The following is a 72089-nucleotide window of genomic DNA, read 5'->3' as shown; positions in this document are numbered from 1 at the left end:
CGCGCCGGTTTATTAGTATCGGTCAGCGTCTGTTGGACGGAGCCTTTGCATGGAAATACACACCCGTCAGGTTTTACCAGTCACTGCCAGCCGTGCTTTTAGCTTAGCTGTGGCAAACAGTTAGGGCTGCGTAGCAAGGCTTCCCCCATGGTCTTTTGTATGCTGTTGGGAGTCTATTGTGGCCGCCCCCTCCCCCCCTCCCACCCACCTCGCCTCGCTGCGCTTGTCCTCTTCTGTAGGGTTTCGATGACTCTAGTGACCATAAACCGTTGCACTAGACTGAAAATGATATGTGATGGATGGGCAGTGATGATTTGGTGACGTTTTTCATCATGTTTTTTTGAAATTATGTTATACTTTCCGGTTTCGGAGTTGTCACCGGAACTTTTGCTGCACCACTATAGTGGATTATGTTTTAAAGTGGACTATTTTGCTTTCACACCGTCTTTTACGGCTGATGTTGGCAAGTGAGCAAGGTAGCTCGATTATGTGAGTGGATGCAGTGTCAAACAAAGAACTGCTTTTCCTGAATGTGCACACGACTGTTGTTTGTGTGCGTATTGCCGCTTCCAGATGAGTAGACAACTAAGAACTCTGTTTCCTGTACTAGGGAAGACGGAAACACCTACGGAAGCCACGTGAATTTTTGTAACAACATTTCCAAAAGTATTGACATGCCTTGGATGATCCAGTACTGCGTGCAACGACGTACGGATGCATTGCAGCTGCATATGTTGGGTGAGTTCCTGCAAGACGTGCAAAGTTGAGACTTTCAATTTCTCATGGGTCTCTAAACGACTTATCAGACACCAAACAGCGTCTAAAGGCATGCAGCCTTATACACATTTGAATGTGCAAATAGCAGGTGATAAGATTTCCCTGGAGGTGTTGGGTTCAGTTGGTGGCCCCACGGCACCCTGCGACCCGCCCGCACCGCCCTCGGCTCGTAAATGTGCTTTAATTGCCCGAGTGTGTCATACGTTATCTCGAGAACGTAAACAAAACTATATTTCTCAATTACGTGGGAGGGGCTACGTCGGCGCAGGCACGGTTGTATATACACTGCGATACAGCTAACGGTGACGTGGCGTTTGAAGTCGCCGATCATCTGAGCGAACCATATCGGTACAGATGGATCTGGAGCTTCGTCTTGTCAGATGTCGCATGTGACGCTGACGCGGCATTGGTCTGGACATCGCAAGAAATATGGCATTGGAGTTTGCGCACCGCATGTCATTTCAGACATCAAAATTGTCATGAGTGTCATGTCGTGCCGGGTTTCCGCGGTGTATTTCGTGCCATGGATGCATCGTTTGTCCCGTGAGTGTCGCTCGAAGGGTTTCAAGGCTCGACACCTGAGGTTCGAGTGTTAAGCTGAAGCGGGAGAGCGGGGTCGTGCTCGGAAGACATCTCACACAGGTACGGATCCAGCGTTGCGACAGGGAACTGACCATTCGCCTTTCCGAAACCCTGCAACTGAACGCAAGGGCCTTGCGAAGTGTGATCCGACCTCTCTCTATACACAACTTTGTCATCGTCCTTAATTTATGTCACAGCAGCACACATCCTCGAAAATCACGTTGTTTGGTCTTTTTATGGAGCCAGGCCTTTTTCAAACTACCGTGAATGTAAAACGTTTCTGGGGCCTTGACCATGACTCGAGTGTCCGCCATTTACCTTTGTCGCGGCACCTAAACGTAAGTCCCAGGAATCTATGGGGAGGGGTAGGAAAATTACACCAGTGTCCCTCCCCCCCTTCCGGTTGGATATGCCCCGCTCTCAGGTGTTGACAATTTGGATCATAGAGCGCGTCGGTCACTTTCGCCATTTTACGTTCTTATCACATGTTATTTGCACGGCGAATGCAGTAGTGCTAGTGAGGTGAGCACACCACGTTGAGTCCGGCGGTAGATAAAAACAATTGCATGCCTCAGGCGATCTCAGCTCACCGTTCCCAAGTTAATATACATAGCCATCGGGTGCATCTGGCCTGTCCCATCAATGCGTGAACGGCCCCGCACTGATTTATTATCCCGTTTCAAGGAGACGTCCCACCACGGTATGAAGCCGCGCACGTCCGCGAGCCGCACTACTGACGTGATTCCGCCGGCCGCAGTCCCACCACAGTATGAAGCCGTGCACGTCCGCGAGCCGCACTACTGACGCGATTCCGCCGGCCGCAGTCCCACCACGGTATGAAGCCGTGCACGTCCGCGGGCCGCACTACTGACGTGATTCCGCCGGCCGCAGTCCCACCATGGTATGAAGCCGTGCACGTCCGCGGCCGCACTACTGACGCGATTCCGCCGGCCGCAGTCCCACCCAATATGACCGTGCACGTCGCGAGCCGCACTACCGACGCGATTCCGCCGGCCGCAGTCCCACCACGGTATGAAGCCGTGCACGTCCGCGGGCCGCACTACTGACGTGATTCCGCCGGCCGCAGTCCCACCATGGTATGACGTCGTGCACGTCTGCGAGCCGCGCGAATGACTCGGTCCCGCCGACCGCAGTCCCACACGGGAAGCCGCACGTCGCGAGCCATAATGACGGTTCCGCCGGCCGCAGTCCACACGTATGAAGCCATGCACGTGCACGTCGACGGCGCCGCACATATGACGTGATCGGCCGCCGCCGCAGTCCCACCATGGTATGACGTCGTGCACGTCTGCGAGCCGCCGAATGACTCGTCCCCGCCGACCGCAGATCCCCACCATCGGGATGAAGCCCATGGCACGTCTGATGAGCCAAGCGAAGTACTTCGGATCCCTGCCGGCCGCCGCAGTACGTCACTGTGGCAGTCTCCGTGAAGGGCACCGCTCATAACGACCAGCCGAGCGGACTTGTACCTCGGCCGGGGAACGAGGCGTGGCCCCTGCTACGAATCTCCGCCGCCGGCACCGCCGGCCACGGCTCATTTAGCGCTCAACCTGGGCGTCAGCGGTCTCCATTAGCCTCCCGGCCCTGACGGGGGCGATCCCCACCCCGGCGCGGCGGAGGACCGGCCGGAAACGTCGCAGGAAATGAACCGTTCCCTTGCCATAAATAATCCTGTGCAACGATGTCGGCGGAGGCGAGTCGATATTGATGGTGATGGTCCCCGGCGGCGCCGTCGACTGCTGACCGAGTCGCCTTCTTTTGAAGATTGCACCACCGATCGACGGATCGCCTTCCGTTTGGTCATCAAGTTGGTCACGAGATCATTGTGTCGTACTTCGGCGATTTGCTCCGGTGAGGTCTGCAGAAAATCGTCACCGACGATCTGGGCAGTAAATTCAAACAAAAACGGACGGAAGATGACCGCGACAGTCCTCATCCACGCCCGCATTGCTTGATAACAGCCATCCGGTGACAAACAACACACCCGAGAAGCAAAGGCTTGCGAACGGTTACAAAAGGACGCGTACGGCGCGAACACACTTGTGACAATAAACCTATATTAACGCTTCTCTCAAGCGCCACCTGGGCTAGGCCAGCCCAAAGAACAAGGTCGGGCTTATTCGAAACTCATCTAATCTGCCTTAATCAGGCTTAGTTTGGTGCATGCAGATTCGCCAATCTAGCCACGTGTGTCCTGTGTAAGCACTTGATCTTGCATGACCTGTGGCCGACTTTCTTACTCGAATACCAACTGACAAGGCTGTTTGTTCATCCGTCACAAGTGCAAAACTCCGAACGCCGTGTCTACATGTCATATTTTAGGTCACGTCATGTCATTGTCTAAATCAGGTCACCCACATGATGTTATAAGTTCACGGAGTTCGGAGGACAGATGCGGAAACCGTCGGCGAACGGCGTATTCTTCCCGTTCACTTGAGCCGGCCCGCGCCTCCCGGCAATCTTGGCAAGTGATAAATTACATGGAGCCGGCCCCAGGCGTCTGCGCGACGTCATCACAGTAATCACTAGTCTTTCTTCCTTCGTTTCGTCCCCTCCCGCCCCAGACCTTGGCCATTGCCTAGATTGGGCAGCTATTGGTGCGGCTGGATGCCCTCTTCGGCACGAACGACTCGCCCGAGGGGAGTCGTGATTGCGATCAATAATCAGCCGTGATTGCAGCCCACTCTAATTCAATCGCCGCCAGCCATCCCCCCCCCCCCCCCGCCGCCCCTGACTGGGTGCGAACAAGCCCGGGCTGCCCATCACTGAATCGCCCGTAGCTCAGACACGCCGCTCCAAATGGAGGACCACTTCATCGTATCCAGCACGAGCGCCGCCATGGGCGGACGTGATCAGCCACCGCGCGGCAGCGATCGCAGTCCGTTTCGCAAACCTAGACATCCAAACCACCAGCAGAGGAGCCAAGCCAAGCTGAAGCTGAGCTGTGGGCCGAGCTCTGCCGGCCCCTGGCGCTCGAGTGACGTGCCCGCCGCCGTGGTGGGTGGGCCGACACGGAAGTGGCTGTTATCGGTGGGGGCGAACACCTGGGCCAGATCGCCGGCGGGCGGCGCTGGCGGCGCGCCGGCCCATGCGTCGACGTCAAAACAAACACACTCGATGGGGGCCATCAGCGGCCAAATGGGGCCTGGCTTGATCTGGCAGCTGAGTCCGCACCGGAACTGATGCGGCGGAGCGGCGGGCCGGCCGGCGGCGCTGGCCCACCGCCTCAGGACGGGCAGCTCAGGAAGCTCCGCCCCGAGCGGCGCCACACACAGTGCAAGGTCGTAACCGAATCACAGACAATCATTCTGTTGTCTGTAAGCCGAGCCTCGACATAACATCATTGGGTCATTAAATAAGCATTGAAATGCACACGGGTGGCGCGGCGAGCAGGCAGACCAAACAACGGGTCTCGGCCAGGGCAGACTTTGGTTAGACCAATCACATTATGCAAATTAATGCATATTCGCGGCACTGTGTTCTGACTGCAGAGTGCGGCGCTGGGGATAATTGCACATCTCAGTAGGGTCGTTATTTTGGTCGGGTGCGACAGTGCTGGCTCGGGCTGTGTTGGTCCGCATTTCTGTCCTACATAAGTCTCCGAACCCTGTCAGTTCGTAGTGATTGGCGATAAGGGCGGTGCCAACTTTCAAACATAGCAAGGGCTGCCAACCCGCGATGATGCCGGGTGTGTCAGAATGGCATCTGGTCGCGGCTTGGCGGAGATGCAGAGATGCAGGGAGCTCCGAGCGACCACGCAGGGCACTGCGAAACACCTGACACGATCTGCGCATGCTGGTGCGTCATGCACATGTCGCCCCCATGCAAAGAACCAAGCCCTTCACCTTTTCCTCGATATTTTTGTTGGCTTCCGTATCACACGGCACGCGTCTCCTGCCTCGCCCGAGGTTGAGCAAAGGCAGAGGTGCTTTATCCCGCATCGACCTGACCCCTGGACCCCAGCCTGCGCCCCGAGACCGGACCTGCCGGCCGGGTCAGGCGTGCGCGAGCGCCCTGTCAGCCGACGCGTCAGCCAGAGCGCTTTATTAGCCGGGCGGGGTCAGCCGCGGCCGTGGCGAGGAGGCCGGGCCGGCCGGCGGTGTCGGCGGGCGCCGCGGCCTCTACGACAGGCGGTGGCGCTGTCTCCGCCGACAGGTCCATCCGGCTCAATATGGAGCTGTCGGCCGCTTCCGCCCGCGATCCGCGCCGCCTCCCGCGCGCGACGGCCGACAGGGCGCACGGCTGATCGTAGCGCAGCGGCGCGGTAACGCAGCTCCGAATAACGCAGCGGCGCGGTAACGCAGCTCGCTCCGAATATCGCAGCACCGAGCGATTGTTTTACTGACGGGGCGAATCTCTCGCAAGAGCGCGCTGCGTCAGCCGGCCCACGCCACCGCTTTGTGACTGGCTGCGCTCTGCGTACGGGTTGGAAGGATCGCGAATCACGTACTGCTTGGATGGTGAAATGCCAGCGCAGCAGCACCATGCACGAATATCATACGGCGATGCAGTCGGGCTCTCTAGTTACGACAGTTGGTCATTTATGGTAGGAGCACGGCGAAAGACGATGTGCATTGTGCTGATGATGATGATGGTGGCACAGACGTTGCAAGCGCGTTTCTCGGCCTACTGTTTTGGCAAATACGCCTTATGCCATTTTCAAGGAAGTTCCCACCCCACTTCCAGCTTACCGGCTGGCAGTCCCGTGTTCAGTTGGCCGCGATGCGAATAACGACGCCGTAACTCCTGTTCAGTTTGTCAACCGTTTCGTGTCCTTGTTGACGTGTTCCAGCTCAAGACCTGGTGCTTTTAACGCGATTGGAGTGCCTCATAATTTTACTTTCTATTACTGGACCTGGTTGATGACCTGGATCAATGTCGGCTCACCAGCTGCGTGATATATGCCCAGCACTCTAAATGCACCCTCACATAACAAGTATTTTCGATACATTCTTCCAAGTGGCGACTGTTGCTTTGTGTCTACCAGCGTAAATATTCAAACACGCTCATCGCTCTGCTTGTGTTAAGCTTCTTAAGCGCAGTGGGTATGCGAAAAAGGGCTGTTGTTGACGAAATTTGCTGAACTTTATGCGTTGTTTTTAAGACACAGGTTCATTAACGTTTTCAACCATTTTTGAATTATGCGTTGTCCCTCACATGTTACATAATGCGACAGAACGCTCTTCACGCATCCGCCTGTCACATTATGTGCGTACATGCATCGCCTTTGTTTTTCTGTTCATATTTGGGAAATACGGGTGCACCTCTTGAAAATGCATGCTAACAACAGCAACATGTTTTTTTCTAAATTTACACTCTTAACTAAGCATGAAATTATAATGACGTAATGCGAAAACGCTCACCGAAAAAGATCGGCTGGTTAGTGGGAAAATGAAGGCCATGAGCGGAGATGTATGCGCACGAATGGCATGATTCTATTCTCCTCCCTGCCGCAGTAGGTGAACTCAGTGGTGTACACCTCATCGCCGACATCGTTATAGCGCTCGCAAACTCAACTTCACACTATGTGTCCTTTTTGTTTCGGCGGGGTGGAATAAATGTAGTGAGCGTGCCGTCATGGGAGTCACGTTGGGCTCAGTTGTGTGGGGACTGCTCGCCCGCGCCCTGAGTGAAGGCCCCCTCCCCAAAGAGTACAGTACCCAGTATTGTACCTGCGATGCGTGTGGCCTTGCATGGAACAGACAGACCTAAAGACCTCCCTTACTCACCCTTTGTAAATCATCAGCTTGTGGTGTCGCAGTTAAGTTTGGATTGCATCGTTTTGTAGCTGATGTACTATTCTATACGTAATGCATTGTTGAGATATGCGGGCGAGTAACAACACAATGGTGTATCCGCTCTGCAAAGACAAAGGACCAAAGGCATGAGCCCATAACGCCAAAGACAAGAGCCCTAGAGGCCAAGCAATAGCCCAAAGGTCGCCCAAAAGTCTGGGATACCATAGTTGAGAGAATTCGGGCAGCTTAATTTCACGTCATACCTTATTGGTCACCGTAAGTGGCGTCCCACCACTACCAATGATGCCGTGAGCACTTCAAATAACTCAGCGAACGGTATGGCGGAACACGCCATGCAAAAGTTGCCCTATTTACCAAACCGCCGCCAATGGGGCTTTTATGGTAACTGACGTCTGTAAAACAAATGGTCCTCTTGCGTTTGTTTCCTTTGGAAGTTTTTCATTGTGCCATTTCACGTCTCTCCCAGGCGTAATGGCCGGCGTTCCACCAAAATGGCCAGCGTTGCATGACATGGGTCGATTTGACTCCCGCTGGGTTTGTTAATCCTCCAGGGGCCGTCTAGACTGACAAGTACAGCGCGAAATGCAAAGTTGAGAAGTTTTTACCCGTTTGAATTTGAGCACGGTCTGAAAGCTCTTTTGAAAACATTAATGCATAACAATGCCTGTGCGAGGGGAGTGTATCCTGTGATTACTTCGACACCACTTAACAATCCTCTGCCCCTGTCTGCGTCCGACGATCTATCAATGACGTTTCGAGTACACGTGCCTGTGACGTCTGTAGATTGCATCGTTTGGATGCTTAAGATATTCAGTGCGCTGGTGTCGATACCTGGCAGTCTTCTCGCTGCATAACGTCCATTGTCCTGAGTGTATCTTCAGGCAAGAGCCGTTGTCATTAAAGTACATGTGCGTGAAACAGCTTACGAATTTTAAACGCCTGCAAAAATTGTGTTTGAGAGTTCATGAAGAAATATTTGCGCCGAGTTGGTTTAAGTGATTTGTCACTCATACCATATTGGTTTTTGTCTTGATGTCCGCCATCTTAGAGAGAATGTTTCACATTTGGAGATATTGAAGCAAACATTAGATGTGATGAAGCAATCTCACTTATAACTATTGGTGCACCTTGTAATTGAAAAAGACTGCTCTATACAGCAGAATTCTCTGTTAAGTAAAAAAGGCTCCTCAGTGCGTCATGGTTTCATTACGTCATCGTACGTTTCACAATATTGATCGAGAGCCAGTTGACGTCCGTCATGTCTGGAAATTGTGCTCATGAACGCCAGATATGAATGCCTCGACAAATATATTTTTGGCCCTGATCGCCGCGTGGCTTATGGAATAGCAGGAATTCAATGTCATGATGATGCCATGAATGTCAACGTAACCTTAGAATAGTTTTCCCGATATATCTTTCCCCGTTTTCGGGGGAGTGTAGCTAAGAAACTAGAGGGGCTTAGGTCTTAAGAAAGGCAGGATTGTAAACAGCACCGAAAGGTCCTTAATATTGTAATTTCGGTTCAGAATTTCATATAAATGTGTAACACTCCCTTTAAACGCTGGTGGTTGGATCATGAAGTTGCAATGCCATATGTATACAACATATTCTTTAAAACCAGGCTATCTTTTATCCAGACATACACCTGCAAACCAGGACGTCCTTTTAGAAACTGGTTCTCAGTTTCTGGTTCCTGAACTAGGCAGAGCCGCGGAAGCAGCTAGAATATGTGCTATGATCCAGCACTACATTATGACGGGGAACCAGTGAGAGCCAGGACCCAGCCAGACACTGGGCAGAGAAATCCGGCAAGAACCACCAAAAACCAAGATCTGGCAAGATCCAGCAGAGAGTTCTAACAACAACCAAGACCTAGGCTGGAATAATGTCAAGAAAACGAACAAGAACCATGATTTTACCTGGGATTACTTTCACTAATCAGCATTCATACCTTCCACTTCTCACACATCCAGCAATGAGGTGTATATTACAGGACATAAAAATGAATGAGACCAGATCTTCTTTTTTCTTTTGTGTATAGCAATTTTAAGGTGAAAAAGTTAAGTTTTTACATTGCGCAACGGGCAGGAAAGTGCCGGGGGCATCGGCCACGACGAATCGCTCTGGCCTGTTACCGGGAGGGGACACCAGGTGATTTGTTACCGGGAGGGGACGCCAGTCGCTCTGTTACCGGAAGAGGACGTCAGACGCTCTGTTACCACGAGGGACGCCGGTCGCTCTGTTACTGGGAGGAGACGTCAGGCGCTCCGTTACCGGAAAGGGACGCCAGTCTCTCTGTTACCGGGAGGGATGTCAGGCCCTTTGTTACCGGGGGTGGACGCCAGTCGCTCTGTTATCGGGAGGGGACGTTAGGCGCTCTGTTGCCGGGATGAGACGCCAGTCGCTCTATTACCGGGAGAGGAAGTCAGGCACTCTGTTACCGGGAGGGGAGGTCAGGCGCTCTATTACCGGGAGAGGAAGTCAGGCGGTCTGCTACCGGGAGGGGAGGTCAGGCGCTCTAGGTTACCGGGAGAGGAAGTCAGGCGGTCTGACTACCGGGAGGGGAGGTCAGGCGCTTGGTTACCGGGAGGGGACGTCAGGCGCTCTGTTACCGGGAGGGGGCGTCAGTCGCTTTGTTACCGGGAGCGGACATCAGGGCTCTGTTACCGGGAGGGGACGTTAGGACGCTCTGTTACGACCTAAGCTGGGGCGTCGGAACGCTACTTACTACTGCATCAAGCTGTGGGCATTGGATAAGAGGGCATCCCCTAATATTTGATTATCGTGTCTTGAAAAGTCGGCTCTCATTGCTTCCGAGCATGTGTCAGCAGCGAAACGGGATACTGCTGGAAAAAAATGGTGTGGTGGAGCTCTGCCGACTTTAGTCAAAATGTCAAGCGTAAACAAGTTGAGCTCTCCGCACATGCTCAAAAAGTTGAACGTGGAGTTAAAGAAAGACTGGAGATCGGCATTTTAGCGCCGTCAGTCCGTTCTGTTTCGCAGGTTTCAGCTCCGAATAAATCCGGGAATGAACATCCAAATCACTTCAAAATGATATCGCTTGAATTAAGGCTCAAAGGCCATCCGCCAACTGATTCTATTATGCGATTCATCTCATTTGAAATTCAGTTGTCCACGGCTCTGTGTAGACGACGCAGCATTATGAGGCATCACAATTTATTTGCCCGATTTTGACGGACTGTCGAAAACCAGAGCACATGGCGTAAAATAAGTTGTCATCAGGAAAAAGCCTTAAAAATGACCAGAGCGCACCCACGATATAAAATTACAGCCGGCCTGGAGAGAACATTGGATATAAATAACACATCAGAACCATCCGAATTATTTATAGCTTACCTTATCCTCAGGTGTTGCGACGTTTTTGAGTCCAATCCCATATATGCCTATAACTTAAGCTTAACTTGAAAATAGCCTTAAAGGTGGGGATGGGTGATAAATCAATGCACATGTTATGTTAGGCTTATGGTGCAAGGAAGAATTGGTGCAGACATGTTTGGGCTCAGCACGGGATCAGAACCGCTCATGAGTTTACACAAGTTAGACTTATTCGTGGTTGGTGTGATAGGCCCTGATCCGTGTGACGTGTGTGGGTGGTATGTGTGATATGAGTGTTCAAACCGGTCACTATTTCCGTGTCTCGCTTGTTCCTAATTCAGTGTTATTTGTAACGTTACCGACAACACGCATGACTTTTCGAAGTAAGTTTGCTAACAACTTCAGTTCAAGCGTTGTTATTTAGACACAATCGTTGGAAGCAGCGTGCCGGGGTGCTACGGTATGCGTTTTCGTTACAAATGGTAAACATTTGAGTATGTTCTCAAACACTGAATTCAGTGACTTTTTGTGGGAATGGTTAGCATGTCATAGAATGTCGTGTGCTATTATACGCGACGCACATATCCCAAGATTTTTTTAAACAGAAGACACGTTAAATTTTGAATGTTCTCTGTTTCTTTACTCCGTGTTCAAGCTCAAGACATTCAAACAGCACTGCGTTGCGAGTAAGGCCCATCATGTGATAATGGCCGGGATGCCAATCGTATTCTAAGGCTAGCTCTGCTGGATTCTTCTGGACTCAACGGTTTCATCCTTGATCAGAATGGCCTCCCCCAGCATAAGGGACACTCATTGTTTGGTAAACATCTTTCTGCTTGCCATTGTTCCATACGAAGTGAGGCGAGTGAGATAACATACCTAGTATCTTTGTGTAGCTGGTGCGAAAATCAACGTTAATGGAATGCCGTGTCTTTGGAAACCCAAACCAGTGGGTCTGTGGAATTCGCCGTTTAAGTCCATCTTTCCTGAGGGCTTAGTAAATAAAGGTTCAGCAATGGAGCCTTCACGGGCTGATCTCACAGACGACGCGGCTCGAAAATTGGCTGGGTGCAGGTTTGACCAGGACTGACGATTTTGGTAGACAAAATCGATGGCTGTGTAATGCCTTCCGGTTTTGGCGACTGCCACCAAACTGTTGCGAAAAAAATTTTGTTGGAATTTGGTCACAGTGATCAAGACAACAGACTTGTGCGCTTTCAGGCCCATGGACAAAAAGTGAAATGGAAAATAGCTGAGCGCAAAAAGGAGAACGCAAATTTTGAAAGGCATTAGGGCTGATAGGAATCAAAGCCCAACCTGAAAAATCATGGACACCATTTCAAAAGGGATAACCGTGCAGGTCAACAGAGATCAGAAGGTGAAAGTGAAAAACACAATCGGGACAAGTCGAAAGACAAAAAGAAGAAGGAATCGATTTTGGTTTGTATTAAAGTAAAATGAAAAAAGCATTTAAAGTACAAAAATCAGCAGCCAGCTACTCCAAAACAAAAAGGCAAGGGACGCACTACTGGGCTTTGACGCCTGGTATGTCAGGACATGTCGCCAGGGGGCACTAGCATGCGCCCTTGGATCCTATGTTCCAACGCGTTCCGCAACCTCGCATTCCTGGGCATTCTAACACGAGCTCACCCGCTCCCACCCGGCAAACGCTCGTGAAGGTAGTTCGCATTCGCGTCTTCGGGACCGAACCGTGCGCGACACACCCTGAGGCACGCACGCACGCACGCACGCACGTACGCACGCACGCACACGGCAGAAGGTGGCGTACAGCGGCGGCGCCCGTGATGAAATCTGGCTTTTTTGTAGTGTGTCCTGGTCCCGGACAGATATGTGTCTGGTCCCCAATGTTGGTCCCAGGTTCTCGCTTGCCCTCCTGAAAACGGGTCTTGGATCCTGTTCTGGCTGTTTTTCGTAAACCCATCTCCTGGTTTCTGGATCCCATGGGGTGGCTTGATACCCCGCACTCTGGTCCCCGGTCCCTGCTGGTTCTTCAGTAAATCAAAACATAGTTTCCTGGTTCCTTTTGATTCCTCGGCAAACACCAAAACCCAGGTTCCTGCTTCACACAGTTTCTGCTTTCTATTGGCCTTCCGCAAGCATCAGATCAGCTGGCTTCTGATGTCCTCTTATTCTTTCACAAACACCAGACTCTGGCCCATGGTTCCCACTGGTCCATTCACAATACCAAGTACTTTATGTTTCCCACTGGTTTCTCACAAACACCACACCTTGATTTTGATCTCAACGCTTCACTAGAAAACAACAGATCCCAGTTCCTTAAACTGAGTGTCTCGCTCATAAACGACAGCTTGGGTTACCATCTGGCAATTATCTACTACTAAAGATGTGCAATATGTCATGCACATCTTTATCATGCACATCATGCACATCATGCACATCATGCACATTTATCATGCACATCTTCATCTTCAAACAAGACAAGCTAGGTCTGCAGGCACATCCAAGTTTCCATCCACGCTGAAATGACGTTATGTGCACTTTTGCCCTTTAAGGGGTTGCATTTGGCATCATTCAAAAAGTGTAAACACCAGCATGAAATTTGAATGGGCTGCACACAAGGAATTCAGAAATACGCTGGTGCGCTATTAAAGCCAATGCCGAGGCTCGCACCGGAATCCAAATACAAAAATTAAGTTGTTAAGTGCATTTGCGAGGAACATTGTGCACATAGATAAGACAGTAGTAATAGCCTTATTCATCGAAAAAAATCAGGGGAATGGAGATATAGGTGCGTCCATATTACGGCAGCGGGTCTTTATCGAAACGAATAGCAGAAGTAGATTCGAAATGCCTGCTGATGATCCTACTAGATTCTTCAGTTATTTTTTTTAGAAACAGCAAGCCATAGGTTTTACAGGTAACTGCCATTCAGGGTAACGAATTGAAGTAAACAGGCATCACACATCACACTTAATTCAAAAACGCAGGCGGGTTCAAGTAAACAGGCGTCACACATCATCATCATCATCATCATCATCATCAATTAAACATGCAGACGATTTCAATCAAACAGACATCGCGCATCACGCGCCAGGCATCACTCGCACATGTAAGCGATGTTAAGCTAGCACGCATCATACATCAAGGCACATATCACGTTCGCATGAATCGACCATGTAAAAGTCTCTGGTGTGCCACAGATGAATGGGAACAAACCTCAATAGTTGATTGAATATTTTCTCTTAAAGATACAGAGTTTTTTTTTGTAGGACCACCGCACGCAGATATGACGGGTCTAAGGAGCACTGCAGGCTTGTGATCCTTAGGTGGCCAAAATAACATAGGCGTTCCTGCTGTGTCTAGTTGTTAGGTCTTTGAGGCTTTTGTCCCAGGGTTTTCGGCTAACTGTGCCTCTTAGTGTGCTCTGTGTTTTAGCCTGTACCTGAGGTACTGGGTTCCCATTCGGTTTTTCATAGCTGTCTCCGTCGTTAAGCGCAGCATGGGCCTTGCTAGCATATGTTAGCTTATCTGAGGTTAGAAAGCCTTTACACTTGCCTACTGAATGGCTTTTGAACGTGCACAGTAAGACATCCTTCAATTTCTGTAAGCTGACCTCTGCATCAGTACTGGAAGGTTCCGGAAAGCTCTTACCGATGCGACGGTATATCTCTATTCTCATGTTTTTTTTCCTGCGAGGAATGCGGCTATGCCTTAAAATACGTACGATGTACGCGGTAGATCCATGCTGGCGTCGGCAGACTGCGCTGGCCCGTATGCTTCTTGACACACCATTGAGTAGACACAGGCTGAAGTTGTCCATTGCAGCTGCGGAGAACACGACATAAACACGAGAGCAGTCGCAATTGGCTTGAATCTCGCTCATGTATGGCAAGGTGAAAAATAGAAAGATCTTGATATTTCGGACGCAAGCTTTAGGCGAAATAGCGAGTAGACGACAGTGAAAATTGCCTGCTCATCTGCGTAGTTTCTACAAAGCCTTGTGACCGAGATACCAGTGTATCGTTATATTTCACATTGCCGCCATCCATCAACAAAAGCTGAAGTCCAAAGGCCCGATCTAAGACGCAGTCTCCTCGGCTTCGTAATGCACGAAAACATACCGCCCTTCACAACTTAAAATAGGCCTTCATAGAAAACACTTGAATACGCTCACCTTTTGGGTATCAACTCGTTCAAACATTTTGGCAAAGTTTTGTTCCCGCTGGGGTTATTTCTCTGTTTTTCCACATAAAATGGACGGAACGTATGTAAAACAGAACAAGACACTACCTGCTGTCCAAAAATATCCATTTGAAGCTTGCGCTCTTCTTCTTTGGGTCGGAGAAGGCAGACCAGCGTCACGCTAGCGTTAGAGGAACCTCTGCAAACCGTATAATTTCTGCAAATGGAAAACAAGTGATGTGGAATCTGACCCATCCGCATTTGCCTCTATTTCTCAGTTGCTGCTTCCCCGCGTGGGCAGAGGACTCCCCCTTGAAGATGGAGCGCCTGCATTTCATGTTTGTTCGGGACGGGATATGGGATGGGAGTGTATTGAATTTCTGATGCGGTGTTTTGAAATGGCGCAGTCGTAAACTTTTTACATTTCTACATAAAGTTGAAATGTGCCATATACAGCGGCTTCCCCCTACGTTCCGCCGGGGACCGGCATGATTTCTTCCTCCCTGAACGTTTGGAGATGTGTTCAGGAATTCCACTGGCGTCGGATCAGTGTTCGAATATTCCGCGGCCGTCTACATAACAGCTAACAAGGCAGAAAATTTCAGCGGCTACCATTTTCAGCTTTCCGTTTCAATTTTGCGGCCCTGCCCGTGGCATCGCTTGAGGGCTGGAACTCCTGTTAGCTGTCCCGTGGGAGCCTTGGGAACGTGCCTGCCGTGGCTTGCCGAGCAAATCTCATGCTGTGGTGTCGACTCAGTGTTGCTCGTGGGAAAGGCAGGTGATTTTCAGATGTGAGGCTGGAATCGGGAAGCATGTAGCTGAGTCCCAGCTGCCAAGCTCGAAGCGCTATACCATCCCGAGTACTAAAAACCGACCGCTATTATAGTGTACCAGAACAGTTTTCCCCTGCACCAAAGTCCGCTGTTGCAAACAGCATAGAGGGGCGGATATAAGCGTTGAAACATTTCATAAGACTGTTGTCAAGGGACTAGAGACATGACAAGAGTAGTGATTCAAAACTCGTCCGAAGCAAAGCTGTTTTATGACAGCATTTGGGAAACGTATAGGTAATTCAGTGATCCTCAGATACTAGCCAGTTCCAAAAGTTTCTACGTCGTAAATCTGCCTAAAAAGCTGTTGAACTTCTAAAACGCTGGGCTACGCACAGAGCTCTTACGTGCGTTATGCTTTCCACAATTGTGTGTTTCGGTTTCACCCTCAGCGAGGATACCGGTTGCAGAGCCGTTTTATGTCCAACTGTGGCGAACATAAAAATTATGCCGAGGCCAGTCAGAGGCGGGCGGGCGCTCGCTCGGCCGCCGCAGCACCAGCCCCACCTCGAGTCCTCACACACTCGCTCGGCCGCCGCAGCAGCAGCTCCACCTCGAGTCCTCACACGCTCGCTCGGTCGCCGCAGCAGCAGCTCCGCCTCGAGTCCTCACACGCTCGCTCGGTCGCCGCAGCAGCAGCTCCACCTCGAGTCCTCACACGCTCGCTCGGCCGCCGCAGCAGCAGCTCAACCTCGAGTCCTCACACGCTCGCTTGGCAACAGCAGCAGCAGCTCCACCTGCTGTCTCCGGCCGAGTCCCCACACGCGCTGACCGGTGACCTCGCACGGACAGGGTGCCGACGGAGGTCACGTGACACGGGTAGGGCACGTGACGACGGGGCGCTCCCTGGTAGCCAGCCGGCTTCGCAATATTCGACGTTCCCCTTGCCTTGTTGTTGCAGTCTTACAGGATTTCACGAGGGTAGCGCAGTTCTCTTTTCAAGGTGCCTGCGTTTTATATGTAAGGTTCAGTAGGGTCTGGTGGAGCTTCGCTCTATGGAAAAGTTGGTAGATTCGAGGAGTATTTTTTTAAATGTTCTACCCATGCTCAAAAGCTGGAACTAATTTGATGCAGCGGTGGCAGTCGCATTTACGGTATATCGAAATCACATATAGCTACTCAGTTAATACATTGAGATAGCAAGATGCCCGCCTAAGTTTCCAGTTCACGTATGGTGAATTTCCACGAAATCGTGGCCTTATCCGTTGGTAAGTTGGATGAGATTTTCCTCTTTGAAAAGGACGAAATCCTGCAGTCTGCCCCACGTTTTGTAAATCGGCCACAGACCCGGCCTCTTTCAATCTGCGATAGTTTCCCCGAACTTTCTCACGCAGTCTCAATCAGAGGCTTTAGCGATGGTAACCAGATGTTAATGCCTTTGTCCCGATGATAATGTAAGCATTTGTGATGGACGGTTTTGTCGGCGAAGCCGTTCGATCTTGGAACCCGACCGCAGAATCTGCCTGCCGTTGTCATTAAGCTCGTGTGATGTTAAAAGATCTTGCCGGAGTCTTTCTTTTCAATTTAGAGTTTAACGGGATATGTATTTGCATAACAATCGTCTGGGTAAGGTAAGGGGATTTTGCGACTGGTCTCAACATGAAAAAGCGGTGGAAAGATAGAATTAACCCGCGGCGTTACCCACGGCATTGCCGCTGTTGGTAAACGAACGCCAGCTAAATGTAGTATCCGTGTGTAACTGTTATAAATTCTGGGCTTAAACGTAGTGTGTGAGTGATGGAGAAAACTCACCATAAGAACTATTTCAAGCAGAGTACAGTAGAGTAGCCGAGTTTGCTACATAAACTGATCCAAGTGGTGTGGTTCCAAGTAAAACCCACCACCAAACTTAGGCAATTTCAGTTAAACCTATCGATTTTCCCGGTCTTTCAGCTGAAAACATCCGCTGCGAAATATCCTCCACGTCGCACCACAACGCTGCGACAGCGGAGCTCTGGAATAAAACAGTTTTGATCGGTTGGCAGCGGAGATGTGAGACAAATGATTAGCGGTCGTTCCTGGAATCGAACCCAGTGCTGCTGCCCGTTACTAGTTTTCAAGTCCCCTCAGCAACGAGGATAATATTTTGTCGCGATATACTTTCGCCGTTTTCGCACAGGCGGAGCTGGGAGATCTGAGGATGCACTTGTCTCGCCACGAAGGGACAGCGGGATCCCTCCAATGAGGGCAGATGGTATGACACATATATTGATTACCGGCACTAGGCCCCGTAAAATAGGCGCATTTTGAGATGAAGGTCGTAAAGCGTGGTAACGACGCGAACTCGGCTCTAGCCTGCAGCAATGGCGACACGTGGTAGAGTTCTCCACCGTCCAAGTCGTAAAATACGAGCTCCAACAGTCTCACCGGTGTCATTGCCCCTCAGATCATGAGTGCCAGTTGATGCGTTCCAAAGGCGGTTTTCTATTGGCCCAATTATCGCAAACAGCTGATTGAAGCGAAGCATTTCTCATTGTTCTGCACGCTGCATGGCTATTTGGACAAACCACGAGAGCATTACGTAAAATGCGTTTTTTTTAATGCATAGAAATATGCCCGATTAAACTGCAGCATTTGGCAACAGGCGTGTGCACACGGCAGTGTTTGAATGTAATAAAATGTATCGATCCTCCTCATACGGAATATAATGCAGCTTTAAAGGGATGCTGATCCTGCCCACAACAGCCTTTGCCGCTGGCTAACTTCATGACTGGTTATGGTTTGAGTTTTCTTTTCAAGATTTCTGGAAGACCTTTGAAATAATGAATGTGTGGAGATCAGTCTTTGGCACCATGCACCACAGCCAGGCACTGCACCTCAATGAGAGAATGGCACCACCAGAGACTCCACCAGAGAGATCGCATCACATATTGATGAGAAATGATGGCCTGCATTCTACCCGCATAACGCAAGACATCCGTTCACATGCTTGCAAATTACCAGCAGAATAAGTGAACAGCTGCGTGAAAAAGTTCATTGGGCGCTTGTTTCTCGCGAAGCCCGTAAAAAATATCTGAAGAAAAAGCGTGTAGTTACTACCCACCATGTATGATGCCCACTGTCTCCTCGCAATTCTTATCATCTGCGACGACGCCACGGCACTAAAATATCTCCCCTGTTTAGGCTCTGCAACCCTTACATTACAGACAGGCTCGCACAGAGCTCCTTCCACGCCCACAATCACTTTAAGTAACCCGGTTTTGGCGAGCCCGGTGATGATCCAGGCCGCCACCATGTCATTAATGCAAAAGGTTCATCCGGATTTTAGTGTCTCGGAGGAAGTGTCGCCACTTCCGGTGTGCCAAATTGCCCGGGACGCCTGGAATGCGGCGCGAGCCGGCTGTCTGGGAGGGACGCAGGCCGTCGTCTGGCTGTGGCTGCTCAGCGGTGCGTTCGAGAGACAGGAGATCCCAGCCGTCGCTCCCCAGTCACGTAACGCCGAGATTTCCCAGCCGGATAGCTCTTGTGAAATATGCACGCGCTCGGTTCACGTGGGAAACACAGCACCGGTGCGGTGGCATGTTTCTTGATCCCCGCCTGTTTAAGCGACGGTTCGGCTAGGCTAAAACGCTGGGAGTGCTCTCGATGAAGTCCCGTTTGGACTCATTGGGCTCTCCGCATGCAGATGAAACGCCGATGGAGACCCACTGTGAGTCGCCCCCACTGGATCGCATTTTTAAAGTTTCTGTAGTATGTTTTCCTGTTGTCAACAAGCTCTATACTGCTTATGTCTGTCATTGCAACGCACGCGTACAGCTATGTCTGCATGACCTTTTGAGCGATTTCCAGCAATGTTGCGCTGGTTTTATTTGCTGATGTAGCTCCACCGCGTCATCGTTGGCAAGTTTGTGCGGCATCTTTAAAACAGCTTAAAAGCTGTTAGCGGCATAAAGCCTGAAAAGCTGAAGTTGAAAAGCTGTTAGCGGTATATCAATATCTATATTGGCTCCACACCGCTGCAATGTGATATTTTTTCAGGCATCCTCTTCAATAAGTACCTAAATAGTTTTGCTCCAGGTGATATAAGCATGAAGCACTGAAGGGGCTCAATCTCGTCGCCTAACCAAAACATTTCATGAATGCGAAGTAATCACCCAATAGGCAAATACGTGATGTGATTTATAGTCAGTGCAACCGGTATCAATAGTGGGCACTGGTCAGTTACCGGTCGAAATGAGTACCAGTGGCAGCAAGCCTTGCTGTGGATTGTGCGGCATCAAGCTCACTTAGTGCTTTGTAGCCTATACATTGCCCTACGCCATGCGGTTGGTGTTATGCTTCTACATCAAGCCTTCAGTTTACTGAAGCACCGGTTGATCGGTGTTTTGTAAGTTGTCATGTGCATTTGCGAGAAACGTTATGCGTATAGATAAGACAGAGCTAATAGCCTTATTCCTCGTAGAGTAATCAGGGGAATGGAGGAATAGATTAATTGATATTTCGGCCATATGCCCCTGTCGAAACGAATATTAGTAGTTAAATTAATATATTGAAATGTCAAATGCACTCAACTACTGATATCCGTTTCGATAAAGGCATGTAGCCAAACTATCGATGCATATACCTCTCCAATTTTCCTCGCACGAGGAATCAGGCCATTAGGGCTGGTTGACCAGCGTTTTGCGCTAAGTGCACGTGGCCAGGCTACACACACACCCACTCACCCTTCAGACGGTGTTGCTGTCTTGTCGTTACCGAGATCAGCCGCCGCCGAGACGACGTCTCGCTGAGATCAGCCACCTCCGAGACGACGTCTCGCTGAGATCAGCCACCTCCGAGACGACGTCTCGCTGAGATCAGCCACCTCCGAGACGACGTCTCGCTGAGATCAGCCACCTCCGAGACGACGTCTCGCTGAGATCAGCCACCTCCGAGACGACGTCTCGCTGAGATCAGCCACCTCCGAGACGACGTCTCGCTGAGATCAGCCACCGCCGAGACGACGTCTCGCTGAGATCAGCCACTCCGAGACGACGTCTCGCTGAGATCAGCCACCTCCGAGACGACGTCTCGCTGAGATCAGCCACCCTCCGAGACGACGTCTCGCTGAGATCAGCCCACCTCCGAGACGACGTCTCGCTGAGATCAGTCCACCGCCGAGACGACGTCTCGCTGAGATCAGCCACCTCCGAGACGACGTCTCGCTGAATCAGCCACCTCCGAACGACGTCTCGCTGAGATCAGCCACCTCCGAGACGACGTCTCGCTGAGATCAGCCACCTCCGAGACGACGTCTCGCTGAGATCAGCCACCTCCGAGACGACGTCTCGCTGAGATCAGCCACCTCCGAGACGACGTCTCGCTGAGATCAGCCACCTCCGAGACGACGTCTCGCTGAGATCAGCCACCTCCGAGACGACGTCTCGCTGAGATCAGCCACCTCCGAGACGACGTCTCGCTGAGATCAGCCACCACCGAGACGACGTCTCGCTGAGATCAGCCACCGCCGAGACGACGTCTCGCCGAGACCAGCTGTCACCGAGGCCACAGCTCGCCAAAATCGAAGATCGGTTGCGAAGCTTAGGTGCTGTTTTTTGTATCATTTTGTGCTTAAAGCAAATAACGTATATATTTAGTGCATTATATATGTATGTTGTACTATCAAGCAAACCTTGGTGACATTGCCCATGTTCGACGTTTCAGACAAGCGCTTATAGATGGGTGTGAGAGTTTAAATGCGTATAAGTGTGTGCACAAGTGCTATTCAAGTAATGCTTACAGTCATTATTGTCCATCCTGTTTTGCATGCATAGTACCGCCGCGCCGATCCTGGAACAAGTAGCACAACCCCTTAAAGGTTATGCCGTATTAGTTTCGACCAATTTGCATAGATATGACTCGTAATCATAAGCACAGCTCGAAAGGTCGGACGTTGAGCATATAGCCAATGGTTACCTGATTACGTCATTTTGCCGGTATCTCCTGGTAAAGGAAGTGTCGAAAAGCTGTCAGCATAAAAGCTCTGACCGTCATGCTCGCCAAAACGTCAATGGCCGGGTCACGCTCGGTCAGAGAGCCAGCAAAATGTCAGTCAACTGACGCCATAAACAGTGCCGGCTGCTTGTACATACCACGTAGGTACGTACGTACATACGTACCTCGCTTGTAACGTACCACCAAAACAGCCATAGTATCCTCAATCTGTGTGCGGTTACAGGCACACAAACGTCCCAGACAATGTGGGAGAACAGGCGAGGAGTGGGGATAGCATGAAATGCCAGTTTTTCTATGCATGGTTTAGGGTGATGACAAAGCTCGACGAAAGGTAACGCATGGGCAACAGCCATATCCACTCGTCTTCTCCGTTCTAGCGCTTATGCAAGCCGTGGCGTGCTACCATGTATGAGGATGGTGCTATTCTCGCCGTGCTCTCCCGCGCCACCGCAAGGGGCCGCGCTGCTGCGCTGGCCTGAGCCTGGGGCCGCTAATTCGGACAGACTTGTTGCCAGTCCTTGTGGTCCCTCTGTCGCTTATGCTGCACTGCAAAACAAGTGCGTGCCCAGCGGAGTAGACTCGCTCCACGGAGCATGGCTTTCGATCCTTGTGGACCCCGGGCACATGCTTCCACTTTGCATGCCTGTTTTTTTTAGACTTGATACGGTGCCGTATCTCCCCCTTTCAGAATTTCATGCTGGATCCACCATTCTCATTGGCTACGGTTCCGTTGATCGCAAGGGGCTGAGTTCTTAGTGAGCTTAAATATTTCTTCCGGGCAGATGGCTTGAGGGAGCGGACTGAACAGCGTAGCCTAGCAGCGAACTGCGTTGTTATTTCGCAAGAGATATTTCAAACAACGGCGGTCCCGCAGAAGGTTTCATGTATCGGCGCAAGTTACATTGCCATAGAGATGAAGCAAAGCTCCGCTCCAGATTTCATCAAACTGAGACAGCTACGCCATCCTCCATGTCCAGAAGCGCAACAATTACGGAACTGCGCCATTATTGTCTGCGGGGCGGCCGTCGCAGTTTACCCCCAATGGGATAATGATGCCGCCATTACTGAAAATCGTTCCAGTGATGGAGCCGTGACGGGCCGCAGGTAAGTGGCTTTTGCGAAAACCAACACGCTGACTGAGAGTCGATGGCGGTTTTTATTTTACGTACGTAGCCGTCGGTTTCCTTCGGCACGGAAGGCGGCAGACACGTCGTCAAGCGCCCGTCAGCGCGCCTTGACCGCACCCAGACACTCATGGGTTAATGAACAGCATGTATTGCATTTGTATCAGACTACAATGCAAAAGGATTGAGTGTCTACATAGCACAGTTACGTTAAGATGGCACTATACGCGGCTTCCACATAGCACGATAGGCCCGTTTGTACGGATCGCTTACACGGCAACAGTGCTCGCGCCACACGTTTACCGTGAACAGGGACATCGAAACTATCCCCAGTCCCGACAATGAAAGCCGTGTTACAAGTGGGCACGCATATACAACATAGCCTGGCTCCTCGCAATGCTCTCGCGACACCGACACAGACCACACACGTCTGCCCATGCTTCGACGAACAGCCCGCGAGCCCCGCGTACACACCAGGTATCTTCTGTTAATATAAAACATAATTACTCTGTTTCTCTATCACGGACAGATTTACTTCACTATCACATGCCGGCGGCCGCCCGTCCCGCGGCGGGCAGCGCGTCCGGGGGACAACGACTCAGCTGGCGGCGGCGGCGTCACGCGTCACGCGTCACGCGTCACTGCCGGGCGGGGGTGTGACACGGCCGACACCCGGGCCGCGGCTGGCGGCGCGGTCCGGCCACCGCCGACAGCGGCCGTCACCGCAGCACGCCACGGCCTCGGCGTCGGCGCCGACGGCGTACGTCACGCCGGCACGCGACGCCCTTGTGGATGCCACAGGAGGCGGCCGGCGACACTCTCTCGCTCTCGGTGGACGGAGTCGCCTACCGCACCGCCAGCGCCGCGAGGAGTGCACAGAGCGCCAGGGCCGGCCGCAGCGGTCGCGACCACTGGCCCCGGCCTGTCAGACACTCGGCTGAAACAGCGGAAGCGGCGGGTCACAGGACAGCACACCGCCACCGTTAGGCCAGTCAGCTGCCCCGTCGTGCGGCAGTGTTGGCCATTATTAGCCGGAGGCTTAATAAACTAAAGCGATGACGCCGCACTATGATGAGATTCTGGTTAGCGCCCTTTGAAGTTGATGAGCATGTCTAACGGCCGTGTCCGTGGATTTGAGGGCGCTGCGGGGCGGGCGCCGTCGGCAAGCCGCGGCATTTGGCAATACCACCTGACCGGCGGCGCCATAAACTGTCGCCGCCCCCACTATCTGCCGACGCGTCCTCCGCCGGCAACTTCTGGCCGTAAATTCGCGTTATCCGGCCGGGCTCAGCTCAGCCGGGGCTCGAGTCGCGCCGCGGCTATTCCGAGCGGGACACGATTGCACTCGGCACCAGCCGCGCGGGACACGACCGCACTCGGCACCAGCCGAGCGGGACACGACCGCACTCGGCACCAGCCGAGCGGGACACGACCGCACTCGACACCAACCGCGCGCGACACGACCGCACTCGGCACCAGCCGAGCGGGACACGACCGCACTCGGCATCAGCTGCGCGCGACACGACCGCACCTGGCACCAGCCGCGCGGGACATGACCGCACCCGGACATAGCTGAGCCGCGCGGGACAAAGCTGCACTCGGCACACCATCTCGGAAGGCTTGGACGTATAGTGTGCCCAGGAACTAAAACAGTGGTAAAGTTAATTTCCTTTTCAATGGACTATAATTTGCTGACTGATAGAAATCAGTCTTAATGGTGTTTACAAATAAATGTTAGGTTGTTAATATTTCGACTTAAGAGAAAGCAGCGATTGCAACGGGATAGACAATGGTTCAATAATCACGGGATTGGATCTACCTGACCATTGTTTAACAACACTATCTGCAGAACGTTGCAGTATACTATTCTGATCCTTCCTTATTTGGTATCTCCGCGCTTGCAAAGTATTTCCTCTGTACGCCAAAACAATTATTTTTCAACGCGGGCCAAACAAGAGGAGAGTGACACGCAAAGTATTGTCATTATGGCAGAGTTTTGAGCCATGGTGTTATCGCCGAAGACCATGAGCAAAAATTGGGAAAAGGTACCAAAATGCATCAAAATTAATCAGATGCCTGGTATTTGTAACAGTTTAAAGTTGTTTTTGTAAACGTTATGTCCCACTTGGAAATGGGAAAATAAGGTTACAACACTGTTTCGGTTGGCCTAGTTCTTTTAAACACGCAGGTGTCGAGCAAAGTTATCAAAATATGGAGGCAAGAACCAAGTACATCCCAAAACATATCTATGAACGCCACAATCGACAGAAATCTGTTTTCCGTTCGTAGTGAACTGTAATGCTCTAACTCGCATTAGGCTGAATATCATTACGGTGATCCCTTTTCTGTCTTAGAAAGCATGGCTGTGCGAGCGTACGTCACCCGCCGCTCAAAAACTAGCTCAGATAATATGTACCGTGTTTATGGAAACGATATGAATTATCGCATTCCACGGCACATCCGCCTCGCCCTGCGGCAAACCAAACTAGTTCAGACTCGGCAACCGCTGAGATAGGGCGGATCATTGGCTCCCGCCACTTGTCGGTGCTCCTGCTCCCAGGGGACCTCGCCGACCGGGTCAGAGTCGGTGAACACGCCCCGCACGCGGCCCCCGCCACGCTGCAGGAGGCCGGGGCGTGGCAGGCACCGCCTGCTGGCGGGTTCGTCGGTCGGCCGGCGCCGGGCGGCCGGCCGCATTTGAAACGCTCTCGCCCGGAAACGCCGGCCAAATAGAGTTAGTGCTTGCTCAGGACTCGTTAGCGTGAGTGAAACACTGGAATAAGTGTGTTTGCTGCAAGGATGGAAAAGTGTGCTTGCTTCCACCTCTACGAGACGCTTACTTAATAAAGTGGGACTCCGGGCAACAGCAGTGAAGTGGGGTGGGTTATGGTGTCATAAACATTACGCGAACAGCCATTTTGTTGTAATGACTCGCTTCTGCATAGTGAGAAGGGAGCTGGCCTTTCGCATGACAGCCTTCCATAACCTTTGGAGCCAGCGTTTTGCATGCCCACTAAAGATAACGTCATAAAGAGCACTCATGCATCGGCTTCCTGGCATTCGCGGTGAAACAGCTGGTGATGTGCATACGAAAGGGCGCGGCCGAGGGGGCTCATAGCAATCCCTACCCCCCCCCCCTCCCCTCCCCACGTCAGGATTAGGAGTTTTCATCACGACACGTAGCTGAACAGGGAAGTGTGGCGAACACACGCCAACCGACTAGCTTCTCGCCGAATTTAACGCATATTCGTCCAACATTCCTCCTCCCCAGCCTGAACAGGAAACTACACTCATGACTTGGTCAATTGTGTTTTAAAGCTTTAGTCCGAGCCTCTTGACTTCATTTTCCGAGATCAGCGCCCACGCAGTTCTTGTTGCGTGAGCCCTAACCCCATGACCCGATCGTGAAATTCCGGATCAGCGTCAGAATTTTGCGGTGAAAGCTTCACGTGCCGCAATGTTCGGCATGCTCCGCCGTGTACTCTGACGTCCACTGACCTTTGGCTCGGCCGGTGCCACCGGTCGCAGATCATCCTGCAGTCAGGGGCAAATAGCGAGCACCTAAAACGAGCTGCCCCCCCCCCCCCCCCTCCCCCCATTTTCTGTCTCCCGCTATCAGCAGGGAGGACAAATGTTATCGGCGTCTGGGAAACTCAACAGTGAAAGCCCATCGAAAGTTTAGACACCAGGGACGTAGGTTCGCAGAATTTCGTAGGGAGGGCTGGGCAGTGAAAAATGGCACAACCTAACCTCACAGTACGCCAACGAACGGGTGTCTCCCGGGAATTTTTGCATGCTTTCTTCCCGCAGTGGGGTTGGGGAGGGCCGGGGCTTAAGTTTTTGGGAGGCTCCCATCACTTCCCCCCCATCCCAACTGAATAGGGAACCACACCTCTGTTGGGCACTGTATCTATAACCGTTTGTGTTAGCAGTTTGTTCGCAATGCGTACAGATACTGTGAAAGTGGCAAGGACCACATCCTAGACAATCCTGCCTCCCTCGTCGCAAATCCTGGCCGCGCCCCTGTCAGCGTATGATCTCTGGCGATATACTTGGGGGAAGCAGTTTACTAGACGAGCGTCGACATTTTCCAGGGTGGCCTCACAGATACTAGGCTAAGCTTGTGCGTGGTAAAGAGACTCACATTCGAGCCGTCCAGAACAAGAGCTGTATTTCGGGTTGATGATCTCATCAGGGTTGTGAGCAGTAGGTGTTCCCACTGCTGGTGCAGTTCTCTTCTGCTGAATGGGCCGCTGTGTTTCACGGAAATCTTTACGATGGCATTATCCCTGTTAACGCCAGGAAATACAGCTATGTCCACCCGTTATGGGTATAACATCGCTTCCCGCCAAATCCTAGCGCGTGACAACGGCGCCCTAGCCCTAGCCTGGTACTGCCACACCGAAACTCAGCGCGGCAGATTGGGTGAGAATGCCTTCAATATCGGTGTTGAGTAAATTTGATTGCCTGCCACTGCCTAGAAGCAGATGGTCAACATAGAGGCTGAGCGTTACTTCCTGAGCGTGGGTTGTGTCCTATGGAGCCGGCCAAGAGAGCGCAGACTGGAACTGGCCCGAGTTCCAGCTGTAATGCCGACAGTAATGGCGGACGAGCGCGGTGCCACAGCAGAGTTTAATGGAGTTTAATGTGCGGAGCGCATGGTCCTGTACAAGCTGCTTGCAGCGCACTTACACTGAGCTTGGGCGGTTACTGCTGGGTCCCCACAGTATCTCTGGGGCTCTAGCAAGAGCTTCACTACGCAGGCATATAATAGCTAGTCCGCGGCGTCTCAGGCTGCCCTAGGCGTCTCTCACCAGTCACGCAGGGCAGAACGACGGTGGAGCATTGCCTTTGCTCCCCCCCCCCCCCCTCGCCTGCGTTATGCCACGATGAACCAGGAGATCATGCGTAGTCTTGTTTTCTGCACGACTTTCATACATCTGGGTAAATCTCCTGACAAATCCGGAAAATGGAAACGCTGACAGGGTCCGATGTGTCAAGAATGCACGTAGTGGTTTGCGGTGGTTCATGTCAGGTGTAAGGGACGACCAAAATGCGCAAAGTTTCTCCGATGCATTGAAAACTGTGCTGCTAGCATCGCTCTGTGCGCGTGAGAGAGAGAGAGAGAGAGAGAGAGAGAGAGAGAGAAGAGAGAGAGAGGAGAGAGAGAGAGAGAGAGGAGAGAGAGAGAGAGGAGAGAGAGAGAGAGGAGAGAGAGATAGAGAGAGAGAGAGAGAGAGAGAGAGAGAGGAGATAGAGAAGAGAGAGAGAGAGAGAGAGAGAGAGAGAGAGAGAGAGAGAGAGAGAGAGAGAGAGAGAGAGAGAGAGAGAAGAGAGAGAGAGAGAGAGAGAGAGAGAGAGCACTTCAAAATACACAGGCAATGGGCATTTTGAGAAATTCCTTGTCGGAAGTCGATTTAAGTTTCTGTATATTCTGTTCCGCGCCGGCGACGCCTTTCGGAGCGCGTGCGAGCTCGCAACGCAATGCTCTAACTCTGGCAGGTGCCGCGGCCGGCCCATCTGACTTGATGAGGCCCCATACCAGGGTCAGACGAGAACTGCTGCCGAGACTGGTCCAGGGCCGAACGAGGACCGATCCTGAGACCAGGTCCACGGCCTGTTGAGAGTCGATATCGAGATCGGTCCAGAGCCGGACGAGGACAAATATCGAGACTGGTCCAGGTCATGACCAGGGGCGGTAATAAACTGGTCTGGTCCAGGTCCATGTATATAGGTACATCAGACCCACCGCCTTAACACGCCCAGGTCCAGGCCAAGAGCGACACCGGGACTGGTCCTGTACAGCAGATGCTCAGGGCGGAACAGGAGCTGACGCCTGGACCCGCTCGTGGCTGTACAATGCCTGATGCTCACGGCGATCCCGCTTCCATCATAGATGTGCTCATCAGAGAGCGTGGACTGCTCTGGTAACACAACTAGGACTTAAGTAAAAATGGAGCGATAGCGAGCTTTTTTAAAGAACGTATTTCTCCCTTTGGCTCGTTTCACGAAATAAGCAAACATATCTATTTGTGTTTTGTTTTATAATGCTGTCCCCTACGTATATCAAGTTCGACAAAGTTTTATTTTATAATGATATAATGTGGTAGAAAATCAATGTCGGGATGGCTTTATGCATAAACTGTCATTCGTCAAAATTAAATGGATTATATCCGTTAAGAAAAAAAATTAGGGGTAGGTCGAGTCACCGGCCTCTTGACTCAGTACTATTCAATATAGTTACGAAAATTGATGCCATTGCTTCCACTACCATCTGTCTGCCGCCATTTCGTGGAACGCAAACCACGAGCAAAAACTTCACAATCAGATCTAGGTCCAGAATAAAGAACTCGGCTTACTTCGGTTTGAAATGTTTTAATGTAACTCAAAAACCTTGGGCCCTCTGGCTACAGCGCCTGAAGAATTCCATAAAGATTTTGCTATTTCCGTCTGTCAGTGACGAACTTGATCTTAAGCATTATCAGCAGCTGAGACGCAAGAAAGTCGAGGTCACGACGAAACTTTTCTTTTGCCAGCGATGCATGAGTGCATCCTCCATGGGGCCGCCATGATGACGTGACGTCACGGTTGATCAACTGACGGACTTACAGCGTTTTCCAGCCCGTTAGGTCTCAACACACGACCTTGCCAATCGTCCGTGATTGAGAAGTCACATGGTGTGATAAATCAGAAACTGGATTCAGTTAACTGCAGATATCCATTTTATCACTGACAGGTGCCAAATCTATCACATTTCGCGCCGGGCTCCGGCAATGGTTACATGAAGACACCAAAGTAAGCCAGCACTAAATAACAGGACAAGAGATACAGCACAATGAACTGACGCTACCTCTAATAACTACGGAAGTGTTATTAGGAATATAGAGTTGCTATATCTATGTTAACATTCTCCTAAGCATACAGCGCGATACACCATAGGACTGTGATGGCAAGGACTTTGACTGATGTTTATATGCTATCTTAAGTTACCGCATTACTATATTTACTACCGTATGCCCCAGTTGTGTATAGGGCATATGGCTCATATGACGTACTTGTACGATATGACGTACGTACGTATGATATATACAATATGACGCATTTGTTCTTTGTTTTACTTACGTTTTGGTATATCTTTTCATCACGATATTTGGATGACGCGCTGCCATCTGTACAAAATCCGCATTTGTATTTGAAAATGAGACCTCGCCCCATCAGTCATTGCATCAATTCAGTCCATATATCTGCCTTGTCGTCGGGCTAATAAAACCAAAGATGGCGCAGAAAGCACTGATAGCGTCTTAGACAATGATGTGATTGCTAATGATCGGTCTCACTCTGCCAGCGATCATTCATTGGTTTAACTCTGTCCGTGCTTACAAAAATGCCGCAATGAAAGTTTAAATGGTGTCCAGTAAACTCACTGCAGGCGGGACCGTTGAGAGCATCTTATTGCTTGCTGAAACCTGACCCGCGGCAATTATATCATGTTGTCGCGTTAGGTACGAATACAGGGACGGCAAACTTTATATACAGGTCGAAGTTTGTTTCCTAAAAGGAAATGTTCGACATTTGGAGGTATTGAAGCAAGCCTGAGGTATTATGAAATAAGCTCGATTTTAGCTATCAGCATGTTTTTAAGTAAAGAAGACGGCTCTAGAAAACACGGTTTCTATGTTTGGCTTATATATTTTTCGATACGTCACTGTTTGAGTACGTCACCGCACCTTGCACAACATTGAGAGCCAATGGGCTGCCGTTATTCTGAAAATAGTGCTCACGAACCCCACACATGAACGACCCGACAGCTTTATTTTGCTTGGCCTTGATCGCCGCATAGGTAATGTAATGGCCAAATTTGTATGGCCTTTTATGGCGTCCTGGATGCCTAGGTGACCTTGAAATAGTCCCCCGGTAAAAGTCGGCACATTTTCGCAGGCGTGTAGCCCAGAAACCAGAGGAGTTTAAGGCTTAAGCAGAACAGGGTTGTAAACTGCACCAAATGATTTTCAAGATGATCTTTTCAGTTCAAACCCATACAACTTTGCAACACTCCTTTAAAGCCAAGTTTTGTGTCCACGCCTTTTCTGAAGCATTGACATTATTTGAGCTGGCCTGACGGAAAAGTTTAACTCTGGTGGGAATGCAATCTAAAAAATTATTTACCCTTCTTGGAACTGGATATTAAGGTTCTGGTGAAATGATGAAATGGTGAGGCTTCGGGATGATGAGGCTGTCTACCATTTGAAAACATTTAGCTTTACCAGTAGCAGCGCTTGCATTAAGCCACTAGACATCGCGTAACCAAATTTTAGGGCCCACTTGAGTATCTCCTCTGAAGCATTTTATGACCTTAGGTCGCAATAAAACTTGGCTTGTTGTGGCACATTTCATGGCATTTAATTGCCTCGATTTACACAAAATGGCCTATTGAACGGTCCAAAATTGCTCTAAGATTTCTCATAGCAGGTACATATGTTACTAGTGTTATTTGACTTGCATTTTACTGTGATTTGCCCACAGTGGAAAAGGGGTCTGGCTACGCGCCAAGATCACGGGCACTGAAGCATTACTAAGCCAGGCTTCTGACCAAACGTTTTGCCTAGGACAGAGGCTACGCTAACACCTTGTCCTGAGATTTACATTTGAAACCCACTTGCCTAGCATCGCCGCCTGTACTGCAAATTAACTCATGCCAATTTTGGGGCTTTGATACGGTTGAGCAGAGTACGTAAGTCAATTAAAACTCGATTAACTTGACAGCACATGGAAAAATCACGCATGCCATACATCTACCTGGATGGTCAGGTCCCGTTTCAGTGCCTTGGCCGTCCCGGAGGGCTGACGTCATCACGGAGTTTTCTAGTCCTTTTTACCGTGCAGGCCACCAGTCAACGCAGAGCCTGTTTAAAGACCTAGCCTGTTGTGGCCCGTTGGCCCATCTTAGAACACCTTGCCTGGTGTGCTGAAGCACTGGGGGGGGGGGGGGGGGGAAGGCATGCTAGGTGTGGGATAGATTTACTTCCAGTTCCTCTTCCCCTTTTGAATTTCAGTTAAAGCCTGACTCACAAGGATCAAAATGCAGTGAAATATAACAGAAATTACGTGGTTTGTGTGTTTTTCTTCACAACATTGTCAGCCACATCTCTCTACCGGGACGCCATGAGTTGATGTATATAAGACATGGCGCTGATACCATTTCCATGCACACTATATGTGCTGGTTTGTGATGGCTGTTTGAACTTTTGCTGGAACTTTTTCACCAGGCTTACTTGTGGATGTTCCACTAACCTTCAAGAATTCAGAACGTGTTGAACCTTTAACGCCTGGTACTCCCATGGTTTATAAATAATAACGAAGGTTATGCCAGGACAAGGAAGATTAGATCAGCCCAAACATGCAGAGTAGTTTAACCTGAAGCTACCGCGGGGTTTCGCAATGGGCGGCATACCCCGCAATGTTTCACTGAAAACACTATTTTAGAGGCCCTGCAGGCCCGCAAAATGTATTGCGTGGCCTATAACAATATCGCAAGGTTTCAACCTACTCATTCGAAAGCGTACATCTCGGCTTTTTAATTTTTAACATTCAGTCACCTATATATTAGCACACGTAAAAAATCAAGAGGAAAACTTGCGTCGATGTCCCATTTAAATACCCCCTTGCATGTATATGCCAAATGATCTTCTGGGATCGAGGATAATTTTTATTCTCTGGGATCCGGGTCTCTTTCAAAATTGCGTTGAATGATGTAGTGTGGTCTAGTATGTATTCTTAGATTCGGTCGAAGATTATTCGGAGGTCCCACATCTTTTAAGAAATTTTGCTGACTGATCTTCTCAGGGCTGGGATCTCCCATTTTTGTTTAAGGATTTTGTGAGATCTGGAGTATGGTCATTGCTCGGCAAATCTTGCGAGATCTGGGACTTTGTATGTCACCCAGGCACACGTTTGCACGGAGGCCTCATGACTTAGTAACTATTGTTAGGCCGTGGCGTCTGAGGGCTCAGAAATTCCTTTTTTAACATCAGCCACTTTTCCACGGTCATTTCAACGACGATGATAAGAAAATGAACAGCGCTTGTTTGTTTGACCATACATCAGGACAAAGTGTAACGCATTTCTGGACTAGTGTCATGCGTCGGCTGTGACTGACTATGTTAGAATGAATTTGAACTTGACGCTCTCCTCGTAATATTCCGCAAAACACCCTCACACGTGGGTGGAGGCCTCGCATTTCGAGCGCTGCGACCAAACATGACATTTGGGGTCGGCGCAGCGCAGATGGCGGAGCGTTCGCCCATGACTGTGGGATCAGTTGTGTCATCGAGCTTGGCTCCGGCCTAGGCTTTCGCGGCCTCGCGCTACAAACGGCGCCAGAAATTTTGATCCCAGATGACAGGAGTGGTTGAAAGTCTCCCTAAAAACTATTATTATTCAAGAAATTTAAGAAGTCCCAGGAGCCTGCACCACACATTACACGTTGTATACGCCACACCAAGAGCGGTTTTTGTCCAGACCCCTTACCAGACCCCGGCTCCACTGGGGTGTAACGAATATAAACACACCTCTCCAGAAAGATACATGGTACGAATGCATCAGCTCTAAAACGAGAGCCGCAGATGGGGCTCTTGTCTGCTGACAACCCTTCCAGGATGAAATACCGTCTCCAATCATCGCGGCCACATTCCTAAAACGTTCTCCTGGCCTGGTCGCTCCGCAACAGTCAGGCTCAGCAAGTGAGAAGCATTCTCCACGGCCTCGACCTCGGATCAGGGGTGCACCGCGGCGCTGGCGACTTGACCTACCCCTGGCTGTGACGTTGAAGGCCATGAGCCGCTCGACGGCGGGCTGTGTGCCCCGCGGGCACGTTCGGTGCACGGTCGAGAAGCGGGGTCCGTCTGGCGATACCGTGTACACAAAGCAGAAGTGCGGCGCCGGCTCTGACCGCTGGCTGCTCGGCGACGCCACCAGGTACAGCGTGTCGTTCTCCCGCCAGCTGCCCTGACACGAGAACGCTGAAATAGGGAGGGCCCCGCGTCAGCGTCAGCGAGCACGAGCCGTGGCGGGTGCCTGCGCCTGCTGGGTAAGCGGGGATCGCAAGGGGAGGGGGAGGAAGCCCTGCACAGTGCGTGCTGGTTAAAACGTTTTGTGTCATTCATATCACAGCTCTTTATGAAGTGTTTGGGTACCGGTTTCTTTTCATTCTACGACTGGAAGTTATTATCTCAGATCATGACAGGTTACCAATTCGGAGGGAAAATCACTGCTAAATGTTTTGCTTCCCGGGTGAAGGCTTTATCCAAGCCATATCAGAACGTTCAGTTTGACAGCTTTCTTGTACTCTTAGACTCCCCGACGAGAAACCGATGTGACTAGTGAGCTTCAGCAAATCAGTCCTGACACAAAGGTGGATCGTCGCATGTTATGACCCACTTACAACCTCCATGATGTCCAGAGCAAGTAAACAAGACTGGAATACAACACAGTAGCCTGAACAAGCACATGAGAGTATGTGCACACCTACCCAACCTGCTCAGGATCCCACACCCCCTCTCCCCTCCCCCGTCACCTCCACGTCAGGCGGAGGCCAGCGGTCGTTGACCACGGGGCCGGGCGCGCCCAGTCCCCTGTGTTCGGTGCGGTGGCGTGGGCGGGCCTCACAACCGACCTGCCATGTGAGGTGCCCGTATCCTGGCAACTATCGACCGGGCGCGGCCAAGGCGGCGCCCGGTCACACACGGCCCACTATCTGCCCACATCCAAGCGTCGTGACGGCGGGGCGCCGCCGTGACGTGACGCGTGACGCGCGGCTTCGGCGCCCACGCGCGTCACGACAGCCGGTCCCACTTACACGGGTGCGCCGCCGCCGCTCCCAGTGCAGTGGCCGTATGGCATGCCCGGCCGGCGCTTGTGTATGCAGCGCTATTTGGCCTGGCGAGCATTAACAATGAGGCCGGCAGGGCGGTGGGTATAAGCGGCGGGGGTGGGCCGCAGAGTACACATGCCATCCATATCCGGCCAGACCCGACTAATTGTTCTATTGATTACGTCTATGTCGTGCACTGTCCCGCTGATCCCTGACGCATTTCAAGCATATGAAGTGGACCCTGGACAATTGGTGCGTGTCGTATTTACCACCTTACAATTACGTTGATCATTCGTGCATAATCTGAGTAATTGACTGGCACTTTATAATCGGCTAATCTTTTCTGAACACGCAGCCATGACACAGACCGATTACGATGGCCAGGTGCATGTCTCGTTCGCATGGTCAGTCTGCTGTGCCAAGAGCAGTGCACGTGACTTCTTCACGATATCAACGTTGACATCGACTGCCCTTTCATAGGTGCGTTAAACCAGCTGGGTACCTGACCCTAATCACGTGCGTCTTGTGTTATCGTAAAGCTGTCATTTCAATCACAATTTTGATTTTGATGTAACTGGTTTACAAATAACAGGATGGAGTCGGCGAAAATATGTCTCCTGATGTGTCAAAAATAAGCGATTCACTTTCCATCGGAGTCGGCATCCAGCTACCGGACGGCACCCGCCTCTAGACGGAGCCGGAAGGAATGACTCACCTCTGGAACAGCCTGGCCACCAAACAGGAGACTCCACCCACCTCTAGACGGAGCAGGAAGGAATGACTCACCTCTGGACCAGCCTGGCCACCCATCCGGAGACTCCACCCACCTCTGGACGGAGCAGGACTGAGTCGACTCACCTCTGGACCGGACGCCCATGCTGCCGGAGAGCACCATGGTGTCGTGGGACTGGCAGCCGACCCGCAGTGAGCTGAAGTAGGCGCCGAGGTCGAGGCCGCGCTCGTCCCGCTCCTCGGCGCCGCGGCCCGTCCGCTGACCCAGCGACACGCCCGTCACGCTGTACTGACCCAGGTGTGGGCACGCCGCGTGGTGCTGGCTGGACGCTGCGCCACCCAAGAGGTCAGCCCGGTTAGTTGGTGGCAGGAGCGTCCCCAGCCGCGGCGCGACGGCCGCCGACGAAACGGCACGAGGGAGTTTACGACCGCCCAAGGCTAAAACTGAGCTGCCTGATGTCCATTGCAGCGCATTAAAACATTGGCCGCGCTCGCATGGCCTGAATTTGGTGGCCATTTCAAAACAGCAGGATCAAAGGTCCACAGCCCGCTGACGTCATAAATAACCCTAATGTGCAGGCGCATCGGAGGAATAAATTAACCTCATTCGACGCGGCCCCGCGCTTCTCCGCCACAGGCATTCGCGGCGAGCCACGCAGCCGGTTTATATGCGCATACATTTGAGATTTGGCCGACTCACAGACGAGCGTGTGGAAGTCGACGGCGCTCCTGGGGAAGTTCGTCCTACTGCACGCCTCCTCTGGAGTTGGGCTGATTGTGCCCAGCTGACTCTCCATCACGTGACCGTCCCGGCGGTAGAATGCCATGCACTGGAAGCCACCCACGCTGCGAACAACACGCGCGTGCCGTTGGACCGTTCGGAAGGCTACTTCTCCAGCCCGTAACGTGCCTACCGAGGCCTCTAAAGAACCACCGCAGGCCTGACAGGATGATTAAACACGTGCCGTCCAGGGCGTGGCGAGAGGCCGTTAGGGCTCACGCAAACCCAGGCTGACGCAAACGCAAGCCCCGGCACACACGCACAGGCTGCTCGTCGCCCCATCCCCCGCATTCAGACGGAGACGGGCCGGCGGCGGATCCACTCACCAGCCAGTGGTGGCACGCACCACGAGGAGCGTCTCTCGCGTGCTGACCTCGACCAGCTCGGCGCACTCGATCTTGGTGGCGTTGTGCGGCCCCTGCACCGTCAGCGTGGTGTTCTTCTTGTTGAACTGGTAGGTGGTGCGCCGGTCGAGCGAGTGCCAGCGCCGGTGGACGGTCGTCCACGGTGGGAACTGGCACTTGTTGTACGAACCGACCATTAGCAGCTTGAGGCGGCGCGTGCCGTCTCTGGTGCTGAAGAGGCCGCTGCAGGTGGCCTCGGCCGACTCGGCCAGCCGGTAGTCCAGCCACGCCTCCTCCTTTGGCTTAGCGCGCTCGTAGATGAAGCAGCGGTAGCGATCCTCGCTGGTGGCGATGGCCGATGAGACGCGCCGCGTGACCAGGTAGCGCGCCGAGCCCTCCTTCCACATCCCCATGCACTCCATCTCTTCAACTGAAAACGCCGGGACCGACCAAAAGTAAGAGGAATTAAAACCCTTTCAGCACCGCTGCAGCTCAGCTCCTGGTGTAGAGCCCGTACGAACAAAAGGCCATCAGAATCAAGCATTCCTTCCGCGTCCCCTCGAGTCCAACAGCACCCTGGGGTCAGGACCGCTGCGTCACCCACACCGCGCAGCCTGTCATCCAAAACAGAAACGGCCTCGCTTTTCCTGCTTGGATGCGATGCACATTTACGACCAAAATTTACGACCCATGCCTTGACGTCCGACAACCCACCAAGCATGCATCGTCCGCGCTATGTGGATCACGTGTCGGCACCCCGCGGCGCTCTCGCGACAGGCCGTCTGCTGCCATCAGACCCCGCCAGGCCGGCACCACCACCCACCTGCCGCCTCAGCGCCGGCCACGTCGACGCACGCCTGGTAGCGGAACAACATGCGGGAGTGGTCGTTGCAGCGCTCGAGGCGCGACCGGGGGTGCGTGCACTCCTGGTGCACCATGTGGCCGCGTGAGTAGGAGAAGCTGAACGGACCCCGCAGCGGACACTCGATCGCCCGGTAGTCGACGCGGAACATCGAGTACAGCTGGCCGTCGCCGGTCACGTGACCGCAGAGTGACGTCAGGTCGGGTGGCTCCGAGTCCGCACTGCAGAAGGCTGCCGGCGGCAGGCGAGAGCGTTGGAATGGGGGAGGGGGCACGGGCGCGTGAATTACAGATGAGGTGCAGCGTTACGATACTTTGACGCTGGTGACGTCACTTGATTGAACGACAAATTGTTCGATGCCTTAATTCGCTTATCGAGCCAATGTATGAATCAACAACTAACTGTCGAGTGGTTGATTTGTTTTCGCGCAGGTTTATAGGTTAAAGAGAGCGATAGAAACACAGAAGTTAGAACTCATAAGCGTATGCTTACATTCCTTGTACTGGATGACGTTGACATGCTTCTCGTAGAAAATAACGCATTGATAGCATCGCCTGCTTCTGAAACGAAGCATAGTGCGGTCTTGTATTTGTGGGTACGTCATGAGGTGTCAAATAAAACATTCACCACCATGAATAAAACCACAAACATCGAACACAAGCGATCTACATTTGGCAAAAACCTTTTGAGCAATGATGCGATGTGGTCGAAGTATTTTACATTCCTTCCCAATTGTGAGCACACGGAGCACACTTGACGGGCCCCTTCGTCAATCGGTCTCTTACATCTGTTCCCATTACGGGCGCACTTCGCAGGGTCGCCCCCTTACTTATTATGCACGACGTATTTTTGGCCGCTGGCCTCGGTGCAGTTGCCTTTGGAGCTGACTTCCTTGTCGGAAATGTGGATGAGCTGACGAACGCTGGACTGGAACCACGTCCCCCGCCAGTGTTCGGGAAATACACACTCTGAAACGAAACACAACACGGTCAGGTTTGCTGCCTTCAGTTGGTAATATTCCTGGGAGCATCCCGATCCCTTTCAAATACAACATGCGCGGTGACAATTTAAATGGGGTGACCGACTCGAGAATGACGCAGAATGTTGAGATATGCCTATGTATTGGCCCAATACAACTTTCGCATCACGATATCACCATTCTTATGTCATGCTGTGATGACATGTTCCACGAATGTTCGGATGGAGAGGCGACCATACGTACAAAATCCCTTGTGATATCCACAACATGGATTTTCCGGAAAGGTTGGGTAGCGCCACAGCTACATGAGACAATTTCCCAAAGGGTACCACCACAAACCAGTTCCCCAGCCACCACCACAGTCCAGTCCCCAGCTTTCACCACAGGCCAGTCCCCAGCTACCACCACAGACCGGTCCCCGAGCTACCACGCAGGCCAGCCTCCCTCTAGCCCTTGCCACGGACCAGCCTCCTCCCAGCCCTCTCCACGGACCAGCCCCCTCCCAGCTCGCGCCACGGACCAGCCTTCCTCCAGCCCTCGCCACGGGCCAGCCCCCCCCCCCCCCCCAGCTCGCGCCACGGACCAGCCTTCCTCCAGCCCTCGCCACGGGCCAGCCTCCCTCCAGCCCCCCTCCCCCCCCCGCCCAGGCTAGCTGGGCGTCGGTTGCCGCCACGCTCGGGGTCCGGACGTGACGGGGCTGTTAGTGGCCTCATCACGACCGATGCGCCATGACAAAGGTCAGCGGGGGCCGCCGTCCTCGTTAGCCGGCGCTTGGGCGGACCGACGGACACCGACGGCGCTTCGGTCAAGTGACAGGGCTGATGTCTGGTGGTGAGGACGTCGAACATTTGTTTGTGTTCGGCAGGGTGTGTGTGGGGGGGGGGGGAGGAGGGGCAGTGAGCACCATACCAGCAATGGTGCCCCCGGGACAGCGCTGAGGCCCTCGAGACAGCCCTGGTAATCGGGAGAGGAACAGCACTGTGGTACTCTGCACAGATTGCTGTGGTGCTCTGCGGAGGCTGCGACTGCTGTGGTGCTCTGCACAGAGACTGCTGTGGTGCTCTGCAGAGAGTGCTTTGGTGTTCTGCACGGAGACTACTGTGGTGCTCTGCACGGAGACTGCTTTGGTGCTCTGCACAGAGACTGCTATGGTGCTCTGCACGGAGACTGCTGTGGTGCTCTGTGCAGAGACTGCTATGGTGCTCTGCATAGAGACTGCTGTGGTGCTCTGCAGAGACTGATACGGTGCTCTGCATAGAGACTGCTGTGGTGCTCTGCAGAGACTGATATGGTGCCGTGCACAGAGATTGATGTAGTGCTCCGCATGGATACCGATGCTACATACACCGCAAAGACTGCGGAGTGCTATAAAACCACGCGCTTGGGCGTGTTTTTATCAAACAGAGTATGTTACGGTACAAGAGGGTTGTAAAACCACGGGTTGCAATCATGGAAACGAAAAAACCGAAGTGAATACAAAGACTCGCTTTGAATAATACACATGCAGGGGCATATCAATATGTTAAAATATGATATTACGAAGAGTGTAGCGAATAAAGACATTTATTGAAGTGGAATTTTCGTTTATTTAAAAACCACATAGTTTGCCAATTGGCCCGCTATGGGCGTGTCCATGACTGCCGTTCCACTCGATGGATCGATTCGATGGGAATAATTTGGCAATTTCAGTCGCACTATTGCAAGGATTACAGTTATTGATGATCGGGGCCTGACTTCTCCGAAAACTTCTCCGAAAACATGAACATTTTGTGTGGATACAGTGGTCATAGTAGGCTGTAGTATATGCTCCTGCAGTTTGCACCGTCCGGGCCATCTCCGCTTGGGCCACAGCCAGGGGCGTAGCTACACAAAATGAGCTGGGGGGGGGGGGGGGGCTGTGCAGTGAAAAATGACGCAACCTAATCTCAAAATACGCCAGCTAATGGGATGCTCTCCGGGTCCTGCCCCCTCCTTCTCAAGTTCAGGGGAGGGTCGGGGTCCTAGTTCGAGGGGCTGGGCTGAAGTCCCCCCCCCCCCCCACCCAACTGAATAGGAAACTACACATTTGGCCACAGCGTGCTGTATTTGATAGCGGTTTCATTGGGAGAAGCAATGGTCACTTGGCTGGTTCTTGGGACATCCATGAAGTGCTCGGCGTTGTGACCGCCTGATGATGTGAAGAGCGTGTATACTATATCAGGCACGACGTTCAGCTTGTTCCCGTCTGCTCTGGTTGCCGGGATCCGATTTGACTCCCTGAAAACGCCGCCCCTCCCCCCGTCTCCTTTACCCAATCGAAACGGGTGGATCTATGGTTTGCACATCAGCACATGACCAGCTGTACGTGTCCACCCATACTTTAGCGAACACGGTTTCCCGTCCTTCCCTCTCCAGACCGTGCTGATCTCATGTTGCTGCGACTCCTGGTCATGAAGGCCTGGGTATGGTTTCGTCCCACATGATACAGTTTTTGTTCGCTGTTGCCATGCGGATGAAATGAAACGCGGACAGCAGTCGTTCATACTACTTTCCTATCTGAAAATCAGGCAGTTCAAACAGGCATGCAATGAGAACGTAAAGGCTGAAAGCTAAGCTGTCACACGTTCGGCACAGCACTTGTAGTCATTGAGAACGACGCGGAACTGCGATCAGCAGGTGCAAACAGCATCGGTAGCTGCAGACAGCCTCTAAAGAGGACAATGGACCGGACCGGGAAGTTGAACACTTTTCGCTGTTAAAGTGCGGTTCGCCCGGGCTGGAGTCTTGCTCGTAATTACCAGCAGCATTAGTGGCGGCAACAACACGGCAGCGAGCGGCGATACTTTAATGGAACAGCCGTGTGGGGCGGCCAGCATCGCGCCGGCCCCGCCGGGACACGCTGATTACGGTGTTGCACATGACGACAGCACATGCACGTTCAACGCTTGGAATGGTGCTAGCCCCGCCTCCACAATGACATTTTTTCACGTCGCAGGTGATTACACGGTTGATGCTCGTGCACTGCAAGCAGTGTGCCAGGATGTGTAGCAACGCCATGCCGGGCTGACTTCACTTCCACATCGAGCGAGGCCGGCCTTCAATGAACAAATGACCTGAGCCACGCGGCCATCCGGCGCTTACGATGGGGTGCTTCATAGGTTTGTGTCTGGGTGCATGTCCCCACTGCTGCCCGGTGCCAATTAATGTTCGACCATTGTTGTGCTGTCGGCTCGCGTGATGCCCTGAAAGTCGAGCCTCGGGACAATAAACAGCTGTAGTTACACTAAGGGCTGTAGCTGCATGTAGAGCCCTGTATGATTCATAAATAACGCCTGATGCATTCACCGCTGTCGCAGGGCATGGTTGTCACGCCGCCGTCATCAAAACCTTCATTTACACCGTCCTTTGCGGCAGCTGACTCATGGCATTACTGTCATGCTACGTTCATCAAACACATGAACACAGTTCGCTGCTTAGTAACCCCTGTCACGCTAACATTATCAGACACGGACCTAAGTGGGAACCAAATCTGAAATGCACGGACTGTAAGACAAACGAAAGCCAACCCATGATTTGCCGTCAAGGCTGTGAAAATAGCCGAACATTTTTTACTCCGTAGGCGTTGTCCTTCCTCATCATGTGACCACACGTCGTTTCACGTTTGCGGTACTTTACGATTTGGTCTCATGCAACCAAACCCACAAACTAAAATAACCAATTAGTACGCGGCGGTGACAGGAAAACGCTTCTGGCGTGAGGTGTACCGGCTTTTTATGGGTCTGACAATGAACGATAGGCTTCGCCCCCGGCAGTCCCATTTTTCGTGTAATTCAGATTAAGTGCCAAGACAGATCTTTCATGTGCAATGACAGGAAGAAGAGCATAATGAATAATAAGTCTGCATGAATGAAAAGCTTCAGTGATACAATCTGCCCGGTCCTTTCAGTTGGCACTGAGTTACTCGTTCAATGTTTCAAGCGACCTGCAAATCCTGACAACATCCATTCCTTGTGGAATGTCGTAACTGGTAGTCCATCAAAGTCAGCATGTGAAATCTCAGCCCGGCAGAAATCTGCAGAGAATGGGCGAGGAATGACGGCAGCAAATCAGCGGGTACAAACGTACCTGTATGGTGCTTTGAGTACGTTTGAGGAAAGTGGGTTTATTTTCCGAAGAAGAAGGGGTTTTGCGGAGTAACTGCGTGTATAGAGAGCTGGTTCTATTCAGAGGTTATTCCTTTCATGCATTGGCGCCCGCTAGCCAAACATAGCACCACAATAAAAACACTATTTAACGACAGGTGTAATGCATAGAACGACCAGATTCGTCACCCACCAACGACATGCACTAACCAGCGGAGTCTGGTTTTGCTTGGCACTCGCCCAGCGCGGCGTTATGTTAGCGCGAAATCACGTGTCCTGCGTTTATTGTACACCTGTAGGACATCTTCGGCGGGGTGAAACAAGATAGGCGATAATGGACGTGGAGTTATCTATTACTGCCACGTAGATGATGTCCAAAAGTAAGCGTCAGTAGCCGGATACATTTGAATAGTCATGTCAATGATATCTATCAATGCATACAAAACTCTGCCTTTAATCAGGGGATTGCTTGCAGATGTTGAGAGGTGCGGCTCTTTCATATTGTTATTTTTTAAAAATTGTGTCGAACTAATATAATTTTAATCGTATTATGTCCAAATATATTAAGCTACCCAAGATTTTACTCTTATCAACCAGGCGTCATCGGAGGACGGTGCTATAGCAGTGTTCAGATATTGGGTTCAGGAAACATTTTTGTGCACTGTGTTTTGTGATTGATTACCAGCAATTAAGTTTTGTCAAGAACGGCGAAATATTGACATTGTGGATTCATAATTTTAATGGCGAATGAGTGACCTGCAGAATGTCAGGAGACACTGATTAAACGACGTGTTAGAGCAAATACTGTTCAATTGTCAGCGCTCCACGCTTCAAGCTGTGCGTACGATCACGGGTTCGTGCGGTCATGAGTACAGCTCAAAACGCCGAGTGTTGACAGTGCAGCGGATCGATTTTAGTTAACTTGGTTTTCATTTGCTGACCGTGACCGAGCCATCATGAAAATGTTAAATTTCCGAGATGTTTAACCCTTGCCCTGATCCGCCGTTTTTCGTGACACCGACTGATAGGGGGTCAGTGCGACCCGCTTGTCGTTTCCAAGCTAAAAGAGATAGAGTTCAGTAAAAACACCAGTGGATTTCTCTCAAAAAGGTCTTGCGATTGATTTTTTTCTAGGCCAAAAAGCGGCCCAATCATGATCGGTCAAAGGTAGGCCTTTCCCGAAGATCGCACGTTTTCAGCTCTGCAACCTTATTTATGTAAGACTACGCCTTGTGGCGGCACATAATCCAAACAGGTTTGTTTTTTGTTCAATTATGAGTGCTATGATGTGTATGTGTATATGTTTTAACGTTGTATGTCGGTTCGCCGCACGCGTTACGCGGCATTGTTGATTGCCGACCGCAGCGACCGTGGATCGCCGTGCGGTGTTCCTCAAAAAACGCCGTTACTCCGAAACCAAAAACGCTATAGACACTTGGTGTCGAAACACATGCAATAGATATCCCATACTCTACTGAAAGTTTGGGTTCGATTGTTTGCTATGCCGAAGGGCATCACTAAAAAACTCAACAGCGTGGCATCAACCCCCCCCCCCCCCCCCCCCCACTCTCCCTGTCAGGGTGAGGGTTAAGGGTACAGGTGCGTCCCTAGTTAACAGTAAGCTACACCCTATACCACCGTGGTATTAACCGATTGGCGGCCCAGTACTGATTCGCCTACGGATAAACAATCCTGGGATTGCTGAGAGATGTTTCGATGGTGCATTCATGTACACTGTAAACTTCGTTTCATGTATTGATTTGCTCCCGTTGCTAGGGATACCCAGACATGGTTTGTGAGGAGGACACCTCTTGGTGCCTTCTTGAGGACATCAAGAGGACGTTGCTGAATGCAAACGTCGATGCACTCCTGCCAAAACGATTGTCTGCTCTCTCCTCGTCGAAATGTTTTAGTATCGAGTCGCTGGGAAACCGGGCCTTCATCATCGGGGTGAGATTTCCACAAAGGTCACGCAGTCATTGTACATTTATAAAGCTGTGTACCAAGTTTCGACAACTCTGTGATTTGCCCAAGATGCGGTGTTGCAGGAAGATGATGCATCGGCGACAGCTTCCCTTGCAAATTTCTCATAACTTATACGTACAGCTTTTAAAGAACTGCGCCTTCAGTTGCTGAAACTCGCATGAAGCCGCAGTCGTTGGTTGCTATGATGACAGTTTCTACAAAGCGTGAAGACCGGCCCAGACTGGGCCCCCCTAGATGAAAACTGGCAGCGTTACTCATGTAAAATTAGATGCACCGGGATTGAGTATAGCGAGCCGCGGCCCGAGTTTCGTCTAGAATCGCCTCATTCCCAAACTTCTCCGAGCACACACGCGCACACACACACACACACACACACACACACACACACACACACACACACACACACACACACACACACACACACACACACACACACACACACACACACACACACACACACACACACACACACACACACACACACACACACACACACACACCGAACTGTGCCAGCAAAATGGCGGGATAGCCTGCGGGGGATGAGCTCGTGCACTCGAGTCAGGTTGCGCTGGAGGCAGCTGCGCAAAACTAAAAAATTCAAGGTTGGCAAGCGTCCTATTTTTTACATGTCACCAAAAGTGTTTGCAGGAAACAGCTGGCAAAGTTTTCGTGTGATGTCCGTTGTTCCGAGCCTTCTACGGATATGTTTGTTACGCATGGGCAGTCGTTAACAGAAGGTCAGCGTGCTGCAACTACCTGAATTCCCAAAATAGCTCTTGTTTATGAGCAGGCCGTCGTCACCAACTTTGCACACCAAGCCATTAACTTGTAAAAACTTCAACAAGCTCGATTTATGTCTGAATTTTTACAACCAGAGGTACAGATAAGTTTAGAATGGAAGCTGAATGACGTCTTGCCAACGATCGTCACTGCCAGAGAATGCTGGAGCCTGGAAATGTTTTTAAGTACGTATCATTGCTGGTTATATGACTTTATCCACCACGCTGACCGCAGCCGCGTCTAGCACATACAACTAGACACAAACTTGTGAACAAAGGCTCCCGAATCGCCACGGGAAACATGACCGCTAGTCATACTTCCTGTGTTACCATTTTCACTCGCTCTGGTCAAGGTTCCCGTCTGATCACTGAAAATCCATGCGTGCACACTTCCACATGCGCGCGACATCCACCCCCTTCATGATACAGGCTGGGGGCAGGTCATAACGGATTTGGACTGCCCCATCTGACTGCTCTATTCGACCATTCAACCTGACGTCTCCATCCGGCCTTCCCACGTGACCTGGCACTCCGCCTCTCCTCGTCCGGGTTTTGTTGCCACCGGCTCCCACCCTACCATCTCCCTGACCTCGCCCTGCGCCTCGGTCCTCGCGCCCGACCTGCCCGGGTCCCGCGTATCGTCTCTGGCCCAGGCTCTCAGCCCGGCCAACGAATCGGTCTCGTGGGAAGCAGCCAGGTGGTGCCCCTGGGAGCCCGCCGCCGACCGGCGCACGGTCAGAGAACCGACCCACCGACTCCCCGAGGCCGGGAAGCAGCAATAGCAGTGTCATATTGCCAGCAAAGAGTGGCCAGAGAGCGGCCAGAGCGGTCATGAGCAATGAGGAGCCATGAAAGAGCGGCCAGAGGCCGGTCAGAGCGTGGTCAAAGATAAGACATCAGTCAGAGAGCGGTAAGGGCGGTCAGAGATCGGTTAGAGCGATGAGAGGAGGGAGCGATGAGCAGTGAGAGAGGGGTAAGAGCGAGGCTAGAGATCGGACAGTAGTCAGCAAGCGGTTTGAGCGGTAAGAGTGCCGCCAGAGCGGTCAGAGAGCGGTGAGGGCGATTAGGGGACGGGAAGGAGCGGTGAGGGAGCGGTCAGAGATCAAAGAGTAGCGAGCGAACGGTCAGAGAGCGATCAGCCGCCAGAGGGCGGTGGGGGCGGTCAGAGGCTGGTCAGGGATTGGGCAGAGAGCGGCCAGTCGTCAGAGAGCGGTGAGGGCGGTCAGAGGCTGGTCAGGGATTGGTCAGAGAGCGGTCAGCCGTCAGAGGGCGGTGGGGGCGGTCAGAGGCTGGTCAGGGATTGGTCAGAGAGCGGCCAGTCGTCAGAGAGCGGTGAGGGCGGTCAGAGGCTGGTCAGGGATTGGTCAGAGAGCGGTCAGCCATCAGCGGGAGTTGAGGGCGGTCCGAGGCTGGTCAGGGATTAGTCAAAGAGCGGTCAGCCATCAGAGAGCGGTGAGGGAGGTCAGGGACTGGTCAGGGATTGATCAGAGTGTCCGGAGATCAGTCGAGAGCGGCCTCGCCCGACTCACCGGCAGGGAAAGAGCGGCAGCCGCGCCACACAGCCAGCAGTGACAGCAGCGTCAGCAGTCGCCCCGGCCGCGGCATCGCGTCTGCGGCGGAGGGCGGCGTTAGTGGCGCGGTGGCGACGCACCGGCCAGCACCAGTTTACAATAGACTGGAGACGGAGCGCAGTGAATTGGCGATTATCTACCTGATTATCTGAGGTCTGCAGAGTTCCGAAAAAACTCGCTCTCGTAACACGCGTTCGCGACTGCGTAGTTGTTAAAGCGCGTTAGTTTTCTTACGGAGTGCATGATCATGTACGATTCATACAAAGGTGCAGCAAATGGCAAAGCAAAGCCCAAACGTTCTATCAGCACAGATGAGGCATGGCGCTGCTTCCAAAGCATACACTGCTCCATCGTGACATTTTTCATGAGCGACCCCGTTCACCAGTAACATGGCTTGACGTGGTGTCCTCCGGCCACCGATGGCCAGACCAGAGCCGGGTGTGTGACCTGGGGTTCCGTCCTCCGGCCACCGGTGGCCAGACCAGAGCCGGGTGTGTGACCTGGGGTTCCGTCCTCCGGCCACCGGTGGCCAGACCAGAGCCAGGGTGTGTGACCTGGGGTTCCGTCCTCCGGCCACCGGTGGCCAGACCAGAGCCGGGTGTGTGACCTGGGGTTCCGTCCTCCGGCCACCGGTGGCCAGACCAGAGCCAGGTGTGACCTGGGGTTCCGTCTCCGGCACCGTGGCCAACCGGCCGGGTGACCTGGCGGTCCCGTCCTGTTGACTCCGAGCACGCCCACAATACGCGGAGAGCAGACGGCTCCGGAAATTGAAATGTCCGACACTGGGAGACGTCCGTAGCTGTCACGGCCGGGCTCTTCAGATCTCAAGAAAGCAATTAGCAGCACTGCCGCTGACAGCCGCGCATGGCTGCCCGCCCGGGAACACCCGCAGCTGCTCTGCACCCGCCTGTCACGCAGTCTGACCGAACCCAGGCAGCTTCAACTGACCTGACCTTACGAACATGGGCGAACACGACGTGGCGCGGCCTGACCCGGCGTAGACCACCGCAGCGATGGGCGGTGTCAGTAGCACCAAAGCCCCTCCGCCACACGGGCTTCGCGCTCGCTAAGCCGTTCAGACTGAGCGGACCCTTCAGACCAGTCTGTTAGTTGACAGCAACTTCCGGTCGCTGTCATACTAAAAGCAAAAATTTCAATTAACGGCTTAACCTTTTATGCTCGAAATTTAACCACTATGGATCGCGTATTACATGCTTTGCGATGGGTTCGACAGGTTACGCAGGGAATACCAGTAGTGCATTTTCAACGCGAAATATATTTGTGACGGCGTCGAAAGGTGGCACTGTCCCTTTCAAATGAAGCGAAATAGAAGTTAGAAAGGTGACCGGTGTTGGCTGCGTACCATCCCGGAGTGCACGGCGTCATCTCCGTGCTGTTCTGAGATGGGTGGTTGGTTGTAGTGAGTTGGTGCGGCCCGGGCTGTCAGGTGTCCCTGTCGTGCTAGCGGCTGGGGAAGGGCGTCAGTCTGTCCTCTCTCCAGTGACCCGTGGGAGCGATCTGTGGAAACAAGCGCGTTTTTTTGCAGGGAAGGGAGCTGGACTTAACTGTATTGAGCGGAACTGAGCTGAATTAAACGGAATCGGAGAGTTCCGGACTCGCGTGATACCGACCGAACTGATTTGATGTGAACCATTGAAATCAACTTAACGTGATACTGAACGGGTCAGGACCGAGCTGAACTGAACTGAACTGGTCGTGGCCGCGTAGACGAAGGCAGTGGTAACGACTACCGTGTGAAACGCGGTAGCCTACAGCGGCATCTTCCTAAACAGAACACTCTTGACACAGACACACTGTCGACAGCTGCGTCTGGCCGAACCGGATGGTGAGTAAGCGGACGCACAGCTCGCTCCCGGAGAGCCTGACCGAAATTCCCAATAGAACGATCCTTTGGGCCGATTAGGCCGGGCAACGCCGGACACCCCACACATTTGCCATGCAGCGCTCCAGCGGACCATTTCTGGCGACAGCGGGACAAGCGCATAGCTTGGAGGTCACAGGTGAAGGTCGGCGCCCCCCCCCCTCCCCCGCTCCACCAGCCCTGTCGTCATGGCGACGCGGCCGCCCGCGCAAGTGACGTGCTGAGGCCAGCTGCGGCTGGGTCAGGGGTCAGGGGAGGGGAGGACTCGTCAGCCGCGGCATATTCGGGCCCCGCGGCCGCTGCGGCGCCGTCAATAGCTCACGACCGTCGGCCCAGCGGGGGCCGACCGAGAGCAGGAAATGAACCGCGCATGATGAATGGTAACTGGATACGATTGTTTAAACCGAGCACGGGAAATGGTCCATCTGGGGCGGCTGGATGCAGCCATGAAGAGATGATATTCCAGGCTTCATGGGCAATCCATCTATCACTTCCGGCGAAGAAGCGATGCGCATCCGGCCCGTTGTCTTGACTTCTCAAGTCGAAATGCGGCCGCGTGCACAAGTGCCACAATTTTCAGACTGAAATTTGATTCAACTATAAACCAGACAGAGAAGCATAACACCTGGCATGGTGCTAATTAATCGTCCATTCAAAACTATAGTAATATAAATCTTGAATATTAAATGAGAGCAGAAGCGACGCACGCATGTGATTGCCACTGAAACGATCACCTAAGACTAACCTATCCAAGCACTCACCAATGTTGACATATTCACATCCCTCCGGTATTCAGGGCTAAAACGTTCCCAAACACCTGACCAAAAGCAGGTATTTGTGCTCCGTTCTCACGCCCGGAAGCGTCAGACAAGTGGCTTCATATTACACCTGAGAACACTGGCCAGCGTTGAACGGAGCTATCCCGCGATTCCAAGTAAAAGCTGTTGCCATTGACACTGCCATAGTATGCGAGTAGAATAGACAATAGTATACTAGAATAGCATCCATGGAAAACACTAGAATAGCATAATGGTAATAGAGGTACAATATAAGAATATATATATATATATATATATATATATATATATATAGAAAAACACCAGAATAGTATGCGAACACTTCATGTGAAGTCCGTGAGTGAAGTTCATTATTCAGTGCATCCAGATTAGCCCTCTGAATCCCTTCTGTCCGAATTATTCGACGATAGACCGTAAAGACCCTTCAAAAGCATAGGTTTTGCACGGCATCACTGAATTTACCACGCCCCAATGGCATAATGCCTGATTCAGCCGACGCGATCAAGTCACAGATCGGCAACCGACGTCGACCGAGCGCCAGCTGAAAGTGGCCCTCAGCACATTATCAATATGGAGGCCGTGCGAGCGACCGAGGCCGGCTGGCCAGCGCTGCTGGTGCTGAGCTGGGCGACTCTGAGCGGTATCGACCGGGCGTCCGGCCCAGAGCGGCCCTGACCGGCCGGAGCCACCTGCCAGATATAGCCGGCCGGCGGACCCTGCGGCAGCACCTCGCCTCCGGCGCGTCGGCCGATCCGTCCTGCGGCACGAGCGGCCGTCGACGGCCGACACTGACCGCCGGCCGGTCAGCCGTCACTCGGCGGCTTGTGCTGACAGAGGGCGTCATTAGGCCAGAGGGCACCGACACCACGCTCAGGCCAATCACAATAAGCGGAGAATGCAGCGCCAGCACCACCAGAGCACCCAAAACGGGCGTGGTTTGGCGCCGGCGAAGGTGGGCCATCAGCAGCTTGCCAAATAAATATGAGCGGAATCACAACCCACTGCCGTCGGTGCAGTTACAACACTGCATTCGTGCGGTATTAGGTTTGTCAACGTTAACAGCGCAATTCGTACCAACACCAGCAGTGCTCTGCAGGCATTGACCAGCAGTGCTGAGCACAATCGCCAGCAGTTCATTGAACGCAGCTCTCAGCAGTGCTCTGACGACTGAGGCAGGCAGGTGATGCCTTTCGTGCAGCACGGTGCTGGCGTATAACTTGCTGCCCGCAGAATTGCACGGCTTGTTGACGAATGTTTTTAAACGTGCAGTCGGGGACTTTTTGCAACCTGAAGTAGGCTGTGCACACTTGCATGTGTTTGAGTTTATGTGCTTTTGTTGATTACCGTTTGTCTGTTTCATGAGCGCCGTCTTTACCGTGTATGTACGTCTTCAATTCAACACATGAAAATAACCCTTTAATCATTGTGGTCTTTTTGTTGGCAAAACAGCCGTGCAAACAGTCGCCAGCAGTGTACCGAGGACCTTCACCAACATTGTACTGAATGCAATCACAGAGATTGCACTTAATGCGATTGCCAACAGCTTACCTCATTCCAACTTCGACAGCACGCAATACCATAACCGCTGCGGAATTTATCTACAACGAGTTTAAACTGGATGTTTACCACCAGCGACCAAACGAGCACTGAATACGATCATTCACGGTGTACTGGCGGTGACGGCATCATCAAAGCACCTCCAACTCGTACAGTCACGAATAGCGCGTTGAAACCCAATCTCAGTGGCCTGTCAGCCACAGGTGACCGGACACCAGCTCTGCCGCTTGGGTGATCCTCTCCCGCTGCTCAGCTGCCGACCCTCTCCCCGTCCTCAGCTGTCGACACTCCCTCGGTGCTCAGCTGCCGACCCCCTCCCGGTGCTCAGCTGCCGACACTTTCCAAGTGCTCAGCTGCCGACCCCCTCCCGGCGCTCAGCTGCCGACACTCCCCCGGTGCTCAGCTGCCGACACTCCCCCGGTCCTCAGCTGCCGACACTCCCCCGGTGCTCACCTGCCGACCCTCTCCCAGTGCTCAGCTGCCGACCCTCTCCCAGTGCTCAGCTGCCGACACTCCCCCGGTGCTCAGCTGCCGACCCTCTCCCAGTGCTCAGCTGCCGACCCTCTCCCAGTCCTCAGCTGCCGACACTTTCCAAGTGCTCAGCTGCCGACCCCCTCCCGGCGCTCAGCTGCCGACACTCCCCCGGTGCTCAGCTGCCGACACTCCCCCGGTCCTCAGCTGCCGACACTCCCCCGGTGCTCAGCTGCCGACCTTCTCCCGGTGCTCAGCTGCCGACCCTCCCCCAGTGCTCAGCTGCCGACACTCTCCTGGTGCCCAGCTGCCGACACTCCCGGTGCTCAACTGCCGACACTCTCCTCGTGCTCAGCTGCCGACACTCCCGGTGCTCAGCTGCCGACACTCTCCTGGTGCTCAGCTGCTGACACTCTTCTGGTGCTCAGCTTCCGACACTCTCCCGGTGCTCAGCTGCCGACGCCGTCCTGGTGCTGAGCTGCCGACACTCTCCTGGTGCTCAGCTGCCGACGCCGTCCTGGTGCTGAGCTGCCGACACTCTCCTGGTGCTGAGCTGCCGACGCTCTCCTGGTGCTGAGCTGCCGACGCTCTCCTGGTGCTCAGCTGCCGACACTCCTGATGCTCAGCTGCCGGTACTTCTGGCGCCCAGCAGCCGACACTCTCCTGGTGCTCAGCTGCCGACATTCACTCGGCGCTCAGCTGCCGACACTTTCCTGGTGCTCAGCTGCCAACGCTCTCCTGGTTTGCTCAGCTGTCCGGACACCCTCTCCGGTGCTCAGCTTGCCGACCCTCTCCCGGTGCTCCAGCTGCCGGCACTCCCGGTGCTCAGCTGCCGATACTCCTCCCGGTGCTCAGCTGCCACCACTCCTGGTGCTCAGCTGCCGACAGCCCCCTCTGCGTGTGCCAGCCTCACCCCGGGCGTCAGTTCCGGCAGTCCGGTACCAGTTGAAGCCGGGCCTCGAGATTTATCGTCTAATTTCGGACCGAACTCAGCTGATAAACCCGTGCCAGCGGACCGGCAGACTTCGCGGCACCAGCTGAATGCAACTGGCTTATTTCGCTCGCAATGGCGTAACTGTATGAGGGGTTAGTGTCTTGATGCACACGTGACTGAACGCCATCCAATGGGATTGAACATCGTACTCGGGACGCGTGGCTACTGTACGCTTCGCAGCACATTATAATCCCGGAATAGAGCTTGAAACAAGCAGCGATAATTTGGGCCTGGTGGTGTTGAGCTTTAAATATGAACGCATGTGGGAAGAGCCTATGAACAAAATCCTTCTCACCAGTCAAATGATAGCATTAACAGCGTTGTATTTCCAGAAGGTATCTTCTGTTCAACCTCTTTTGAATCGTTCATAAAAACCTTAGTGCGATATGAAGCCCTCCGTTCGGAGACACATATGATAAATACGAGGTGCATCGGCAGCGAAATACCTTCGGAACCTTATATTGCCGCCCAGTCACATCATAACATTGGAATGTGCTCCATCATAACCGGCGAGCCCATCCACCTATAAGCAGACATGAGCCTTGCGATTGGAATTTATTTCCGTTCTGAATGCACATAGCGCCGATGCATTTCGATCAACTGCGCATGCACACGTACATGTCTTGGTCACTAAGAGCCCATTGACATGCATGTTAGCTGCAGACGCCTCAGTACCAGCGACAAGAAGTCTAGATTTACGTTTAGCAGCACAGTTGATGCTATGATAGTCCACTTGTGCCCGCAGGAGGTCATCTTGTGAGCTTGAGGAGGCAGCTGATGCTATAGGAGATTTTGTCTTGAGCTCAACCCCTGGCCCAATACAGGCCTGGAATGAGGCATATAGGGAGTCCTCTCCAGCTTCAGGAGGCTCAGTGGTGCTGACAAAGGATCCCAGGGAGCAGCCTATCGCCAAGTATGGGTCTCTCGGGTGGGGGGGGGGGGTAACTGTCACTCCGTCTTACCCGCTATTAAAACACTCGCTCTATATTTTGAATGCACGTTCATAACATTCCAAAAGAAAACATGTAATTTCATCCACTGGCTTCGTTTTCTTTTTTTTAAAATTTGTAGTGATGCAAATAATCGGAACATAATTGGAGCATTTTGATGTATTCAGGTTCGAGTGCAAGTATGCGGAAACAGTTACGTTTGCAAGCATATACCATGCGAAATGTTGTTACAAACAAACGATTTTACATAACAAAACAATAGTAATAGCCGGAGAAAAAACGAGGCGAATGGAGACCTAGATGCGTTGATATTTCGGCAACATGCCTTTATCGAAACGAATTGAAGAAGAGCCTTCTGGCATTCGTTTCGATAAAGACATGTTGTCGACATATCAACGTATCTGTATCTCCATTCTTCTGGCTTTTCTCCGAGAAATAAAGCTATTACCGCTGTCTTATCTATGTACATAATGCTACTCGCAAATGCACTTAACAATTTACAAACCATTTCACTTCCATATCGCTATAGCATTCTTTTCTTCGGTCCTTCCCAGTTAGGTACGAGTTGAACAAAGACACATGGCGCTATGCTTACGGGTTGCAAATATGGAAAACGGAAAGAAGACAATCGTTGGAAAGGGCTTTCTTTAAAAAGGAGTCAATACTGTCGACAAAGGACGTTTCATTTCTCTAAAAGGATTGAAAAGGACTGCTGTTGATCCAAACCAATTACTTAAGATTGTGCATTCCCGTTACCCCGCTTCGTTCTTCGTCGAAATGTATGCATTTCAAGAAGTATTCGGCACATTCTAAGCCGCTTTTGTTGCCTTTTGATTACACATCAGACCCCAGTTTAGCACGGAAAATAAATGAATGCAGTCCGTCCATTCGGGTTTTCAACACGACCACTACCCCTGCACAGATGACCACCGGAACAGATGCCTTAATGTCGTTATAATAAAGGGGTTGGCGAGGTTCAGGTCAAACCGTGTTCCGTATTTTTTACATCAGCACTTTTCGTAACTCTTCATCAAACTTTAACACTTTGGTGAAGCGGCGCTTTGCCCGGAACGTTCCTCAGAGCATAGCCGAAGGTTCCCACCTGTGAGGCCGCGCCGCCGCCGTCCGTCTGGTCACCGTCAGCGCGCGCCGTCGCCGTCTCACCACGCGCTCCCGCTGCCGCCCGCCGGCGCACGTCCCCGCCGCCCCTCCGCCGCCGCCCCGGCCGACACACTGGCGCGCGCGCGCTGCCGCCGCCGCCCTCGTCGGCGCTGGCGCCGACGCCGCCGGCGGCGGCGGCGCACAGCGCGGCCAGGGGCGGCGCGCGGCGGACGTCGAAGATTTAACACGTCGTTACGGTGCGATCGATGACTGCGGACGAGCGGCCACTTTGACGGTGGAGTGGGGCGGCCGCCGACCGCCCGCCGGGCCGGTCAAGCTCTGACGGCGCCTAATGGCAGCCGCTGCCGATGTCGACGGGTTTGTAGCCCGACTGTGATATGCTGGCTGTCGGCGAGCGCCGCCAGTCCGTGATGTAAAGCAGGCTGGGCTGCGCTGGGCCTTTGGGCGCGTGTTTGATCGCGTGAGGGACCCAGCGCCGAAGACGTAGTGAGTAGGTGCACTGCTTGCCGGTTGTCAGCGGCTCTTGCCATAGTCAGCTCCGGCGAGCATCTGCACCAACCATTTGTTGAGAGCGACGACTGGAGGTATGCTGGCGCTCATGACAGGACCAGCCGTCAGCGAGACTGCACGCTTCTAAGAGCTGCATGATGTGCAATGTGGCCCAAATGAGTGTTTAAATCGAATGAAATACTTTTCATAGTTGCTAGACTTCTGTCTCTGGTATAACGAGCCATTCACTCGAAGATACCTTCTCATGAAGTTTATACGGATCACCCTTTGCAGAGCTCCATCGGCAGGTTCAAAGAGCGCATCGTCAAGGGTGCGTTGCTCACGTAGCGCCAATGGAAGGTATAAGACGCCGAATAAGTTCGGAATAAGTCCCCGGATCTCGACCAAATTGGGACTGGACATAGAGGTGACTGCGCCCTCGTCACCCAACGGGATTCGATTTAATCGTCTGTCGCATATCGTCAAACATTGCATTCTATGTGGCAAAACAAAATCAGAATGTCGTATTTACCATTCACTTTGCTGATTAACAACGTGCAGATTCTGACTTGGCATGGACGAATTGATAAATTGCTCGACTCTGAATTTCTATTACAGTTTCTGCAATGTTGCGTTGTATAAGGCATCGCATAATACACTGTTGAATAGCATACTCAAAGAAGGGGTCAACAGATCTATTCAGAAACCCGCCTTCATACGATTCCTGCTAAACAGCTGGCAAACGCGCCGGCGGGTTATTATTTCAACATTTGAGAATTGATTTTTGTAGTTAACGAAGCATTCAAGAGATGGCGGCAGCGTCCGCACTTGAGGGTAGAATCTTTCTCAAAAGTGTGGCACCGGCTGCCAGAGAGAGGAGTGGGTCCACCCGCTCTTAAGAGGGGGAACTGGGTCCAAGCTCCAGGTCAACCGGCGACTGTCCGAATACATCCTCAGAGGGTAGCTGAGTGATAATTTATATGGGCAAGCTGTCCTACAGTGCCAACATCTCCTGGCTGAGAAGCAGATGGTTAATTAAAGGCAAGGAACCAGCGGCAGTAGCTACGCACCCCTTTGCTCATCCTAACTCTTCTCAAATGGTGTGCATTTAAAAATGATACTGTTGCAATTGATTGGACTGCTTCCCGCAGTCGTAATATCACACATGTGGCCTTGCATAGGCGGCACTGCTGTTTTAAGCAAGTTCCAAGAATATATTTCCTTGTTCGTAGTAGGGAGATGCTGCACATGAGAACCCACAGAGCGTATTGTTTGTGTTTCAAAACCTGTTCTGAACTAATACAAAAATTAGAGCATCACTCTAACGCACAGGTGTGAGTTACCAACGGTTGCTGCGATTGGTTCCACGTGATGAATGAATGCATGCACAATCCACCATGGCACCTAGAACCTTGACAACTGCCGAAGCCGAAATGCCCGGTAAGGGAATTAGCATAATTGATCGGACACGAAGCAAACGAGGGTGGGTGTTTGTTGAATGTTTCCTTGTGTCTATCACAGCATTTGCAATTGTTCTTTCGTTAAGTTATGTATTGTACGATGCACTTACATCTTTTGAAGGCATGTTTTGCGCCTGTGACGAAATTCTCGCGCATGACCTGTGACAGCCTGGGGCAAAAAAGTCCCTCCATTTTGGGACAGCTATTATGAATCGTGGCAGACCGGTCTGCTAGCTTTTTGTCTAGTGGATGACAAGTTATCAGCTTGGCTAATTCCTCATATTCTCAGGCACACAATATCGATGTTAGGTCAGGTCACTGACCTATGACGTCAACAGTGAAGGTTTGCACCAAGGCGTTTGCCCACACATGCAGTAGTTTTCAGGCTTATTTCCAGCCTCCGCTTGTCCTGATTCACTCGGTGACTGTTTTGACTTCCTGTTAAACAAAGTCACTCGCACCACGCGAGGTCACCTGCCCCGCCACTAGAGTTCATGTGCGGTCGATAAACACCCATTGAAGCGAGTGATCTGTGTCGCCTATCTGCGATGAACAAGTTGGTATAATTGTCAAACGCTTGCTCAAATGAGCTATATTTAACATGCGAACCGGAAAAGCGGAAAAATCCATTGAAGGAGGGAGCCTGACCTTCACCTCTGATATCACCTTGACCCTGCGTGTTCCTGACCGCTGATCTTTTTTGGCATGGTGAAAGGAAACATCCGGAAACGCAAACAAGGGCTCTCCTCTTCCGTGGGGCATCAGTTATCAGTTACAGTAGAGTATCTCTTCCTATAGGAAGAGATACCCTACCTATTATAGATAGATAGATATGAGATACCCTATATAGATAGATAGATATGAGACACCTTACCTATATTCCTCCTATAGGAAGAGATACCCTACCCTACTACCCTACCTACCTACCCACCTAAGAGATACCCCTTTCTATCTCTTCCGCAGGGTATCAGTTACAAGGCTACACGACCAAAATGATTGGTAATAAAGGAACATGAAAACTTTTAAAGATTTTGGTGATCTTGCAAGGCATTTTGAATGGCTTGTGATGTCATCCATCAAAGGACAGATATGAACTTGGTAATTTCGGAGCGATAGTGACTAGCCCCAGCTATTGTCATTGGGATATTCCCAACCAGAGCACTGCATTCTGAGATACCAAAGGGTCCTTTTGCCCGCCTCTCTCTCTCTCTTCCCAGTCGTTGTGGGTAGCGGAATGCCCTGGGCGAGGCTAGGTTGAGAGATGTCCTGGTGCCGAATAGGATACCCATAATTCCGGTAAAAAAGCATACTGATCGTGAATTCTTTAAGCTATTTTTTAGCGATTTTAACAACAAACACCTGCGTGTTCTCAATGTCACGTTCATAAAAACGATATCCTTCCCAAAATGAATTGGCTTCGTTGCCAAAAATTTGGGGGCCGCAGCAGACTTAAATCCAATCGATACTGTAGCCAGATAATTTATAAATTTATGCGCTAGCGATCGCCATCAGTGCACCTCCTCCTCAAAAATTCGTGACACAGACACATCTGAACGCATTTGTATTCTAATACACTAAATGAAAAGCGTGCTATTGCCTGTTCTGCCTGCCCTGTCCGTCTGTTTGTCCGCTTGTCTTTAGCAAGACGCACTGCACAAGCAGCTGCACGGATCGCAGATCGCGAGCATGCCGCGTGTACGACGGCTCACCTCTTGCGACGAGCCGCAAAATTCACATCCATCTGATACCGGCGTTGATCAGAGCGTTTGATAAAAGAGAGTGACGCTCCTCTTAACAAGTTGTGCCCAAGCCGTCTCATATGTAGGGGAGACAAGTTGTGCGAAGGCCAAGACGCCGAAAGTCGAACGCAAACTCCAGCAACGGTGAATGTAGCGTCCCCGTGACACTCAGGGGACCGCCAAATTAGGTAAGCGTTGACAACATACCAAACTTATCAAGACACATTGTGCCTCAGTGAGTTGCGAATCAGTGTCATATGGCTGGAGATGGAACTATACCGACGCCAGCGGCACTGTCTACTCGCGCAGCGAAACAAGCTGCAGCCGCCTGTCTCCTAATATAATAAATTAACAGCGTATGTTTGTCTTTGTTTTGTTCCCGCGTTAATGGGATGCGAAGCAATTTCATGCGGTTGGTGGCGGCGCTATGCCGACGCCAACATGCTGCGGCTCTCTGCACAGCGAGGCAAGCGAAAACCATAATTAAAGGTATATTTAATACCCTGAGGGCGTGAAGCAGCGATGCATTGGCAACGTGTTCGAGCGATCCATTGAGACACGAGTCGATGTCACGACACAGGTGGAGGCACCCCATTGCACCCCCAGCATCACATCTCTGGGCAGTGAAGCAGGCGAAAGCCGCTTGTTATACCTGTCTGCATGGGTTACCAAAGGCGATGGGCTACATTTGCTTGCATTTCGGCATCACCTCCATGGTGGCGGCAGCACATCTGTAAATATATCGCTCTTTCCACCCCGCAAATGGAGCACGACCTGTATGTTACTGCTTTGCGTTCCTTATATGGGTCTTGTTCTTTTCTATCAAAGATTCCGCTCATAAGGCGGATCTTTCCTATCATTTGGCCTCCGAGTGTGTGCACTGCATTCTGCCTCGTACGGTGTGATCTTGTCGTCTTTATAATGAAAAGTATCGTCAACTCCAGCAAGTTATCTTATTGCGTAGCTTACGCTTTCAAAAAGTATGAAGTCCGGTCATTGGCTCTATATCTAAAGTGTCTTAAAAACCTACGAAAGTTTATGGCAGTGACATTGTCTGGTGTTCAAAAGAAAACTGTTTCGTTTTTGCGCTCAGGTGTTTGAACAATTGATTGCATTCCCAATGTCACCGTTCCATCTATATGTATCAGGGATTCCCTTTTCGGTCATGTATTTTTATCTCTTTTCAAATGATTCTTAAATCGTACATTGCTGTTGAATTCATATGCAGGTAACAGGGGGAAAACGGCCGTTGTCTCTTGCCGTTTGAATGCGCTGAGGGCATTTCATGGCGTCACTCAAAAGAAAATCAGTCGGATGTGGGTCTACATATAGGGTTGCGGAGCAGAGGAGCGGTACGTGCGGTCAATCGATCTTTCCCATGATTGCATGGCATGGCACATAACAACCTTTCCGCGCCCACATGTGTTTACATATGGACTTTGTGCATCAGGGGAGCGCTTTGGTCCACCGATCTTCCCCATGATAACATGACAAGGCACATAAAGAGCCTTTTTCACGCCCAAAACCGGCGACCATTTGCCGCGGAATGCCGGTCTATTATAAGCCCTGTCGCTGATAATATGTGGCCTAAACTGTTCCCAAACAACTCGTGGCTCGTGAAATATTGTGAAAATGGCACTCATTTCGGGGCAATTTGGCGGTCCAAGTTTGATCTATAAACAGAGTGGCCGCCACTGGCGCGAAGCCCAGAGCGGATCATTAATGCACGAGCCGTCAGGGTGAATTAGTGGATCGACTGGAAGTAAACTCCACATAGGTGGCGTTCAGGGTCCAGCTCAGCAAGGGGGAGGGGGAGGCTGGGTCAGCGCGCCACTCTATTGTGGATCGAGCGAAGCAGGAGCAAATCATGCGGCTCGCAAAGCCATGGCGAGAGAGCACGTCTAGTAGATGTTAATACTGCGGCGACAGCTTCTGGTATGCTTGTGGTTGTTTCTCCTCACTCAGCTAAGGATTAAGCCGGCTGTTACATGTCGTGCCTTCTGTTGTTGGTGGTGCGTTGGCAGGCACCTCAGGACGCGCGCGGCCTGCTTTTAGCGTCCTCGTCGGTCGAAACACTTCTAATTACGCAGGCCCAATGTTTTAACTGAATGCGTTTTTAATCAAGCGTTAACTTGAAGCGATTTAAAAATCAGGTTATAAGAATCCGTTATAGCAAGTGCCACTCTATTTCACAGATTCATCCCTTAGGTCCGGGCCACATCTTAAGAAGTCCGTCCTGTAGGGGTTAACCAGCTGCGATATGGTTTTTCGTCGTGCCCACCAGTCGTATGGTAAGGCGGCATCGACCGGCTTTGTCAGCAAATAACAGCATTAAAATGCCAGCACCCTCACTGCCGCTACGTTTTGGCGTGCTCGCAGCCAGCCCTCGCGTTACGACTGTTGTGATCGCAGGTTGAGAAAATTGGTCGCCAAATACCTATTGATTAGGCAGAGACCTGGTTGTAAGGCAATTCAACTAAGCACACATTTTCCAATGATATATTCATGAAATACGCGTAAAATACCGAATAATTTAATCAGAGCTTTTACAAAATTCCACGGGGTAACCGGCTGTCTGTATGTTCGGCCCCAGGTCCAAAAGTTTCTGCTCAAAATGGGTAGTCAATCAGCACAAAAGTTCCTGACCCAACACTCGTCTCTTCGCTCCCCAACATCGCTCCCCCTCACCTCAACTCACGCCGAGCCACAACAACACGTCCAGGTCGAGGCCGCTAAATATCGGCGGCCAGCTCGCCGATGTTAAGCGGCGGTCATAGTCGGCCTCGCTGATGCAATATTGATCTGCGCGGGCCGCGAACGAGACGAAAACAAAGCTGGGGGCCGGTGCGCCGCGCTACGGGTCAGGCCTCGCCGCGCTGGACTGCCTGTCGCACAGCCGATCACGATGACGTAGTCCCATCAAGACGGACCGCGGCGCGATGGTTCCGCCACGATGGATCTCAAAGCAGTGCTGCTGTCAGGATGGATCACGGTATCGTGACTCCGTCACAATGGAATCCGACGCGGGGATCCGGTCGCGACGGATTACGACTTGGTGATCCGGTCACGACGGATCACGATGCGCTGATCCCATCACGACAGACCACGACGCGGTGATCGAGTCACGACGGACCACGACGCGGTGATCCCATCACCACGGATCACGCAGCAGTGATGACGGCATGCGACGCCAGGCGGCTCAGGTTCAGGACCGTGCTAACCCGGCGGGTGGTGCTGCAGCCAGACCTCTACTGCGGGTAAATGGGCAGGCCATTTTCTGGCCCAGGCTCGCTCGCTTAAGCGTGAGAAGGCCGCACACGGTGCGCGATGGAGGCCCACTTCAAGCGTCAGAGAGGCGCAGTTCGTTCGTAGCGCAGTTCGTTCGTGAGAGATGTGCAGTTCGTGCGTCAGAGAAGCGCAATTCGTTCGTGAGAGATGCGCAGTTCGTTCGTTAGGGAAGCGCAGCTCGTTCGTCAGAGAGGCGCGTTTCGTTCGTTAGGGAAGCGCAGCTCGTTCGTCAAAGGAGCGCGGCTCGGCAGGGCGATGAGGAGCTGCGGCTGGGAGACACATGCGGACCGTACAGTCGCCGTGAAACTCGCAATGGGTTAAAGGCATGCGCACCGTTGCGAGATTTTCTAGTAAGTAAAATAAGATGGCTGATTCAGGTGGTGAGAATGTGCATTAATTACGAATATGCGAATATGTGTATGTATAAGTATATATATATATATATATATATATATATATATATATATATATATATATATATATATGTGTGTGTGTGTGTGTATATATATATATATATATATATATATATATATATATATATATATATATATATATATATTATGTATATATATATATATATATATATATATATATATATATGTGTGTGTATATATATATACATATATATATATATATATATATATATATATATATATATATATATATATATATATATATATATATATATACGTAAATGGTATCGTGTTTTACTGCGTCCTCACTTTTACTGACATGATGTATGTAACTGGTGACGATTTATTAACCCTTTCCACAGAAGATAATTTCGGAAGGAGCAACAGGCCTCCGTATTGAGTTTGTTTGCTATTTTGGTCGTTTGACCTAGATAACTTTGTTTCACTGCTTTTCAGAACGTTTTGCATCTCACGTGCGTCATGCATTTTCAATCAGATAATAACTAATTTTGCCCTTGGTATCTTTCCAAAGTCTGTGTGGTAAAAGCAGTAACTAGAATTGGTCGGAAAATGACTAGAAATAGTTCAAGGTCTCGCAGAGCAATGATACTCCACACCATTTATAGGGTGTAGTTTGCTGGGTCAGGTTACATGTTCAGCATCGATTCTTGAAATATATGAAACGTTCCCAAATTCCCCAATTGTGTAATGGATTTCCATTACATCGTCTCAATTCGGGTATTGTACCTAGGAGAGCGAGAACCTTATGAAATTGTTTCTTAAAAGGAGATGGAAATTTCGCAAACTAAACCTCGGAATGATTTTTGAGTTTAAGAGTACTAGTTACATGAACTACAGCATTACGTTCAGTTTCATGTCACCCAAACTCGCCACGATGTGGATGGGCAAGAATACTATCAATATGAGCAAGAGCTACAATTACGAATATTACCCAAACCTAATGACCCTTATAGTCCCAACAGCCATCAGAAATAATTAATGTGTTGCCCTGTCATTGATGACAGCAGTGGCCCAATTTCATCCTAATTGTTATCTTCCACTGGTTTTCTAACGACAGACATTTACGCCACACCGTATGCTGCAGGAATCGGTCCATGTTTGCGCCTCAGCTAGCCGTGGGATAGCGGGCCTGAATTGATACAAGGAATAGCCGAATGATATGGTCCTCAAAATCCGCTTGGACTAAATATAGACTTCACACTGCTATGGCCACCAACGCATTTATTTTCTGGAATGATTTTCCGGCTAGTTCATTTGCCGACTAAAGCGATGATTAATTGATCACCACAAAGGCTGTAAACATGTCATTATCACCCTCCGACCTGCAAACCATAGCCATCAGGATCATCAAATGGGTCGACGCTGGTGTAATAGAAACTCGTAGCAATGGGCGCAACGGTTTGGCCGAATGAAGGGCCTCAAAAGGTGGCGAGGAAATCGCCATTTTCCGTAAATTCTTTATTATCCTATAGTCAATATAAATCTTTTACGAAATGTGAGACACTGACCCATCCCCTCGCCCTCTCTATTCTTACGTGTATGGTCGGGACATTGCATCAGCAAAATTCGCTTGCTTCCCACCAACAATGCTTGGGATGCCTCGGGTCATCCGTCATTGTCGCTGTCGCCTGGCGCGGCTCAGTGGCAGAGAGACATGTGGCTGCCAAGTTGTGTAGTTTTCGCGTCCGACATCCAGACGGACAGCGTAGCTGTGTGACCACAGTCTGCCGCCCACGACGAATTCCGGGCGATGTTCGTCTGTCATGCCAAAGAGGACCATGACTGATGGCCTGCCCTCCCCTAATGGTCACGATAAGCAATCTCAATCAATGTCCACTTGGACCTCTGAATGCCCGACTAAATGGGCCCAACGGCGTATAACTGAGGCTAATTCTGCAGAACACGGGAGGTCAGACCCCGGCTGCTTCGTTACGACTAAAAATAACTAGTCTTTGCCCCACTAAGGTCGCATAGTCGATACCTAATGAACGGACGGGTTAAACCCCGAAATGTAAATCAGCGCTATCGTAGAGAAAAGTGGTATGTGCCAGCAAGCCGGACTGATGGCCAGGCATGATATGGAAAAGTGGAACTGACCGTGTAGTGGCTCGGACAGACCCAGGGACGTAGACATCGACTGTGGCCGCACACAATGGCATTGTAGTGTAGACAGTTTTCGAACAGCAAGCTGCGCGTTTCGTTCATGTAAATGCATATAAAGCTTGCATTCGTATGTTTGCATCTAATAATGCTGTGTATCTATGAGTGTGCAAAGTTTCCTTCCCACATCAAGGAAAACTAAGTGAGGACTTTGTTCGCATAGAAGCAGGAACATTGGTACTTCTCTATATGTAAATCGTAGCTGTGACTGCGATCCGTTTCTTCAAGTGGGGAAGATAATGCAAATGGAGGGGTGGCAAAACCCAGCCAATTTCATGGGCTGCAGATCTCATTGCATGCACTGTACTTCTCATTAATACCAATTAGTCATAGGCGTAGAAACAGGGAGGGCAGAAGGGAAAGCTGCTGCCTTCCCCAGCTCTCACAATGAGGGGGTAAGCTCCCCTTCCCCAGTCGCTCCGAGTGTAATATGCATACATTTCAAAGGGCGTTCGCATGTTTTGCTTTACCTTGGTCTCAGTAGTCCAAAAAACGGTCCGCGGCAAATTCGCAGATTTTGTCGGCGCTTAAACCCGGGCCGCGCCCACTCGCCGGCACGATCTCGGCTATGAATCATCCGTACAGTCCTGTGTTTCCTGTCAAAATCCCCGGAACACGAGGAGAGCAAAATGTATTTGCCAGGACCCCGAGGACGACCGAAATCAGAAGAAAATTCAATTTATACATGAATGGAAGACTAGCATCGCCTATTTGATATCAACGTCTAAGTCAAGCTAGACGTTTCATGTAACTCCGTTGTTTCCTGAAACCTTCTTCATGTGATCATCGTTATTTACTAAGCCTGCTACCTTATTTGCTATATTGCTTGTCATCTTAGGCGTTATTTCAAATACCCATGAGGTTCCGGCGTTTTCGGCAGGCACCATTACCGCGCTCTTTGTTGTCTGTCTAATAATTGCTATTCTTAGAAATTTCGTAAATCATCCGACGAAATATTGAACGTTTCAATAAAGTCGAACTAAGCCAAGCTATCTTACGCTGTACAGCCGTTTAACGTTTGATGCTAGATTAAATGCTCAGCATTGCTCACGGGGATTTCGCCACATGGGCCTAACTGCACCATATTCACATTCATATTAATTTGCTGCTGATGCGCCCACGACGTGGGCATTACAGACATAGTCAGAGGTTGCGTCATGCATAAAGGTTACGTCATGAACAGAACCACGGTACAAACAAACGATCAACAGCAGACACATCGTTTAAGCCACGATAAAGACGTCACTCACTGCTCGAACGTCCGGTTCTCATTGACACAAACTGCCAACCCGGTGGCCACGACCTCTGCTAGTGGAAGCGGGTGAGCCACCCCACGTACGTACGCCCGGCCCGATGAGAGCAGGTCGGGAGGCCAAGAGGCGAGACCTCAAGCAAGCTGCAACTGCCACGCAGTGACCCAACTGGCTTCTCTCTGTGACCCTTGGGAAGGCCTCAAAAGGGAGCATTGGGGGTGGGTTGACTGCGCCTTCATTCAGTGCACTGAAAACCTCGAGGCAGTCTCCTTAGTGCGTCGTTTCTTTCACACTTAGCGGCCTAACGAATCAAGAGCTGGTGTGAAATGTTCGCTGCGCTTTTCCTGGTGGCAAGTTTAATAGCAAAATTCACTGTCCTCTCTATTCGTGACAGATGGCATTGCGCAACTCCGGCTACACGGGAGAACAGTATGTACAGGAGGTGGGGAAACGTCAACATGTACTTTATGTTTAAAAGCATTAGGAGCTTTTTTCACAACTTCCTGTGGTGAATTTTGCAGAGGGACAGAATGCAAGCCCTACACTTGCGAGCCACCACAGCTATATTGAGCTTTCCCAGGGCATTCGCGGTGGGATTAGGGTGGATATGTGAACCTGACAGAGTTATGGAGAAGCTGGACATTTTTGAAAGATTGCTTGGAGCCAGGGATGTCACTGTTTCAAATCAGGTGAGGTACTGAGCAGATAAGATTGACGTCTGAATTCTGACGTCTTCTGAATTGACACACCATTAAGTCTGAATTCTCCCCAGATTTAGGCCATCTTAATTCGGGTCCTAGATTTTAACAGTTAGATAAAAATACTTGCTTTAACAATGTCGCCGATCCCAAAATTGTGTTGCCGCGGAGGAACAACTAACCACTTCGGGGCGATGTGAAGTTGTATTTTGTGAAAAGTTTGGAATGGGTTGTAATTCACAAAAAACATCATAGTAACTCGAACTCTTGATCTCAACAAAAGCAGGTGTCGTTCATCGTTCATAGAAGGTGGTCCGAGACACAAAAAGACGGTTTTATGTAGAATGCCACGAATGGACGTCTGGACGAGAGGCTTTGGGAGCTTTCCGAATACATTGCCGCCATGTACCTATAAATAAAACAGCACTTAACTTGTTCAACATTTTCAACAGATATGTGGATAACTAGAAGGACAGCGTAGGTCAAGAGTGGTGACCAAATGGGTCTCCAGAGAGGCCGTCTTAAAGTCTAGGGCGATCAACTTTTGGCGCATGGTGGAAGCTGGCATATGCAGGGAAGATCCCGGATATTGATGTTTTGAGGCAATGAGCTGGGAGTTCTGCTGTTGGAAATGATCGGCATTTTGCATGCCTGTTGGTAGGGGTTTAATGACGTTATCAAAACAGCACTGGTTACGTTGAGTTCAGGCGAATGTTTTAAGGCTCTGCTCATGGAAATATTTCTTCCCAAAATTCGATCAGGATCACCTCAGTGTATTTTCCACCTTGAGACACACTGCTCAAAATTTGTTTTTTTATTTATTTCGTTAATATTTAGTTTTTACCCTTTGAATATGTGGATTTCTGGGATCAAAGGCCACTCTAAGCAGCGCCTGTTACGTGAGCCCTGGCCCCCACCAACCGATCATAAAATTTGAGGTCAGCGGCATAATTTGGTGGCGAAAGTTTTACGTGCCGCAATGCTCGGCACGGTCCGCCTAGCGCTCTGACGTCACCTGGCCTTCAGTGGGGCCGCTGCCACCGGCCGCGGGCCATTCCAGTCACAGGTAAATAGGGAGCGCCTAAAGCGACTCGAACACGCCCGCCACGCGTGGTTGGATCAAAAGGCAGGAGCTCCAACCAATTCAGCTATCGGGACGGATATTAAACGGCATTGCTGGCTCCATTCCCGGCTAGAATGAAAGACCAGCACAGACAGGCCACCTTGCCAGCCAATATGGGTCACCCTATTATGGACAATCGACCGGACACACAGCTGGCTATGCTACAGGTTCGGATGTCGTGCATCTCCTAGATCCCCAGAGACCCACCTGGAGCATGCTGTGTTGCCCCCGATGTGACGGATGTGCAGTATCACTGGTGACTACCACTATCGCTGATCATGCTTTGCCATTTGATTGACAATTGAAGAAAAACACAATAAGGGCTGTGACAAAACCATTGCTAATGTTAACGAACACAAGTGTCAACATGGGCTAATGTGTAATTTGAAGCTACCATATACTGCTGCCAAGTATTCTTTACCCAAATGTATGCGTTACGCTGTGAAAACTACTCAAACATTCGCAGACTGGCCAAGCATATGAAGGACCTGGCATGACAAAAACGCCAGGTACTTTTCGGCCACTATTTGGTACATGCCCTAGCATATGAAGGAGCTGGCATGAAAACAAAAATGTTGGGTGCTTACCGGTTTATGTTTGGTACAAAATCAACGTGATGCTAATAGTGATGTGTCCAGGTACTTAGTATACCAATAGTTAGTAAAAGTTTCGGCATTTCTTTGACCCCGCATTTCCTTTTTGTTCGTATGCATTGAGGGGCCCAGAGAAGACTTGGGGGTTTCCCCGAAAGTGTAAAAAGTGACATCCTGCTTGGAGTCAAGTGAAATTTGTCTCGGCTGGATTCATTTTGAAGATGTTTAACTGGAGCCAGTTTCGAAGATGTAGGATAGACTATTCAACATGGGCGTTCAGGTGGGATAGGCTGATGGCTTCAGACGGGGCGGGCAGCGAGTCTGTGCCCCTCATCTCATGTCAACCAGCTGGATGTCCAATTTTGTATTTGACTCGTTTGCTGAATATAAAAGCAAAATGTTGCTTGCGATGGAGACGCCTGGGAGCAAGTGAAGGTTTTTTTTCAAAAACGTGAAATGTCGGACGAAAACTGAAGGTGTGGATCAAGTTGTTCATCGTGGAAAAGCCGGTGCTAATTTACAGCTAAATATGCGACGGCACGCTTGGAATAGCTGTCACGGAATGTCCTAAGGTTCCTGATTCAACTCCAGATTTGTAACTTCAATAGGCATCCACGCATCCACGTGCCAAAAGTTGAGCTCCGAGCGAACCAACACCAGGAACGCACGCGCCAGCGTTGTCATGGCGGTTCATTCCGCTCGTACTGGTGCTTGGTACTTGCTTACGGATTAATGCTACCTCCCCCCCCCCCTCCGCTCTTCAAAATCTTCCTATCATCCTGCCACTCATTACCTCACTGCCACCAAAATCTGTAAATGTCCAATGAACGTTACGTAAGTTGTGAGTGCTGCGCCGTATTTCTTCGCAGAAAAATGATCTCACGCGCCATCGCACCTCGTTATCCACGTACAACCCGCAGTACAGCTCAGCAATGCGGAACAGCCTATATAGGCCAAGAGAGCCGTTCTCACCTAGCAATAGCGGCAGCGCTCAGCACCCCACGAAAACCACTTACAAGACCGTCTGCTTCCACTCAATCGCGTGGTTCGTCTGCCGGGCCCCCTCCAGCGTCGAATGTTATTTGATTAGTTACCAGCACAGCATGCAGGATGAGGAGCGAGGCGCGCCGCAGCCTCAAGCACCGCAGCCAGCCTGCCGCCGCTTACCTGACGCACCTCCGGGGACCGACCCGCCGCCGCAGCTGCCGAACGGACGGCTCGAGCTGTACGCTACCGTAACGAGTTGCCAAGCATCACACCGGCTTATCTGGCCGGGGGGCGGGGCGGCCGGCCGGCGCCACTTACGGGAAACGAGGCCGGCGGGGCGACCGGCGACGCTGCGTGGCGCGCCGGCACGCCTCCCCTGGGGCCGATCGCTCGCGCCGACGCGCCGCCCAGCCCGTGTCGATAAGCCAAATTATGTCGGCTGAAATGAAGCGGGCTAATGCGCGAGGGAGGAGATTGAGGGGGGCATCCGGTGCATCTGCCCGTCACTGATAGCCGGCATAGTCAGCCTTGATGGCGTGCATATTTTACTCGGGGTGGTGCGTAATTGCCAGTGAGAGTGGGCTGAATTGGGCTGCGTCTCACCTTTGTTTGAGGTAACTTGCGGAACCGCTGATGGAGCCAAGTTGGAGACTGCAGCTCAGGGGCTGCAATCAGTGGCCTTCAGCTCCATCAATGATGCGTGGTTCATGCATACACATGAGCAGAACACGCTTCTCGGTGCATTAAACATGCGCGGTGGGAACAAGATGGCTGCGTTTACTTTGACATGACATGCTCTTAGTTACCACACCTTTCGCGTCTGCGTACTTGACAAATAAAACACAGCGATATTGTCGCATGCTTTGGTTAAGCTTGAGGCCCAGGTCGAGCACCGGAGGACACATACCGCTCGTTGAGTTCGAATGTTCTCCGATTCTGAGACCGATCGAATTTGTTAGTTCGCGGACCTCCGAAAGCGATATATTTTACTCGTTCGATTCACACGCGCTCTACTTACTTCCTACGAAAAATTTCGACGGCCTGGTAGCAGAGCCTTCTTTAACCCTATTCTGGGTCATGGATGGTGGATTCCAGCCCTCCTCCCCCCCTTCCTCCTTTAATTGTTTTGCTGGCTTCTCCGAAATGGTTTTGAGCAGATCGCTGAGTGGTCTTGACATTCCTCGATAATCTTGTCTACGCATTTCACGTTAAAAATTTGGTAAGTGGTTCTCGTAAGGACAGTTTGAAAGGCCGGTTTTGGGAGGGGCCCCAGTGACATTTGGCGATTATGCTGAGATGACCTCCCCCTCGCACTCCAAGATTACACACACTGCCTCGTGTCTTAAGGAGGAACTGATATGTTTGGTGACATTCCCGACATGTGTATGGTTGTTGCACTCTAGCAAAACAAGCGGCAGGGCCGGTTCTCGGGCCTGCCAAACGGAAGTTTTCAAAAAGTGTGAAATGTTTTACGGATCGCTAGTGTGGATACATAACAGGTGCTTCTCGGCACCTACATGCAGAAGTTTGAACCTCGTGCAAAATTTACACAAGCAAGTGATCTATATATATATATATATATATATATATATATATATATATATATATATATATATATATGTGTATATATATACATATATATATGTATATATATATATATATATATATATATATATATATATATATATATATAAAGGCGTCTGGCGTCCGAGACTACGCTCCAGCCTCACATATCCACTCTTCTCCTTTAGAAAAACGGATACCCCTATGACACCTGTCCATGCGTGCGGTGTATGCACGCCTCTTTAGTTAGTTTTGCATACTTTATTTCTTCTTTTTTCAGGACATGACAGCAGTGTGGCAAGCAGTTATATATACTTCTCACTGAGCCTGCCCTTTCCACCTTTTCTCTTGACGTCCTGGCCTTGCGTTGGCCGAAATGTTTGGTATTGTTTATATACATAAGTGTTGATATATATGTATATATATATATATATATATATATATATATATATAGGTGTGTATAGGTTGTGTGTGTGGGCATGTTTGGTCCATAAAAAGTGAGGCACCGCCAATTTACCTCGCAAACATCCGATAAAAACCCATTCTTGACTGTTTTCGTTATCATCCCGTTTTAATCCCCTACATACGCTCATTGATTCAATAGGCTGTCATCATACACCAACTTTGAAGTCATTGTCTATGGTTTGTGTTAATTGCGCTGAAATTGGTTTAAAATAGCCTAAACTATTAGCGCCTTGGGCCTCCGTTGTCCTTTACAATAAATTATTGACGCCTATTCTGTTTTCAGAAACCTACATTTTGTGGAGGGAAGCGATATCACAGTTTGTTGTTCTTCTTTGCAACTGGCTGATCTGTTTCGGTAGTTTCAAGAGATTGAGAAATCCCATCCCCCTGACACAGGGTTGGCACTACGGACCCCACCCGGAATATGGTCAAGTTACCAACTTACTGCATTCAAGGGAGTGTCCACCTTTAGAGCATATTTCAAAGCACACTCTAGTGAAACCTCAGGACCAGTTACGCCTAGCAATATCAGGTAGTGTCAATAAAGCACCGCCAAGACATCATAAGGATATTAATTTAATCATTTTGGAGTCCGAAATATGCTGCCAACGATTCGTAGTTACACTACGCTTCTTCCCTGCAGTCGCGAACACATGCGTCGTGAAAACTTTCGTGCGCACCTTTACTGGTGTGAATAAAACATTATTGAACTAGTGCACCGCATGGATCGTGTGATGTCCCCATTTCCAAAGCAAAGCGAGCCTCAAAAAGCGCCACTGTAGTGAACGTCGTAGGGGAAAAGTTAAAGGCACAGTGTAACGTTACGTTGAATTCACGGGATACTGGCTTCATGCTCGCGTATCGTTTTGTCGTAACAGAGTGTTTCACGCATTCGTAGCACTTATTACACAACGATGTTGACACATTAGTGTGTTGCAAACATTGCAGAACGCGCATGCTGGAAAACGAAGGCAAATTTTATACATGGCAAATTAAACACAATTCTGAGCTATTCGGAAGGATTTTGAGAAAACTGGTATTACTGATCAGATCCAATGCGTCTCATGTGACAACAAGTGAAAAGAACAAAATGGTGGGACACTCCATTTGAGGACAGCACAGCCAGCGGGAAGCCAGAGTCAAACGTCTACACCCACCCAGCGCAAGCGCCCCATCACAGCGGCAGTTCGCGAGAGCTGCGGTTTTCGAGGGCGTCACAAGAGCGGCGACGCTCCGGTAACGCCCGGTCTTTACCCCCATCTAGCCCTCTCATTAATCAGAGCCGCGTGCATAGCTAATAGCTTGTTTACAGCTGCATCAGCGGACCGGTTGGCTTCCCGAGGCTGCCTGTCAGGAACTTTGAGTAATTGTCGACAAACTGCTGCGCTCCGGTGTAATTAGCCACGCCCGTGCCTCGCCTCTCCAAACACACCCTGTCCAGCCTGTCAGTCCATTAGCCAAGGCGCCATCAGCAGCAGGCAAAGGAACGCTTGTGTCAGCCGGGGTTGGGCGT

At 51.1% G+C, this 72089-nt stretch overlaps 1 protein-coding gene across 1 annotated transcript; it reads right to left on the bottom strand.

The window, feature by feature from the left end:
• Positions 1–22662: 22662 nt before the first annotated feature.
• Positions 22663–46543, bottom strand: LOC119112602 (uncharacterized; the record flags this gene model as incomplete). Its single annotated transcript, XM_037236822.1, has 9 exons — positions 22663–23464; positions 33336–33545; positions 35255–35458; positions 35829–35974; positions 36236–36683; positions 37077–37346; positions 37608–37675; positions 37945–38083; positions 46510–46543. Coding segments are annotated over 9 exons (1611 nt in total), but the record flags the coding sequence as incomplete, so codon positions are not given.
• Positions 46544–72089: the final 25546 nt, after the last annotated feature.

Source organism: Pollicipes pollicipes, unplaced genomic scaffold (assembly GCF_011947565.3).
Source record: "Pollicipes pollicipes isolate AB1234 unplaced genomic scaffold, Ppol_2.1 Scaffold_7261;HRSCAF=8764_pilon_pilon_pilon, whole genome shotgun sequence".
NCBI lineage: Eukaryota > Metazoa > Arthropoda > Thecostraca > Pollicipedomorpha > Pollicipedidae > Pollicipes > Pollicipes pollicipes.
This window is presented reverse-complemented; position numbering and strand designations above follow the sequence as displayed.